Below are 72,089 nucleotides of genomic sequence, written 5' to 3'. Positions count from 1 at the left end.
ATTGAGATCAAGTAGTTAGAATGCATGCATCTTGCAACTGCTGGTGAAGGCCAGAGGGCTGAAAGAGCAGGTGGAGCTAGACGAGAGTTGAGGCAGTAAGAAACAAGTAGGCCACTGACCCTTGCTATGACGTGAAAGCAACAGCGCTTGTGCTTCAACTTCATTACGGAAGATGCCAGTAATGTTGAGAGCTTTAGATTCCTGCAAAGACTTCATGAGAGACATACAGTGCATTCAGAAAGTATTCAGACCCCTCACTTTTTTCACATTTTGTTATAATAATAATAATAATTCATTTATTTTGTATAGCGCTTTTCATGAAGCCCAAAGGCGCTTTGACAGAGTGCAAAACATAATGCATAACAAAACATGAAAACAACAATTGCAAAAAGACAAGAATCAATAGGGAAATATTTAAAGCAAAAGGAGGGAGAAGGAGAAGAGATAGTCAGGGGTTAAATGCTGTGGGTTAAATGTTGCCCTGTGCTTTTTCTGGTCTTCATCAATGATCTCTCTGACTCTCTTGAAAATCCTCTCTATCACTTTGCTGACGACTCTACTCTCTGTCGCTCCATTCCTCATCCCTCAGATCGGCAGTCTGCAGCCTCCTCACTCTCTGCAGACCTGGACAAAATCACAGACTGGGCAAACAAGTGGATCATGTCTTTCAATCCTGACAAATATCACCCCACTTTGTCTCTTCAAAAAGACCGTCTGCACAAAAATTATAATCCGCTCGAAGGTTTAGATTAATTTAAAGCAATTTTTACTTGTTTTTTTTTTTTCTCCAAGGAGTGTTTCCATGTTTCAGGGTGGGACAGAAAGACAAACAGATAGCATTAGCCTGATATATACAGTGCATTCAGAAAGTATTCAGACCCCTTCACTTTTTTCACATTTTGTTATGTTGTAGCCTTATGCTGAAATCGTTTAAATTCATTTTTTCCCTCATCAATCTACACTCAATACCCCAGAATGACAAAGAGAAAACAGGATTTTAGAAAGTTTTGCAAATTTATTAAAAAGAAAAAACTGAAATATCACATTGACATAAGTATTCAGACCCTTTGCGATGACACTTGAAATTTTGCTCAGGTGCCTCCCTTGTTTCTACACCTTGATTGGAGTCCACCTGTGGAAAATGCAATTGCTTGGACATGATTTGGAAAGGCACACACCTGTCTATATAAGGTCTCACAGCTGACAATGCATATCAGAGCAAAAACCAAGCCATGAGGTCGAAGGAACTGCCTGCAGAGATCAGAGACAGGATTGTGTCGAGGCACAGATCTGGGGAAGCCTACAAAAAAATCTCTGCTGCATTGAAGGTTCCCAAAAGCACAGTGGCCTCCATAATTCTTAAAAGGAAGAAGTTTGGAACAACCAGGACTCTTCCTAGAGATGACAGCCCGGCCAAACTGAGCAAGGGCCTTGGTAAGAGATTTGACCAAGAACCCGATGGTCACTCTGGCTGAGCTCCAGAGATCCTGTGTGGAGATGAGAGAAACTTCCTGAAGGACAACCATCACTGCAACACTCCACTAATCTGGGGTTCATGGCAAAGTGGTCAGACGGAAGCCTCTCCTCAGTGAAAGACACATGAAAGCCCGCTTGGAGTTTGCAAAAAAGCACCAAAAGGACTCTCAGACTGTGAGAAACAAGATTCTGTGGTTTGATGAAACCAAGTCCTTTGGGTGCTTTTTACAAACTCCAAGCGGGCTTTCATGTGTCTTTCACTGAGGAGAGGCTTCCGTCTGGCCACTCTGCCATAAAGCCCGTAGGGCGGGTACCGTTGCCAGTAGTTGAAATTTATCGATTAACTTGAACAATTCCCGTCATTGGGGACTTATACATTTTCCAGTGTGATATAACATTGGGTTAGTTAGGGTTATTTATTTTTTTAAAGGTGCATCCAAGCAAAAAAGTAACGAGATATACTCAGCCAATCAAGTAATAAACAAGCAAGAGCAAACCCTGTCTCAGGTGACATTTCATCCGCTTCCATGCGAGCTTCCTCAGGCCAGAAGACCCCAAGCCTCTGCATGTGTCCACTTTTATTCCCGAGGCGATAATTCGTTTCCAGTCACATGCCGGTGTGAGGTCAAATGAGGAGTGATTTTATTGTGGTGAACCTTAAGTAAAAAAACGACAACCACATCATCGATGGTTTGCTTTGTATATATATATATATATATATATATATATATATAGATGAGTTCATCTTCAATGTTGAATGCGCACGTGCAAAGCCGAATGCCTCAACTCTGTGTTTGCCTCAAAATCTTGTGTCCCAAACCCATCTCTCTCTGTGCCCACCTTACCCAGTCGTATACAGCTGCTCCTGGATTCTGTGTCCTTCTCTTCTCTGACAAGGTGGAAAGGTTTCTGTCAATCCTCGACTCTGATTCTACAACTGGACCAGACGGCATCAGCCCACAGGTCCTAAAATCCTGCTCTGCTGCTCTTTCACACCCTCTCTCAATTTTCTTCACACTCTCTTTTACTCAAGGTCATCTGCCACCTGCCTGGAAATTAGCCAACATTACCACTTTACACAAAAAAGGTGCGAAAACAGATCCTTGCAACGACAGACCAATCAGCCTGCTCCCAATTATCAGCAAAGTCAAGGAATCCATCATTGCTTCGGATATCAAATCCTTCCTCTTCTCCAATGGCTTGATCTTTGACCATCAATTTGGATTCAGACCAGGTCATTCTACTCTGGACATGCTGCTTCTGCTGTCTCAACAATGGATGGAGGTCCTCAACACCAAACAGGAAATCAGAGCTGTCTCCTTTGACATATCATGTGCCTTCGACAGGGTCTGGCACCCCGCTCTGCTCACCAAACTCCCCTCTTATAGTGTCCATGGAAACCTCCACACATGGCTTGCGGACGTCCTCACCAGTCGCAGTGAACGTGTGGCCCTGAATGGATTTCTCTCATCTCCCCTTCCCTTTCAGGCTGGAGTTCCTCAAGGCAGTGTTCTGGGCCCTGTGATTTTTCTGGTCTTCATCAATAATGTCTCTGACTCTCTGGAAAATCATCCTTGCTGATGACTCCACTCTCTGCTGCTCCATACGTCATCCCTCACTCTCTGCAGACCTGGACAAAATCACAGACTGGTCAAACAAGTTGAACATGTCTTTAAATCCTGACAAATATCACACTCTCACTTTGCCTCTCCAAAAAGACCGTGTGGACAACCCTCCCATCTACTTTCTAAACAATCCTCTCCAAGAAGTTCTGTCACTCAAGCTTTTGGGTCTCACTATCTGCCATGATCTTTCCTGGGAAAACTACATTTCCAATCTGGCCTCCAAAGCCAGTCGCCCACTGGGCATCCTCCGTCGTGCGAAGTCCTTCCTTGGCACACCTGAGCTCCTCACCACATACAAGGCTTTCATCGACAGCTTTATGGAATACTGCTCTCCCCTCTGGGCTGGTGCTCCTGCCTCACACCTCGCTCGGCTTCACGTGGTTGAAACCAAAGATTTCGGATTCATCGGAATCTCCTACGATGAAGCTGACTCTGAGGACCTTTCCCTCACTCACCGCAGGCAGGTTGGTGGTCTTTCTGTCTTCTACCAACTCCTCTCCGGCCTAGTTCTGCAAGCTATGTCTGTGCTCTGTCCCCCAACTCTGTCGCCCAACTGTTGAGGTCAGAAGTTTTTCACACTTGCCCCATGCAGTAATTTATTCCTGTTTATTAAATTTCTTTAAATATATATATACACACACACACACACACACACACACACACACACACACACACACACACACACACACACACACACACACACACACACGTACACACACACACACACACACACACACACACACACATACACAGATGTACACACACATACACACACATACACACACACACACACACACACACACACACAGACACATACACACATGTACACATACACACACACATGTACACATACACACACACACATACATACACACACACATACACACACATACACACACACACACACACACATGTACACATACACACACACAATCGTGTCTGAGTATATAGTACATACATCACTTAATTTTGAGGCAAATGCTCTGATAGAAACATGAAACATTTGTTCCAAATATTACTTTTTCAACCTCACGTTCAGAATAAAGTTGTTATTGTATTACAGTTCTATGATAAAGTTGTTATTGTATTACAGTTCTATGATAAAGTTGTTATTGTATTACAGTTCTATGATAAAGATTGTTATTGTATTACACTTCTATGATAAAGTTGTTGTTGTATTACAGTTATATGATAAATTTGTTATTGTAAAGCTGGATATGCGTCTCAGACAGTACGTTGGCTCCAAGCGCAGTCCTCTAGCGCCTCTTGTCGCCTGTTTGCTCTTACTCGATCTGTCGAGAAAAAGAAAAATGGAGGAGAAATTATACTTGTGATAATCTGGCTTTTAATCGTTTAAATAAGTTTTACTGAATAAGATAATGACTATAGTATATTATAGTTATAGTATAGACAGGCATATAGACATCGAGACTATCCTGCCAGCCAAACACCTTCCAACGAAGCATCCACAAGACTTCCCAGGTATTGTGAACACACATGTACAGCATTGCACTGTCTTTGGTTTTTAAGTAAAAAGTAATAAAAATGGGACATTTAATAATAATAATAATAATAATAATAATAATAATAATATTACAATGAGTTACCTTACAATGAAGAACTTCATCATTGGATGACGCAACGAGGCCCATCAAACCTGCACAGTGGTTGCCAACCTATGGCAATAACTTTTCGTGCGATAACTTATTTGAATGCTGAACGTCAAGCAAGGAAGCAGCACGTGACATTGAGCCTTTGATATGACGCATTACTCGGAATCTCCAATGGAGTTCGATGCTCCGCCCTCCCAGACTCAGTGCAAGCTCTGCAAACTTCACAACATCGACTCCATTTAAAAATATGTAAAAAGTTCGCCCGAACAGGGACTTGAACCCTGGACCCTCAGATTAAAAGTCTGATGCTCTACCGACTGAGCTATCCGGGCTCTTGAGTTTGTTGGTTGTTACGAACACTTAAGTTAAGTATCTCTGCTCATGGATCGAATAATTTATACGATCTTTCCGAAATTAATTCTCAATCGAATTTAACGGTTTTCCGAGACGGAAATGATGAGACACAAATTATTTAATCCACTCTGTGTCTGAAAGGGTTGATTTCTTTTTAACAACAATTAACTGTCTCTCTTTTTTCCACCTTAATGCGGTTTTCCTCTTACAGGTACAGTTGGTTATGTTGTTGTTCGAGAAGCTCTGGATCTAGAAAAAGTATTATATTACATGGAAAACAAACCTTTGTTTTGGAAAAACAAAGATAGAAACTTCTTTTTTCATATTTAATCTTCTAAACTTCATCGACAATCTCTGACTATCTGAAAAATCCGCTTTACCTATTTCCTGATTACGTCACCCTCTGCCGTCATCCCTCATCCTTCTGACAGGCAGGCAGCCTCTTCCCTCTCTCCAGACCTTGAAACAATTCACAAACTGGTGAAACACTTGTAATATATCTTTCAATCCTGACAAATCTCACACTCTCACTAACTCTCTCCGAAAGGACCGTCTCACAAACCTTCATATCTACCTTCATAACAATCCTCTTGAAGTGGTTCAGTCAATCAAACTGGGTCTCACTATCAGCCATGATATTTCTTGGGCAAACCACATTTCAGAGGTGGCCTCCAAAGCCAGGTGTCGACTGGGCTTCCTCGGTTGTACAAAGTCCTTCCTTGGCACACCTGAACTCCTTTCCACCTACAAGGCCGTCACCCGCAGCTTGATGGAGTACTGCTCTCACCTCTGGGTTGGCGCCCCTGCCTCACACCTTGCTCAGCATGATGGCGGGGAAAGCAAGTCCTTCGAGATCTTTGGGATCTCCTGCGATGACCCTGAGTCTGCGGATCTATCACTTTCACTATCGCAGACAGGTCGATGGTCTCTCTGTCTTCTAGCACCTCCTTTCGGGTCTGGCACCCTCTGCTCTATCCATGCCCTGTTCCTCTTCACACCAGGTGTATGCAGGGTGCCTGTGGTTTGCCAGCAACCACATTCTGGTGACGCTCCCAAAATCCAGAACCACTGCTCACCTCCACTCATTCGTTCCTCTTTTTCCCCACCTGAACCAACTTCCACATTCTCTTCAATCTCATTCTTCCCTCCAGGTCTTCAAGACAGCTGTTCACCACCGTCTCAGATCACCCCCAATAAAAACCATGATCATTTCTACCCCCATTTATCCACCTAGACTAATACAGATTTTCTAAAATTGTGATCATGATGGCAAATTTGAGGAAAAGCTTGAATGCATCATTTGATGAAAGTTTAAAGTGGGATGCAAGTAAATATTTCGCCTCTAATGTGAAAAAAAAAAAAAAAAGATAACGGCTGCCGGCGCAGGACCCCCCACCCCAATACCTGTTTTTTTGTGGGAGGCGGAAGGGGGGGTCAAAAAACCCCTGTAGACCCCTTTAATGAGCGCAGATTTTAATGCAGTCAATATACCTTTATTAGGCATCAAGTTTGAAGTTGGTGGCCAAGTTTCATTAACATAGTGTGTGTAGTTTTGCAGAAGATAGCAAATACCTTTTTGGGGGGGTGGGGAGCGATAAAAAAAAAACAACCCATAAGACCCCCTTAATGAGTGCAGATTTTGATGTGGTCAATACACCTTTGTTAGGCATCAGGTATGAAGTTGGTGGCCAAGTTTCATTAACACAGTGTGTGTAGTTTTGGAGAAGAGAGCAAATACCTTTTTGGGGGGGTGGGGAGGGGTAACCCCCCCCCCCCCATAAGAGCCCCTTATTGAGTGCAGATTTTGATGCAGACAAAACACCTTTGTTAGGCATCAGGTATGAAGTTGGTGGCCAAGTTTCATTAACACAGTGTGTGTAGTTTTGGAGAAGATAGCAAATACCTTTTTGGGGGGGTGGGGAGTGGTAAAAACAAACAAACCCATAAGACCCCCTTAATGAGTGCAGATTTTGATGTGTTCAATACACCTTTGTTAGGCATCAGGTGTGAAGCTGGTGGCCAAGTTTCATCGAGATCTTGTGTTTGGTTCAAGCGATATTGACTGAAGTGTTTCCGGACTCACTCACTCACCGACTCCACAGACACTGCTCGATCCATAAGCTCAACGAAATCAAGTCCACATGAGCTAATAATACACAAAATGTAGGCGGACAACCAAAATCAATTGATCCCCCACTGCCTTTTACCCACCGCAACCCGTCCCGATTTCGTGTCGTGGTCGTAGTCGGTGAACGGCTGAAATATGAATTTGGTGATCTACTACAATCTAGTACAAACACCTGCTCATTAAGGGAGGTGCAAACACGGCCGTGGGTGCAAACGGGAATGTTTTTTTTTTAATGAGTGAACTTCTCCTTAGCCTTTCTTATTCGTTCCTTGGCCTTTTCTGTATCACAATTTCAGAATTAAATTTATTTCGATTATTTTATTGGGAGTAGCTCTCATATTTCAAACCAGCAGTAGTATCCACCTCAGCGTTCATCACTTTTCTGAGTTAAGTGTGATGCCGATCAGGAAGAAGATGAAGCCGTCATACCAACTTCGTACACTACCGGAATTGTTTGATTTATTTATAAGGACACGGGTTGAACCCCTGCTTGGGAGAATTCCAACCCCCTCCCCGCCATCACGGCCATCTCTCCAACTCACAATCCCACGAGATATGCGGAAAGGATGACCCAAAACCAATATAAACATCATTAAACATCATTCGTATATAAACATCATTAAAAGTATAAAATGACCTCGGCCAAAGTTCAAATGACGTTTAATCTCCTCATGAGAGAATTCCAGATAACTATTTGGGCGGTGTATATGCTAACAGATCGCTGTCTCCATCGATCTTGCCAAGGCCGTAACACCTATCGGCTCAAAATCCTTTTAACTGTTGATTTGGTAGTTTTTACAATAAAGGAAACACGTATCGGGAGTACAAACGACATAGCGATTGTGAACACGATTAATGATCACGATTCACGGTCATGATCATCATGACCATAGTGTATCGATCATGATTTGAAACACGATGGAATAATACTTACCGATATGAACAGTGATGTGGCTTTTATTGAAATTCTAAATACTAGGGCATGCCCGTACTATATATAAGCTAGGACGTGCCCGTACGTGGGTGCCCGTTCCTTGCCAAAAAAAAAAAAAAAAAAATATTTGTGTAGGGGTGTGTGTGTGTAAACATCCTAGGGCGTGCCCGTACGTGGGTGCAAAAAAACATGCGTGCAAACAACAACAACAAAAAAAAACTTTGAAACCACGTGGCAGTAACGACCACAGAACCCCCCCCCCTCTATTTACATGAATGGTTTGGTCCATTCGCAACGACCACAGAACCCCCCCCTCTATTTACATGAAATGGTTTGGTCCAAAGCGAATGGCTTGCGGTGTTTGGTAAAGAAATCGCCATAGCTCGGTAACTACTTGTCCGATTAATTTCAAACCTTGAAAAGGCACATCCTCGGGTCCCCAGCAATATACCTGGCAAGTTTCAAGTATATCGGACCGGTAGTTGTCGAGAAACAGCGGTCACAGACAAACATACACACATACACACATACAAACACACATACACACATACACACAGAGATTAATGGAATTATAGATAGATACTGTTTAGATTTTGATGATTTGCGTGTGATTTGATTTAACGGATGTTTATATAAATCGTTTAAAATTTTAAAAACCCTTCAATTTCTGATATTTTACCTTTTAATTTGGGCCTCCCAATTGAAGCCCCGCCCGTAGGGTGGGTACCGTTGCTAGTTGATTTAAAAAGGCTTAGGCACTATCGAGCAATTTTTTTTTTAACTCCAAAAAAACGATCCTTTTTTTTTTTTGATGTTGTTTTGTTGTTGTTGTCTAAAACACTCCCAGGCACTCACTGATGAACCTCTGAAAGTTTGACGAAGATCCGTTCAGCCATCTCTGAGAAAAATGGCGACACACAGACAGACAGACAGACACACACACACACACACACACACACACACACACACACACACACACACACACACACACACACACACAGACATCTCTCTTATATAGTAGACCAGCCGAAAGCACCCGGCGTTGCCCGGGTTCTTTCTGAATGAATTTATTACTATAATTCAGCTTTTACTCGCGGCCGTAGAAGATTGAGTATGACAATTCAGCTCAGCTTTTTTTGTGAAATGGGCCCAGCCCGGCCGAAGCGGCCTCGACAGGCCTCGCTACCTTGCCTATAACCTTCCCGGGGCCCGTACCGACATTTTTTGTATTCGAGGTTTCCTCATATCTTTCACCGTTCAGGAGATTAGCTTGCGCAGACAAACAAACAAAAACTTTCTTTTATAATATAGAGAGATTACCTTATTCAAAGCATCTCGGCCCATTGATTTTTAACAGGTGGCTGCTACTGCTTGTAAAATTTATTTCAGAAATGACAAACATTATAAAGTGCATTTCCAAGAATGTGACGCAACACCTGGCCGACCAGAAGGTGGGCCTAGATGGGTACTTCGGCCTGGACGGCCCGCTAGTCTAATCAAATTTGGGCCTTGTCACGCACCCAACCTGTTCACTAAGTTTCGTTCGAATCTGTCCATTCGGCCTTAGAAGCAAGTGTGACTACCTCTAGAATATCCTCATTATAAGTATTACTGAGAATTGGGTACAACCAATAATTTTATGAAACAAAAACATTGAAGGAATTGGGTTACCCCTTCTCGGTGCCCCTACGTGTGCAACACTGGCATCAATGGCGTCCATGTGGTGTGGAAACTGGAGTGACATGATAAGACCCAATGACCTCCTAGATCTCAAAGTTTTCTTGTTCGTCCTCTTTCTGTATTTTAACTACAAACTAGAGATAGTTCTGGCGAACTCTTCTATTTTTTAAGTGGCGACTTTGCTCGGGTTAACAAAATGGCAGTCGATTCCACAGCAGGCCTTCATTGAGGCCTACGTTGTCCATACATGATTGTAGATCTGGATTTCAAATCTTGTGACGGAGCAATGTACGAATGACACACACTGACACGGTATGATGTCAAAGAAACCTCCTGTCGAGAAAAAAATACTTTTATGCGATAAAAAAAAGAATGGTCAGTAGGTGGCGGTAAGAACAAGTACAACATGAGCAATGGCGGAGGACGAGCCTGTTTGTTGATCTGCCAAATATCCAGCAGGGGGAAAACAATTGCTTCAATGTGAGGGTTAATTGGTCCCCATGAGATAATTAATGAACATCATTAACTGTGAATCCTGAAGTTCTTGTGAAAGTTGAATACAAACATCTCACCAGAATCTGCCCTGGTGCACAAGCGAGGATTCAATACCCAGTCTGATGTTCACTCACCAGAATAGGGGATCCATGGGGTCATTTAGAAAAAATACATCACATTATTTAACCAGAACAGCACTCGGTAGAGAGCATACCTCCGCCAAAGCTGATTAAGTCTACGTTTTGTATCCCACTGATAGGCCTGATCTGGATTTGGACCTAAATCAAAATCTAATCAGCTTGTTTAGATCCCTTAACCTTAACCAATCATCCACCAGGTTTGTCATAAAACATCCACAACTTTTTGAGATGTCGTGCTACATATCGTTTTTGGCCCGATCAATCAATGGTGAAGAATCATTTAAAATTTCTCTAATCCGGATTCGGATCTTCATGAAAATCGAATCAATTCATCCGTGTCACAGACCTAACCTGACCACCAATTTCGTCGTAAAAAAAAAAAAAAAACCTCAATCAATATCTAGCATTTGCAAATTTCTATAACTGTAAACTATGAAATAAACATGACAATAATGTCCATAAATGAAAAAATGAAAAAGTGTCCATAAATGTAAATTTACGTCGGCCTAAAAAAACTGTAAAAGCACCTGTTAAAGAAAAAAACCTAAATCGATATCTAGCATTTGAAATTTGTAATTTCTATGACTGAAAACTATGAAATGAAGCACTCAATGAAAATGTATATTAAAAAACCGTAAACGTGACTGTAAAAAAAACCGTAAACGTCTAGGAGCAACAACAGCTCAGCCACGAAATGGTAGGCCACACAAGCTCATAGAACGGGACCGCCGAGTGCTGAAGCGCGTAGCATGCACAAATCGTCTGTCCTCGGTTGCAACACTCACTACTGAGTTCCAAACTGCCTCTGGAAGCAACATCAGCACAACAACTGTTTGTCGGGAGATTCATGAAATGGGTTTCCCTGGCCGAGCAGCCGCACACAAGCCCAAAATCACCATGCACAAGGCCAGGAGTCGGCTGGAGTGGTGTAAAGCTTGCCACCATTGGACTCTGGAGCAGTGGAAACGCGTTCTATGGAGTGATGAATCATGCTTCACCATGTGGCATCTGACGGACGAATCTGGGTTTGGTGGATACCAGGAGAACGCCACCTGCCCGAATGCATATTGCCAAATGTAAAGTTTGGTGGAGGAGGAATAATGGTCTGGGGCTGTTTTTCATGGTTCGGGCTTGGCCCCTTAGTGCCGGTGAAGGGAAATCTTAACACAACAGCATACAATGACATTCGAGACGATTGTGTGCTTCCAACTTTGTGGCAACAGTTTGGGGAAGGCCCTTTCCTGTTTCAGCATGACAATGCCCCCATGCACAAAGCGAGGTCCATGCAGAAATGGTTTGTCGAGATCGGTGTGGAAGAACTTGACTGGCCTGCACAGAGCCCTGACCTCAACCCCATCGAACACCTTTGAGATGAATTGGAACACCAACTGCGAGCCAGGCCTAATCGCCCAACATCAGTGCCGACCTCACTAATGCTCTTGTGGCTGAATGGAAGCAAATCCCCACAGCAATGTTCCAACATCGAGTGGAAAGCCTTCCCAGAGGAGTTATAGCATCCCTGTTATAGCAGCAAAGGGGGGGGGGGGGCAACTCCATATTAATGCCCGTGATTTTGGAATGAGATGTTCGATGTTCGGGTGTCCACATACTTTTGGTCATGTAGTGTATATGTCTATTTAATGACCCTCCGTTTTGTTATGCATTTCATCCTCAAACTCCCTTCGGTTTTTATATTTATTATTATTAAATTATGGATCCACATCTGGTCCTTTGCATGTCAGATTATCTAAATCGTGCTTCCTGTCTTTCTACACCTCATGTTATGACTATCGCCCAAATGCAGCCCAAATGCAGCTTTGCAGGCCCAAATGCATTACACAATTTAGGAATCTCTATTTTCACTTGTTCTCAATTGGCAGAAGGAAAGGGCCAAGCTTTACGTCCTTCAAAATATGAAGGCAAAAAAGTAAAAAGAAAAATAAATTATATACTTATTCACGAACCCAAAACTACCACATGCTTTCACTTCAAATGTGAAGAACTGGCAATGCACCAATAAAAGTGCATCATAGTCGCTTCATGTTTAACCTTGGTGATTGTATTAACCTTGAATAAATGGGAGGGGGGGGGGGGGGTAGGTTTTTTCCGAAAAATGCTCCAATCTAATCTAATCCCTTTGACAAAGAAACATGAGAATAAAGGAAAGGGTTAGAAGAGGAGGGGTCATGGAACTTCTGAGACATCACAATCAAAAGGCAGTGTCAGTGGGGGAAAGGAAATTTCATACGAAGGTAGGTCAATGTACCTGACCCAGACAGGAATCCGAAGAGAGTCGAGAAATCACAAGAGATTTCATTGGATATTTTCTGTGTCTGAAGAAAGATGAAGAGTGCTTTTTATTATGCTCCACCAAAGAAGATTATCTTTGTGGAAGACTTGAGGCCAGGCTTGCAGTTCTGTGACGTCAGCAGGAGCGTGAAACGATTGACTTTTAGTTGTAATGTGAGAATATTACCCAGAAGAAGCAATTCGACACACCTTCCTAATAATTTTGTGAACACACAAAGCACAACATCGCAACTTGTCTTTAGTCTTTAAGAAAAAAGTAATAAAAACGACGCATTTAATGGAGATGAGAATGAGTATCTTGCAATGAGGAATCCTCAACATGAGAGGACCCCATTTTCGACACATCGAGCCTGCGCAATGGTTGCCAGCCGATGGCTGTTTTGTTCGTGCTTTCCTTTTTTAACGTATTTCCTCAAATTGGTAAGCAGCATGGAAATTTTTAAGGTCTTTGCCTCCCAGGCTCGGTGAAAGCTTTCCAAGCTTCACAACATCGACTCCATTTAAAAATATATAAAAAGTTCGCCCGAACAGGGACTTGAACCCTGGACCCTCAGATTAAAAGTCTGATGCTCTACCGACTGAGCTATCCGGGCTCTTGAACTTGTTGGTGTTTAGGAACATTTATCTTATTCAGCCTTTTATTTGCTAATCGAGCACTTAAATGAAGTAATCTCTGCTGATGGATCGAATGATTCATGCAATCTTTCCGAAATGAATTCTCAATCGAATATAACGGTTTTCCGAGACACAAATTATGTGACATATTCTGTGTCGAGCAATGAAAAGTCCTATTAAGGGCAAATAAAAAGCATTAACGAGGGGTTTTTTCAACCTCATTGGGGACTTCATCTTGCTTCGATAAGTTGGTGATGTTACTTCAACAACTTGATGACATGTTACTTCGATAAGTTGGTGATGTTACTTCAACAACTTGATGACATGTTACTTCGATAAGTTGATGATATGTTACTTCTAGACAACTCTTGTATGGTGCTGTTCTCTATTGCGTTCTCATCTTGTGTAATACTGCGCATTGTTATTTGCATATTCTGTATCTATTATCTTATTCTAATATCTACCATCGCTTTCTTTGTCTTGCAGATTGATTGTTCATCGTTGTTGCTAATAAACCTGCATTCAATTGATACATTCTTGTTTATGAACAATCAACTCATCTGAAGATGCCTGCTGCAGTCTGCCCCTTCCCGAGCTGTGTCTACGTTACTGACAGCACTGACAATGCCGTTGCTGCTATCCAGCTCTCCATCCACGCCATGACTCACACGTCCATTGCACCAGCCAAACCGGACAAAGTCAGCCGTCCTCGTATCCAAACCGGCGGTACCAGCGAAGATTGGCAATATTTCACCAGAAGATGGGATGGTTACAAGGCAGCGACCCAGATAATCGGCAATGATGTTCGCGTTCAACTCCTTGAATGTTGTGATGATAACCTACGACGTGACCTCCACCGCAGCAACCCACGCATTGAAATCAAGGACGAGGCAGCTATACTACAAGCTATTCGGTCCCTTGCTGTCCGAGAGGAGAATACTATGGTGTCCCGCGTCGACCTCCACAACATGCGACAGGACCGAGAAGAACCAATTCGTACCTACGCAGCCCGTCTGGCTGGTCAAGCTGAGATCTGCAAGTTTTCTGTTGTATGCTCATGCAATCCCCCTACTGATGTCAACTACACCAAGGACATGGTTCGCGACGTCCTATGTCGGGGACTCGCCGATCAAGATATACAACAGGACATTCTCGGCGATCAAAATCAGAACATGAGCTTGGAGGAAGTTCTCACTTTCGTAGAGGCCAAGGAAGCAGGGAAACGCTCCCAGAATGCCTTGCTCGATAGTGAAGGCGCTCATGGCGCAAGCCAATACAAAAACTGGAAGAACAAAAGAGCCCTGATCACTACCGACAAGCAGGCGGCCATTTGTAGTTATTGCGGCAAAACTGGTCATGGCAAACAGCCGAACATCGACCAAAGGCGTCAATTCTGCAATGCCTACGGGAAAACATGCAGTAAATGCGCCACTCGCGGCCATTTTGCACATGTCTGCCAGGGAGGCACGAAAAAGGCGGACAACAAACCTACGGACAAATCAATGGATGCTCATGATGTGGAAGAAAGCAGCCAGGTCCACGATCTCCTCTGCTCTGTCACGGAACGAGAAACGGCCATTTGGAAGCCGCAAATTAAAAGGGCCATGGCCACCTTGTCAACTCCACTACACCTCGACCACCATATATTTGACCACCTCTCTGGCTGGACCAAGAAGAAGTCTCAACCACAGCCGTACATAACACTCATAGCACGGATCGATAAGGAAGCTTATGACCATTTCGGCCAGCCACTGTCATCCCGACCAAAATCGGCCAGGCTCCAGGCCATGGCCGACACTGGCTGTCAAAGCTGCCTCACAGGACTCAATATTTTCCACAAACTCGGGCTGCGTAATGAAGACCTGTTACCTGTCAACCTGAAGATGAATGCTGTTAACAGTGGAAGGGTCCGGATTATCGGCGCCATGCTCCTACACCTGTCTGGTCGCACAGCCAATGGCGACATTATTGAAACCCGACAAATCTGCTACATCTCACCTGACACACGGAACATGTATCTCAGTCGTGAAGCATGCGTCGATCTAGGCCTCGTGTCTAGTAGCTTCCCAACCATTGGCGAATCCAACACAGTTGGTGCTGCAGTGGCAGCAGTTATCGATGCAAATTGTAACTGCCCGGAAAGATCGCTTCCCCCTACACTGCCTACATCTATCCCATTTCCGGCCACTGACGAGAACCGAGAGAGGCTGGAGAAATGGCTACTGGAGTACGACAAAAGCAGCACATTCAATGTCTGCGAACACCAGCCACTACCCCACATGGAAGGTCCGCCTCCACGCATTGTTATTTGCATATTCTGTATCTATTATCTTATTCTAATATCTACCATCGCTTTCTTTGTCTTGCAGATTGATTGTTCATGTTGTTGCTAATAAACCTGCATCCAATTGATACATTCTTGTTTAACTTCGATAAGTTGGTGATGTTACTTCGATAAGTTGGTGATGTTACTTCGATAAGTTGGTGATGTTACTTCGATAAGTTGGTGATATGTTACTTCGATAAGTTGGTGATGTTACTTGGATATGTTGATGATATGTTCCTTCAACAAGTTGATGATATGTTACTTCGATAAGTTGGTGATGTTACTTCAACAAGTTGATGACATGTTACTTCGATAAGTTGGTGATGTTACTTCAACAACTTGATGACATGTTACTTCGATAAGTTGATGATATGTTACTTCGATAAGTTGGTGATGTTACTTCGATAAGTTGATGACATGTTACTTCGATAAGTTGATGATATGATACTTCGATAAGTTGGTGATGTTACTTCAACAACTTGATGACATGTTACTTCGATAAGTTGATGATATGTTACTTCGATAAGTTGGTGATGTTACTTCGATAAGTTGGTGATATGATACTTCGATAAGTTGGTGATGTTACTTCAACAACTTGATGACATGTTACTTCGATAAGTTGGTGATATGTTACTTCGATAAGTTGGTGATGTTACTTCAACAACTTGATGACATGTTACTTCGATAAGTTGATGATACTAGGACGTGCCCGTACGTGGGTGCCCGTTCCTTGCCCAAAAAAAATTAAAAAAAAAATTTCCAAATTTAAATCAAGTTTACCTCCCTGTCTTTGCTAGCCATGACATTCGATGCCATTGACCATTGCCACTCCTACACCACGGTGAGGCGACAGGGTAGGATTTGTAGGAGACCTGAAAGTGCAGTGTCAGTATGTATTCCATGTTCGAATTGTTTTAGTTTTAAAATAGTTAAAAAAAAAAAAGGTTTGCAAAGCATATCACCAAATTGAAACAGAATTGAAACAGAGCAGAATTCGTTATTATTATTATATTACTACAAATTATTACAAATTATTACATTACAAATTTTATTCGTTAATGTTAATTCCCTGCCATCACCCTCTGCCATCACCCTCTGCCATCACCCTCCCATCACCCTCCCATCACCCTGCCATCACCCTCCCATCACCCTGCCCCATCACCCTGCCCCATCACCCTGCCCCATCACCCTCCCATCACTCTCCCATCACCCTCCCATCACCCTGCCATCTCCCTCCCACCACCCTCTGCCATCACCCTCTGCCATCACCCTCTGCCATCACCCTCCCATCACCCTGCCATCACCCTCTGCCATCACCCTCTGCCATCACCCTCTGCCATCACCCTCTGCCATCACCCTCCCATCACCCTGCCATCACCCTGCCATCACCCTCCCATCACCCTGCCCCATCACCCTGCCCCATCACCCTCCCATCTCCCTCCCAAACAAAGAATAATAAAAATTGTCTACATGTACATTGTACACACCTTTATGTCGTTAGCACCTCTTCATAAACAACATTGCAGAGGAAACGGCGCTTCTTCTTTGTTTCCTCCTCCTGGGCAAGAATGCGGAGGCTGCTGGATCTGCCAACCCTACAGGCCGCCACGTAGAACTGACAATGGCTGAAGAAGTCTCTTGGGCAGAAGATCCCAACATGGTGTAGCGACAGCCAAAAGAAGTTGTGCACTTATTTTGATGAATTCTTTTCGTAACAATTTTTCTTCAATCAATAAATAAATAATAAGAATTGTCCACATGTACACACCTGTATGTCGTTAGCAGCTCTTCATAAACAACATTGCTGAGGAAACGGCACTTCTCCAGGAGATCCTAACATGGTGTACGACTGCCAAAAGAAGTTGTGCACTTTTTTTGATGAATTCGTTTCGAAACAATTTTTCTTCAATAAATAAATAATAATAAAAATTGTCTACATGTACATTGTACACACCTTTATCTCGTTAGCACCTCTTCATAAACAGCATTGCAGAGGAAACGGCGCTTCTTCTTTGTTTCCTCGTCCTGGGCAAGAATGCGGAGGCTGCTGGATCTGCCAACCCTACAGGCCGCCACGTAGAACTGACAATGGCTGAAGAAGTCTCTTGGGCAGAAGATCCCAACATGGTGTAGCGACTGCCAAAAGAAGTTGTGCACTTATTTTGATGAATTCTTTTCGAAACAATGTTTCTTCAATCAATAAATAAATAATAAGAATTGTCCACATGTACACACCTGTATGTCGTTAGCAGCTCTTCAGAAACAACATTGCTGAGGAAACGGCACTTCTCCAGGAGATCCTAACATGGTGTACGACTGCCAAAAAAAGTTGTGCATTTTTTTTGATGAATTCTTTTCGAAACAATTGTTCTTCAATAAATAAATAATAATAAAAATTGTCTACATGTACATTGTACACACCTTTATCTCGTTAGCACCTCTTCATAAACAACGTTGCTGAGGAAACGGCGCTTCTTCTTTGTTTCCTCGTCCAGGGCAAGAATGCGGAGGCTGCTGGATCTGCCAACCCTACTGGCCGCCACGTAGAACTGACCATGGCTGAAGAAGTCTCGTGTGCAGAAGATCCCAACATGGTGTAGCGACTGTCCTTGGGATTTATTCACAGTCATGGCAAAGCAGGGTCGTACCGGAAACTGCCGACGCCGCAGAGTGAACGGGAACATGTTGTCAGATGGACTCAAGGTTATGCGTGGAATGAGCAATGTGCGTCCAGAATTGACACCCATCACAGATTGTGCAACCAACAGATTTGGAAGGATCTGAAGTATGATGTACCTTGAGCCATTGCAGTGCCCGCTTTGCTGGTCGAAGTTTCGCAGCAGCATGATTACCATACCCACCTTGAGAGAGATTCGATGTGGCGGCATACCAGATGGACAGAGGGTGTTCAGGAACTCAGGCGGATACAAATGATCACCCTCAGATTCCGCTGTATCGACGCTAAAGCAAACATGTTCCTCCCCTGGAAATATGGTCGTCATGTAGGCATTTACCTGATCGACTTCGGAATTGGTCGGACATAGTATAACACGCTCGCATAGCCACTTGGGGTTGCTAATGTTGTTATGCAAGTCTTCGTACACCCAAGTGACAATATCCAGAAGTTTTTCACCTGGAAGAATGAGCGGTTCCCTGAGCTCAATAGCAAATTCACCCTCTTCTGGATTGACAGGAATCTTCCCTTCACCCAGATCCAGCAGGAATTTTGCAAAATCAGATTCGTCCTGTTGTTCTCCAGCACCCTGCATGATCCTCATGTTTACTCTGAGACGAAGTATCTGCACTTTTCTCCACAGGTATGAGCTCTTGAAGCACCTTCCAACTATGTCAATACGGCTACCGTGTGGCACAACAGTAAGGATCTGCCTCCAGTCACCACTGAAAACCATTGCGATGCCGCCAAATGGTTCCTCTGAGCCCCGAAGCCACTGGAATGTTCGATCTGCTGCCTCCAATGCGCGACGATCCATCATTGAAACCTCATCCACCACCATTAGATTAGTCATGCGTATGAGTGCTGCAGTGGTGTCATTTTCACTGATGTTGCAAGTGGACTCATCAGTGAGAATGAGAGGACACTTGGTCCTACTATGGAAGGTGGCCCCTTTAGGCAGCAGTGTAGCTGCAATACCACTTGCAGCAGTTGCAAGAGCCACTTTGCCCATTGCTCGCACTTTGTTGAGTATATGAGACAATGTGAATGTTTTCCCAGTCCCACCACTTGCATCAACTGCAAGCATGCAGCCATGTCCGTGTTCCACACTCCGCATCACTTTATCGACAACAACGCGCTGCTCGTCATTAAGAAGGCACTCTGTTTGAGCGATGTGAGCCTCAAGTTCTCCTATATTGTGCACTGTTTCGTGGTCGATGACGCGCGGAATGCGAGACTGGAAATGAACTGGTTCAGGCTCAGGAAGGCCAAAGGTCTTACTGAGCGAAAAGCCGTGGCACTCAACTTTGTTCCTCAGCTCTAGTAGCACTGCACTCACAATGCGTCCATTTGGTTCATTCACACCTGCTGCACGCATGAAGTCCTCGCACAGCACATACTTGTGCCTTTCCCAGAACTGCACGTGGTTGCCTCTGAGAACGAATATGAGCATGTTGGCAAATACTTCGCGGACTGCAGGGCCAAATGCAATATTTGCAGCCTCTTCCATAACAGAATCCACCTCCTGGTCATTGTCAACGATGCCATATGCAATGCAGGCTGCCAGATAGGTCTCCATGACCCTACCACCAACACGACGGAGATCCTGAAAGCATGTGGGGCCAGGCACGCGGTACAGTAGCATGCGGAGATAGTACAACTCGGCAGTATGTGAGTTGACGGGAATAATGGGGAGCCGCCCAACCGTATCAGCCTTACGGTTATCCTGGAAACTCAGCCTTCTCTTCCGCAATTGAAACCTTTTCCTCAAGTAGGTGAAGTGTTGGAATACATCTGGATATAGAACATGACGCATGTGTGGATGGAGATTCATGGCTTCGAAAAAGGCGGTGAGGGTTGTTGCAGGGGGTCCTGACTCTGCCACGTTCTGTACGGCACCTTCGTCATTGAACGTGATCACCTGCTCATCCTGTAGATGGAGTGCCAGCATCTCGACTGGTGGGTACTTGCGTTGAATGGGGAAATCGTATATGCGCCAGTATCCCTCAGATGCGGTGATGTAACGCCCTAGTTCGTAGCGTGCCACTTCATCATGTCGTAATGCCTCTCGCATCCTCTCATGAGGCTCTAGTCTGACCAGGCACTGGTCCGGGCCCTTTTCAAGGTATTTGTACAGGTACTTGACACAGGTGACAGCACAGACGATCTCAAGGTTGATGTGAGCATCGTACCTGAGGACAATATATGGATTGTAAGGCACAACCCATGCATTGTTAACTAATACGTTAGCACCGCCTCGTATTGTCTTCATGATGGGATCACCAGGTGCTGCTTCTGCCCGTCTTCTGTACAGGGGATAGGAGTCATCAGAGAAGCTTGTCGTTTGGCGTAGGGCTTTGGGATAGTCCTTTGTGCACTTCCGGTCTGCCATGCAAGGGCTCAAGATGTTCCATTCCCCACATGGGCCGTGAATCATGTGTGATGTCACGATACGGTGTAGTTCCGGATTTGTGAGTCTGTCAGGAATCTCAGCAGAGACCACGCGATCGACATCTGCTGGTGTTCTGGGCTTGTCGCGAGGTACCACGGTCAGGAGCATGTGTATATGGGGAAGGTGACGCTTTTGCGTTTCCTTCACCATCACGTAAGCGTCCACATGCCCCAAGATGTCATGCTTGAGGATGTCTGCGAGGAGTGCTTCCACCTTCATATGAAACACCCGGGCGATGATATCAGGTCTTGCATTGGGTGGCTGACCCTCAAAAACCGATTCTTTAATTTCTGGCCACTTTGGGTTGCAGGTGAATGTTAGGAAAAAGTCTGGTTTTCCCTTGACTCGGACATCCTGAAACTCTTTGGCATACCAACGTGGCGACCCATAAATTGACGGTGGCAGAATGGTGAGGCGTCCAGGTAGCACCTCAGCATCACTGTTCAACGCATCAACGATGATCTTATACTTTTCTGCCTTAATTGACTTCTGGTTGCAGCGAATCCAATTGAGACGGTGTGACTCAATTTTTGCCATCATGTCGCATACGTACTGCTGTGTCAACCTTCCACCACGAAGCAGTAGATTGAAGTGATGAGTAGGATCACGTACTTGTAGATGGTAGCGGTAGAAAGTTGTTGGCGTTGTCCCTGCCAACTCAGTGTGGTACCCCTGAGAGCCGCAGGGTAGCAGAAGTATGTATGATAGTGGGTCATACGCTGGATGCATGGCGTCTATTGTCTGTAAACCTCCTCCTCTGAGGTGAACAGCGACTGCCAGCCTTCCAAACTGCTCTGTTGTCATTGCCCCTGGAGCAATGACAGCCACATCGCTGTCTGGTGAGGGAAGGTTGACGGTACCATGATGAAGGTCTCGGCGCCGTGTGCGACCTGTTAACACAATATTCAGTTCATTGGCGCTATCATTATGAACCACATACTCAATGGCTGATTTGAATTGCTGGACGTATGGGTTGCACTCATGAATGGCCTGTTGTGCTCTTAGCAAAAACTGCTCATTCAGGCCACTGTTCGAGGTGTGGGCACGACGATAATCCAGCTCATGGGCTGGATCGTGAAAGTAGATCTGAGCAAAGCGTGGGGTACAACCCAGATCGGCAAGAGGAGCACCAATGTAATGGTAAACCTTACCTTGTATGCGCACTCCAGGATTGAAGCCAGGCATACGTATCTCTCGGACACCGATACTTGCCATTGCCAGCGCGTTGTTGTACTGTTTCGCGTGCTTCACAAAGTCCTGGTTAAGGAAAAGGTTTTTAATAGCATCTGGAGGTTGTGATGGAATTGAACCGGGTTTTGGATTCGTAGGATCATGCATAAGATCGACCTTGCCGTGGTTGCAGCAAAATCCTCTTCTCTCCTCATTCCACACCAAAGCAGCACAATGCGAGCATTTAGTGCATTGAAATATTGAGGTCCTGCTCATCGCGTGCCTGTACTCACCATGAAGTACCTCTCGGAAGAAATCGGTATCATCGTATCGAGCAAGGTTGCGATTGTCATGGTGAGCCTGCTCTAGTCTCACACGGTGTACATCCTGATGGCGCAGGGCATCCCTTACTTGCCGGTCTTCTCGCTGGTGAGGGATTTCTTCTGCACGCCGCCTTGCCTCGCGTTCAGTGTTGTCTGCCAAGCGAGCAGTCCGTTCTTCATCCGTTTCTTCTGCACGACGCCTTGTCATGCGTCCAGTGTTGTCTGTCAAGCGAGCAGTCCGTTCGTCATCCGTTTCTTCTGCACGACGCCTTGCCTCGCGTTCAGTGTTGTCTGCCAAGCGAGCAGTCCGTTCTTCATCCGTTTCTTCTGCACGACGCCTTGCCTCGCGTTCAGTGTTGTCTGCCAAGCGAGCAGTCCGTTCTTCATCCGTTTCTTCTGCACGACGCCTTGCCTCGCGTTCAGTGTTGTCTGCCAAGCGAGCAGTCCGTTCTTCATCCGTTTCTTCTGCACGACGCCTTGCCTCGCGTTCAGTGTTGTCTGCCAAGCGAGCAGTCCGTTCTTCATCCGTTTCTTCTGCACGACGCCTTGTCACGCGTCCAGTGTTGTCTGCCAAGCGAGCAGTCCGTTCTTCATCCGTTTCTTCTGCACGACACCTTGTCACGCGTCCAGTGTTGTCTGCCAAGCGAGCAGTCCGTTCCTCATCCGTTTCTTCTGCACGACGCCTTGTCATGCGTCCAGTGTTGTCTGCCAAGCGAGCAGTCCGTTCGTCATCCGTTTCTTCTGCACGCCGCCTTGTCACGCGTCCAGTGTTGTCTGCCAAGCGAGCAGTCCGTTCCTCATCCGTTTCTTCTGCACGACGACTTGTCACGCGCGTAACGTCGCGTGTCAAGCGAGCAGCGCGTTCTTCATCCGTTTCTTCTGCACGACGCCTTGTCATGCGTCCAGTGTTGTCTGCCAAGCGAGCAGTCCGTTCGTCATCCGTTTCAGCTGCACGACGACTTGTCACGCGTCCAGTGTTGTCTGCCAAGCGAGCAGTCCGTTCTTCATCCCTTTCAGCTGCACGACGCCTTGTCACGCGCGTAACGTCGCGTGCCAGGCGAGCAGCTCGTTCTTCGTCAGATTCCATTGCGCGTGCACTACGTGCAGCTTCGTTCCTTCGTTCTCGTAAACGACGACTCGATTGGGGCATTGTCTTTATCTACAATCTATCTATAAGATAGACAGTAAGTATATAGACGGTAAGTATAGATAAGATAGAATAGATAGATATAACAATAAGACAGTGGGAAGATACAATCGAGACAGTAAGTCGGCACTTTCGTAAGGCCGGAAGTGAAGTCTTCACTGTCCGGAAGTTCGCAAATCGCAGTTACGATTATTCGCCATTTAGTGTTAATATTCAATTAGCGCCAACGCATTTTGGCTTTTTGCAATTTAATCGCAAGGAAAAGTAGAAAGAGAAGAGGAAAAAAAATGAAAAGGAAAAACATTCCAAACCGCGAGGGGAAACAACACGGCACGTCGACACAACAACGTGTCCTGTGATTGGCCGTACGTGGCTGCCAGTAGCTGCCCCAAAAAAAAAACTTTCACCGTCCGGCGACTGAATTTTAGGGGAAAAATAAAACGCTCTTCGCTTAAAACAACGCCCTTCGCTCTGACTGAATTGGGACAATGTTTTTATGTTTTTAATTGAATTACTATCCGTAATGGCGCACGCTCTCACAGGAGCTCCGGAAGGTCGCATATCGCAGGAAAGCGAAAGAATCGCAAATTAGTTTTAATTAGTTTTAAAACATAGTTTAACGCCAACATAGTTTGCCAACGTGAAATAAATGAATACGCTCTCAAATGTGCCGTCCGAGGCAGAGTCTGTTCGCCACGTTCGGCACACGTGATAACTCGCTGCTCTCTGATTGGTTGAATCGTTTTTTGGACATAGCTCGGTAACTACTTGTCCGATTAATATGAAACCTTGAAAAGGCACATCCTCGGGTCCCCAGCAATATACCTGGCAAGTTTCAAGTATATCGGACCCGTGGTTGTCGAGAAACAGCGGTCACAGACAAACACACAGACATACACACATACACACACACACACACACACACACACACACACACACACACACACACACACAGAGATTACTGGAATTATAGATAGATGTTACTTCGATAAGTTGGTGATGTTACTTCAACAACTTGATGACATGTTACTTCGATAAGTTGATGATATGTTACTTCGATAAGTTGGTGATGTTACTTCGATAAGTTGATGACATGTTACTTCGATAAGTTGATGATAAGATACTTCGATAAGTTGGTGATGTTACTTCAACAACTTGATGACATGTTACTTCGATAAGTTGATGATATGTTACTTCGATAAGTTGGTGATGTTACTTCGATAAGTTGGTGATATGTTACTTCGATAAGTTGGTGATGTTACTTCGATAAGTTGGTGATATGTTACTTCGATAAGTTGGTGATGTTACTTGGATATGTTGATGATATGTTCCTTCAACAAGTTGATGATATGTTACTTCGATAAGTTGGTGATGTTACTTCGATAAGTTGGTGATATGTTACTTCAACAAGTTGATGACATGTAACTTCGATAAGTTCGTGATGTTACTTCGATATGTTGATGATATGTTGCTTCAATAAGTTGATGATATGTTACTTCGATAAGTTGGTGATATGTTACTTCGATAAGTTGGTGATGTTACTTCGATATGTTGATGATATGTTACTTCGATAAGTTGGTGATATGTTACTTCGATAAGTTGGTGATGTTACTTGGATATGTTGATGATATGTTCCTTCAACAAGTTGATGATATGTTACTTCGATAAGTTGGTGATGTTACTTCGATAAGTTGGTGATATGTTACTTCAACAAGTTGATGACATGTAACTTCGATAAGTTCGTGATGTTACTTCGATATGTTGATGATATGTTGCTTCAATAAGTTGATGATATGTTACTTCGATAAGTTGGTGATATGTTACTTCGACAAGTTGGTGTTGTTACTTCGATAAGTTGCAGATGTTACTTCAAAAAGTTGGTGATATGATACTTCGATAAGTTGGTGATATGTTACTTCAATAAGTTGGTGATATGTTATTTCGATAAGTTGGTGATGTTTCTTCGATAAGTTAATGATATGTTACTTCGATAAGTTGGTGATGTTACTTCAATAAGTTGACGATTTGTTACTTCGATAAGTTGGTGATGTTTCTTCGATAAGTTAATGATATGTTACTTCGATAAGTTGATGATATGTTGCTTCAATAAGTTGATGATATGTTTCTTCGATAAGTTGGTGATATGTTACTTCGATAAGTTGGAGATATGTTACTTCAATAAGTTGGTGATATGTTATTTCGATAAGTTGCAGATGTTACTTCAAAAAGTTGGTGATATGATACTTCGATAAGTTGGTGATATGTTACTTCAATAAGTTGGTGATATGATACTTCGATAAGTTGGTGATATGTTACTTCAATAAATTGGTGATATGTTACTTCAATAAGTTGGTGATATGATACTTCGATAAGTTGGTGATATGTTTCTTCGATAAGTTGGTGAAATGTTACTTCAATAAGTTGGTGATATGATACTTCGATAAGTTGGTGATATGTTTCTTCGATAAGTTGGTGATATGTTACTTCAATAAGTTGGTGAATGATACTTCGATAAGTTGGTGATATGTTACTTCGATAAGTTGGTGATATGTTACTTCGATACGTTGGTGATATGTTACTTCAATAAGTTGGTGATATGTTACTTCGATAAGTTGGTGATATGATACTTCGATAAGTTGGTGATATGTTACTTCAATAAGTTGGTGATATGATACTTCGATAAGTTGGTGATATGTTACTTCGATAAATTGGTGATATGTTACTTCATTAAGTTGGTGATATGATACTTCGATAAGTTGGTGATATGTTTCTTCGATAAGTTGGTGATATGTTTCTTCGATAAGTTGGTGATATGTTACTTCAATAAGTTGGTGAATGATACTTCGATAAGTTGGTGATATGTTACTTCGATTAGTTGGTGATATGTTACTTCGATACGTTGGTGATATGTTACTTCAATAAGTTGGTGATATTGTTGTGGTTTTTAGAACCTTCACTTTGTAAAATAATAATTCTTGTAAATATCCCCGTTTGTAAAGGTCGCACCCTAGCTAGGCCATGTGCAACACGTAGCAAACCATAGATTCTTCTTTAGTTATTTCATTCGTATGTGTTTTAGTTAAGGATCTGTTCCCAATAGTTGAATCTACGTTGCATTAATCAAATAAGATAGGCCCCTTCAATTTCCCCAATCATCTCCCGCTCTTCAAAGTGCAGTAGCGGTAGGGCAGCGTTCACTGCCCCTTGTCTTGGTTTGATTGCTGGCCCCAATCCGCCATTACGCACATGGTAATCTGAAGGAAAAAGGGGGTGGATTGGTTCGAGCGCCAGGAACGAGGCGTGGCCTGTCAATGTCTCATCAAGAGGTGGAGCCAGCGAGCCCTCGCTGGCCAACCAGGGCCGAGGTGAGCCGACCGGTAGGCGTGTCCTAGGAGCCGGCGGCTGGATACAGCAACCCCCTATAAAAGCGGCGGCGAGGGACTGCTTCGAGAGATGAGTGCGAAGGTCCGAAGTGCAAGGTAACAGAGGAGAACATGCTGAATCGTAAGGCAGGAGAGTGGGTCCGTTGTCGACGACAATCCCGCCATATATTCACATTGTCCGACCGCGTGAAACCATACGTGCAGGTGCCGCCGGGTTTTGCCTCAAGCCCGGAGCGTGGACCGGAGTGTGGACTGGAGCGGACCTCGACGCTGTGCATCTGCCCGGACCTTCCTACCCTGCCATCAGCTTGGACCTTCTTCCCCTTCCAGCCATTCCTTCCTGCCATTCCCTGTTCGTGTCAGTCTGTTTGTTCTGTTTGGGCGTTGGTAATATAAGACTGTTTTGAGGCTGCCCTGTGTAACTGCTTCTTACTCTCCTTGTAAATGCCCTTCTTTCATTTCCTCTTTTAGATAGTTAATAAATCTGTTTGTTCTTCCTTCACCCTTCTCATTCTTTTGCTTCCTCTCATCCGATCGTCATTGTCTTTTCCCCATTGAATATTGGTGGCACGATTAGAACCGCTCAGAATCGGGTTAGTCTATTTGCTAACGGCTCGGATCGTGGGTTGCTAAACCGCTCGGCAATTACCATCACATCCGCGGTTCGAGCAGAAATATCGTCCTGCTTTGCGGAGAGGTTGGCGAAGGTATCTGGGACTCCATTGACCAGTCACCCTGGTCAACCTCAACCCCGCAAAGGAGCGCGATATCTTCGAGGACTCGGACGGCCAGCTTAAAAGATGAGGGGATTGGACCCCCCTCGGTAAGGGGAGCGCCGAAACCGAGATCCGTAACAATATGTAACTTCGATAAGTTCGTGATATGTTACTTCAATAAGTTGGTGATATGTTACTTCGATAAGTTGGTGATATGATTCTTCGATAAGTTGGTGATATGTTACTTCAATAAGTTGGTGATATGTTACTTCGATAAGTTGGTGATATGTTACTTCAATAAGTTGGTGATATGTTACTTCGATAAGTTGGTGATGTGTTACTTCGATAAGTTGGTGATGAGATATGTTACTTCAATAAGTTGGTGATATGTTACTTCGATAAGTTAGTGATATGTTACTTCGATAAGTTAGTGATGTTACTTCGATAAGTTGGTGATTTGTTACTTTGATAAGTTGGAAATATTACTTTGATAAGTTGGTAATGCAACTTCGATAAGTTGGTTCTGTTACTTCATTCTTATTGTTCTCTTTCTCTTCCGTTTTTAAGAAGAAATATTTACCTCCTTTCCGATGGTACCAAACTCCTGCCCTGCCTTCACCACAATACTCCTCCACTCCCATCTGTCCTCAGAAACGATTGACTTTTAGTTGTAATGTGAGTATATTACCTGGAAGAAGCAATTCGACACACCTTCCTAATAATTGTGAGCACACAAAGCACAACATCGCAACTTGTCTTTGGTCTTTCAGAAAAAAGTAATAAAAACGACACATTTAATAGTGATGAGAATGAATACCTTGCAATGAGGAATCCTCAACATGAAACGACACCATTGTAGACACATCGAGCCTGCGCAATGGTTGCCAGCCGATGGCTGTTTTGTTCGTGCTTTCTTATTTTTTAACGTATTTCGTCAAATTGGGAAGCAGCATGGAAATTTTTAAAGTCTTTCCCTCCCAGACTCGGTGAAAACTTCCCATGCAGCACAACATCGACTCCATTAAAAATATGTAAAAAGTTCGCCCGAACAGGGACTTGAACCCTGGACCCTCAGATTAAAAGTCTGATGCTCTACCGACTGAGCTATCCAGGCTCTTAAACTTGTTGGTGTTTAGGAACATTTATCTTATTCAGTCTTGTATTTGCTGATCGAGCACTGAAGTTGGGTAATCTCTGCTGATGGATCGAATGATTTGTACATTCTTTCCGAAATGAATTCTCAATCGAATATAACGGTTTTCCGAGACAGAAATGATGAGACACAAATTATCTAACATATTCTGTGTCAAACAATGAAAAGTCCTATTTAGGGCAAATAAAAAGCATTAACGAGGGGTGTTTTTTCAACCGAATTGGGAACTTCATCTTGCTTCGATAAGTTGGTGTTGTTACTTCAATAAGTTGGTGATGTTACGTCCATAAGTTGGTGGTATGTTACTTCGATAAGTTGGTGATATGTTACCTCGATCAGTTGGTGATATGTTACTTTGATCAGTTGGTGATATGTTACTTCGATAAGTTGGTGATATGTTACCTCGATCAGTTGGTGATATGTTACTTCGATCAGTTGGTGATATGTTACTTCGATAAGTTGGTGATATGTTACTTCGATAAGTTGGTGATATGTTACTTCGATAAGTTGGTGATATGTTACTTCGATCAGTTGGTGATATGTTACTTCGATCAGTTGGTGATATGTTACTTCGATAAGTTGGTGATATGTTACCTCGATCAGTTGGTGATATGTTACTTCGATCAGTTGGTGATATGTTACTTCGATAAGTTGGTGATATGTTACTTCGATAAGTTGGTGATATGTTACTTCGATAAGTTGGTGATATGTTACTTCGATAAGTTGGTGATATGTTATTACGATAAGTTGGTAATATGTTACTTCGATAAGTTGGTGATGTTACTTCGATAAGTTGGTGATATGTTGCTTCAATAAGTTGGTGATATGTTACCTCGATCAGTTGGTGATATGTTACCTCGATCAGTTGGTGATATGTTACTTCGATAAGTTGGTGATATGTTACTTCGATAATTTAGTGATATGTTACTTCGATAAGTTGGTGATATGTTACTTCGATAATTTAGTGATATGTTACTTCGATCAGTTGGTGATATGTTACTTCGATAATTTAGTGATATGTTACTTCGATCAGTTGGTGATATGTTACTTCGATAAGTTGGTGATATTGTTGCGGATATGGGATTTGGCCTCCATATCCGCTTGTAAATATTCCCCTATTTCCCCAATACTCCCCAACTATCCCCAATCCCCCATTCCCTAGTCCCATAGTCTGTAAACAACACTCTGTAGAACCGACCTTCCCCTTTTTCCCCCATTAACTGTCGTGCCCAGGTTCACCGCATCTCACGTAGACAACTATAGGACCTCTTGCTAGTTATTCTTAGTCTATGTCAGTTAAGGACTCGTTTCCATTAATTCTGACTCTTCGTTGCACCAGAATGTGATTGTATGGCACCAGTAGTGGGTTTAGGACCTCCCCATACCTCCTCCCATCTTCCTCATGAAACAACAACAACAACAACAACAACTACAACAACAGCGCGGGGAGTGTGCATCCTCACACCGGCTTGGTTAGCCGCCATTGCCCATGTGCGCCGACGGGGTTACCACGAAGGGGCTGACTGTCGGCCCCTCGTCAAGGGCGGAGCCCGGTAACCCCCCGCACCCAATAAGAAGCAACGGGCCGATTCCATCTGGGGCGGAGCTAACGAGCCGAGGGCGTGTCACTCCCCGCTGGATATACGCAGCGACTTACCGGACGTGACGTCAGATGCGCCCCGAGCTTGAAGTAAAGAGAACCAGTCGCCACCTCCGAGCGCTGAGAGACCTCCCGCATCTCTGGACCGGACCGGGTCGATTCTGCCCCTGAGCCAAGGTGCACCTTGAGCCTCGACTACCTGCCCTTCCTTGCCATCAATCCCGGTGTGAGTCAGTCTTGTCCCGTTTATCTGTCGTCTGTCGGGGCTACTATAAGACCGTATTTAAGTGCCTACCTTCCTATGCTGTCTCTCTCGTCCTTGTAATCTAACGTTCCGAAATATTATAACCTCCTCCGGAGGTCTTGAGAACTGTACCCCTCGTGTCGTGTCATTTTAACCCAGCCGTTGTGTCCTTTCCTCAATTGATCTAGCGTAGCGCGACTCGGCCAACGTTCGAGTATAATCGGGTAAACTGTGCAGACGCGGTCATACCAAACCGCTCGGTAAACCAACATCCACAACCGCGTCTGTAACAATATGTTACTTCGATCAGTTGGTGATATGTTACTTCGATAAGTTGGTGATATGTTACCTCGATCAGTTGGTGATATGTTACCTCGATCAGTTGGTGATATGTTACTTCGATAAGTTGGTGATATGTTACTTCGATAAGTTGGTGATATGTTACTTCGATAAGTTGGTGATATGTTACTTCGATAATTTAGTGATGTTACTTCGATAAGTTGGTGATATGTTTCTTCAATAAGTTGGTGATATGTTACTTCAATAAGTTGGTGATATGTTACTTTAATAAGTTGGTGATATGTCACTTCAATAAGTTGGTGATATGTTACTTTAATAAGTTGGTGATATGTTACTTCAATAAGTTGGTGATATGTTACTTCAATAAGTTGGTGATATGTTACTTCAATAAGTTGGTGATATGTTACTTTAATCAGTTGGTTTTGTTACTTCATTCTTATTGTTCTCTTTCTCTTCCCTTTTTAAGAAGAAATATTTACTTCCTGTCCGATGGTACCAAACTCCTGCCCTGCCTTCACCACAATACTCCTTCACTCCCATCTATCCTCAGAAACGATTAACTTTTCGTTGTAATGTGAGAATATTACCTGGAAAAAGAAATTCGACACAACTTCCTAATAATTGTGAACACACAAAGCACAACATCGCAACTTGTCTTTGGTCTTTAAGAAAAAAGTAATAAAAACGACGCATTTAATGGAGATGAGAATGAATACCTTGCAATGAGGAATCCTCAACATGAGACGACACCATTGTAGACACATCGAGCCTGCGCAATGGTTGCCAGCCGATGGCTGTTTTGTTCGTGCTTTCTTTTTTTTAACGTATTTCGTCAAATTGGGAAGCAGCATGGAAATTTTTAAAGTCTTTCCCTCCCAGACTCGGTGAAAACTTCCCATGCAGCACAACATCGACTCCATTAAAAATATGTAAAAAGTTCGCCCGAACAGGGACTTGAACCCTGGACCCTCAGATTAAAAGTCTGATGCTCTACCGACTGAGCTATCCAGGCTCTTAAACTTGTTGGTGTTTAGGAACATTTATCTTATTCAGTCTTGTATTTGCTGATCGAGCACTGAAGTTGGGTGATCTCTGCTGATGGATCGAATGATTTGTACATTCTTTCCGAAATGAATTCTCAATCGAATATAACGGTTTTCCGAGACAGAAATGATGAGACACAAATTATGTGACATATTCTGTGTCGAACAATGAAAAGTTCTATTAAGGGCAAATGGAAAGCATTAACGAGGGGTTTTTTAAAAACTAATTGAGAACTTCATCTTGCTTCGACAAGTTGGTGTTGTTACTTCGATAAGTTGCAGATGTTACTTCAAAAAGTTGGTGATATGATACTTCGATAAGTTGGTGATATGTTACTTCAATAAGTTGGTGATATGTTATTTCGATAAGTTGCAGATGTTACTTCAAAAAGTTGGTGATATGATACTTCGATAAGTTGGTGATATGTTACTTCAATAAGTTGGTGATATGATACTTCGATAAGTTGGTGATATGTTACTTCAATAAATTGGTGATATGTTACTTCAATAAGTTGGTGATATGATTCTTCGATAAGTTGGTGATATGTTTCTTCGATAAGTTGGTGATATGTTACTTCGATAAGTTGGTGATATGTTACTTCGATAAGTTGGTGATATGTTACTTCAATAAGTTGGTGATATGTTATTTCGATAAGTTGCAGATGTTACTTCAAAAAGTTGGTGATATGATACTTCGATAAGTTGGTGATATGTTACTTCAATAAGTTGGTGATATGATACTTCGATAAGTTGGTGATATGTTACTTCAATAAATTGGTGATATGTTACTTCAATAAGTTGGTGATATGATACTTCGATAAGTTGGTGATATGTTTCTTCGATAAGTTGGTGATATGTTACTTCAATAAGTTGGTGATATGATACTTCGATAAGTTGGTGATATGTTTCTTCGATAAGTTGGTGATATGTTACTTCAATAAGTTGGTGATATGTTACTTCGATACGTTGGTGATATGTTACTTCAATAAGTTGGTGATATGTTACTTCGATAAGTTGGTGATATGATACTTCGATAAGTTGGTGATATGTTACTTCAATAAGTTGGTGATATGATACTTCGATAAGTTGGTGATATGTTACTTCGATAAATTGGTGATATGTTACTTCATTAAGTTGGTGATATGATACTTCGATAAGTTGGTGATATGTTTCTTCGATAATGTGGTGATATGTTTCTTCGATAAGTTGGTGATATGTTACTTCAATAAGTTGGTGAATGATACTTCGATAAGTTGGTGATATGTTACTTCGATTAGTTGGTGATATGTTACTTCGATACGTTGGTGATATGTTACTTCAATAAGTTGGTGATATTGTTGTGGTTTTTAGAACCTTCACTTTGTAAAATAATAATTCTTGTAAATATCCCCGTTTGTAAAGGTCGCACCCTAGCTAGGCCATGTGCAACACGTAGCAAACCATAGATTCTTCTTTAGTTATTTCATTCGCATGTGTTTTAGTTAAGGATCTGTTCCCAATAGTTGAATCTACGTTGCATTAATCAAATAAGATAGGCCCCTTCAATTTCCCCAATCATCTCCCGCTCTTCAAAGTGCAGTAGCGGTAGGGCAGCGTTCACTGCCCCTTGTCTTGGTTTGATTGCTGGCCCCAATCTGCCATTACGCACACGGTAATCTGAAGGAAAAAGGGGGTGGATTGGTTCGAGTGCCAGGAACGAGGCGTGGCCTGTCAATGTCTCATCAAGAGGTGGAGCCAGCGAGCCCTCGCCGGCCAACCAGGGCCGAGGTGAGCCGACCGGTAGGCGTGTCCTAGGAGCCGGCGGCTGGATACAGCAACCCCCTATAAAAGCGGCGGCGAGGGACTGCTTCGAGAGATGAGTGCGAAGGTCCGAAGTGCAAGGTAACAGAGGAGAACATGCTGAATCGTAAGGCAGGAGAGTGGGTCCGTTGTCGACGACAATCCCGCCATATATTCACATTGTCCGACCGCGTGAAACCATACGTGCAGGTGCCGCCGGGTTTTGCCTCAAGCCCGGAGCGTGGACCGGAGTGTGGACTGGAGCGGACCTCGACGCTGTGCATCTGCCCGGACCTTCCTACCCTGCCATCAGCTTGGACCTTCTTCCCCTTCCAGCCATTCCTTCCTGCCATTCCCTGTTCGTGTCAGTCTGTTTGTTCTGTTTGGGCGTTGGTAATATAAGACTGTTTTGAGGCTGCCCTGTGTAACTGCTTCTTCCTCTCCTTGTAAATGCCCTTCTTTCATTTCCTCTTTTCGATAGTTAATAAATCTGTTTGTTCTTCCTTCACCCTTCTCATTGTTTTGCTTCCTCTCATCCGATCGTCATTGTCTTTTCCCCATTGAATATTGGTGGCACGATTAGAACCGCTCAGAATCGGGTTAGTCTATTTGCTAACGGCTCGGATCGTGGGTTGCTAAACCGCTCGGCAATTACCATCACATCCGCGGTTCGAGCAGAAATATCGTCCTGCTTTGCGGAGAGGTTGGCGAAGGTATCTGGGACTCCATTGACCAGTCACCCTGGTCAACCTCAACCCGGCAAAGGAGCGCGATATCTTCGAGGACTCGGACGGCCAGCTTAAAAGATGAGGGGATTGGACCCCCCTCGGTAAGGGGAGCGCCGAAACCGAGATCCATAACAATATGTAACTTCGATAAGTTCGTGATATGTTACTTCAATAAGTTGGTGATATGTTACTTCGATAAGTTGGTGATATGATTCTTCGATAAGTTGGTGATATGTTACTTCAATAAGTTGGTGATATGTTACTTCGATAAGTTGGTGATATGTTACTTCAATAAGTTGGTGATATGTTACTTCGATAAGTTGGTGATGTGTTACTTCGATAAGTTGGTGATGAGATATGTTACTTCAATAAGTTGGTGATATGTTACTTCGATAAGTTAGTGATATGTTACTTCGATAAGTTAGTGATGTTACTTCGATAAGTTGGTGATTTGTTACTTTGATAAGTTGGAAATATTACTTTGATAAGTTGGTAATGCAACTTCGATAAGTTGGTTCTGTTACTTCATTCTTATTGTTCTCTTTCTCTTCCGTTTTTAAGAAGAAATATTTACCTCCTTTCCGATGGTACCAAACTCCTGCCCTGCCTTCACCACAATACTCCTCCACTCCCATCTGTCCTCAGAAACGCTTGACTTTTAGTTGTAATGTGAGTATATTACCTGGAAGAAGCAATTCGACACACCTTCCTAATAATTGTGAGCACACAAAGCACAACATCGCAACTTGTCTTTGGTCTTTCAGAAAAAAGTAATAAAAACGACACATTTAATAGTGATGAGAATGAATACCTTGCAATGAGGAATCCTCAACATGAAACGACACCATTGTAGACACATCGAGCCTGCGCAATGGTTGCCAGCCGATGGCTGTTTTGTTCGTGCTTTCTTATTTTTTAACGTATTTCGTCAAATTGGGAAGCAGCATGGAAATTTTTAAAGTCTTTCCCTCCCAGACTCGGTGAAAACTTCCCATGCAGCACAACATCGACTCCATTAAAAATATGTAAAAAGTTCGCCCGAACAGGGACTTGAACCCTGGACCCTCAGATTAAAAGTCTGATGCTCTACCGACTGAGCTATCCAGGCTCTTAAACTTGTTGGTGTTTAGGAACATTTATCTTATTCAGTCTTGTATTTGCTGATCGAGCACTGAAGTTGGGTAATCTCTGCTGATGGATCGAATGATTTGTACATTCTTTCCGAAATGAATTCTCAATCGAATATAACGGTTTTCCGAGACAGAAATGATGAGACACAAATTATCTAACATATTCTGTGTCAAACAATGAAAAGTCCTATTTAGGGCAAATAAAAAGCATTAACGAGGGGTGTTTTTTCAACCGAATTGGGAACTTCATCTTGCTTCGATAAGTTGGTGTTGTTACTTCAATAAGTTGGTGATGTTACGTCCATAAGTTGGTGGTATGTTACTTCGATAAGTTGGTGATATGACTTCGATAAGTTGGTGATATGTTACCTCGATCAGTTGGTGATATGTTACTTTGATCAGTTGGTGATATGTTACTTCGATAAGTTGGTGATATGTTACCTCGATCAGTTGGTGATATGTTACTTCGATCAGTTGGTGATATGTTACTTCGATAAGTTGGTGATATGTTACTTCGATAAGTTGGTGATATGTTACTTCGATAAGTTGGTGATATGTTACTTCGATCAGTTGGTGATATGTTACTTCGATCAGTTGGTGATATGTTACTTCGATAAGTTGGTGACATGTTACCTCGATCAGTTGGTGATATGTTACTTCGATCAGTTGGTGATATGTTACTTCGATAAGTTGGTGATATGTTACTTCGATAAGTTGGTGATATGTTACTTCGATAAGTTGGTGATATGTTACTTCGATAAGTTGGTGATATGTTATTTCGATAAGTTGGTGATATGTTACTTCGATAAGTTGGTGATGTTACTTCGATAAGTTGGTGATATGTTGCTTCAATAAGTTGGTGATATGTTACCTCGATCAGTTGGTGATATGTTACCTCGATCAGTTGGTGATATGTTACTTCGATAAGTTGGTGATATGTTACTTCGATAATTTAGTGATATGTTACTTCGATAAGTTGGTGATATGTTACTTCGATAATTTAGTGATATGTTACTTCGATCAGTTGGTGATATGTTACTTCGATAATTTAGTGATATGTTACTTCGATCAGTTGGTGATATGTTACTTCGATAAGTTGGTGATATTGTTGCGGATATGGGATTTGGCCTCCATATCCGCTTGTAAATATTCCCCTATTTCCCCAATACTCCCCAACTATCCCCAATCCCCCATTCCCTAGTCCCATAGTCTGTAAACAACACTCTGTAGAACCGACCTTCCCCTTTTTCCCCCATTAACTGTCGTGCCCAGGTTCACCGCATCTCACGTAGACAACTATAGGACCTCTTGCTAGTTATTCTTAGTCTATGTCAGTTAAGGATTCGTTTCCATTAATTCTGACTCTTCGTTGCACCAGAATGTGATTGTATGGCACCAGTAGTGAGTTTAGGACCTCCCCATACCTCCTCCCATCTTCCTCATGAAACAACAACAACAACAACAACTACAACAACAGCGCGCGGGGAGTGTGCATCCTCACACCGGCTTGGTTAGCCGCCATTGCACATGTGCGCCGACGGGGTTACCACGAAGGGGCTGACTGTCGGCCCCTCATCAAGGGCGGAGCCCGGTAACCCCCCGCACCCAATAAGAAGCAACGGGCCGATTCCATCTGGGGCGGAGCTAACGAGCCGAGGGCGTGTCACTCCCCGCTGGATATACGCAGCGACTAACCGGACGTGACGTCAGATGCGCCCCGAGCTTGAAGTAAAGAGAACCAGTCGCCACCTCCGAGCGCTGAGAGACCTCCCGCATCTCTGGACCGGACCGGGTCGATTCTGCCCCTGAGCCAAGGTGCACCTTGAGCCTCGACTACCTGCCCTTCCTTGCCATCAATCCCGGTGTGAGTCAGTCTTGTCCCGTTTATCTGTCGTCTGTCGGGGCTACTATAAGACCGTATTTAAGTGCCTACCTTCCTATGCTGTCTCTCTCGTCCTTGTAATCTAACGTTCCGAAATATTATAACCTCCTCCGGAGGTCTTGAGAACTGTACCCCTGGTGTCGTGTCATTTTAACCCAGCCGTTGTGTCCTTTCCTCAATTGATCTAGCGTAGCGCGACTCGGCCAACGTTCGAGTATAATCGGGTAAACTGTGCAGACGCGGTCATACCAAACCGCTCGGTAAACCAACATCCACAACCGCGTCTGTAACAATATGTTACTTCGATCAGTTGGTGATATGTTACTTCGATAAGTTGGTGATATGTTACCTCGATCAGTTGGTGATATGTTACCTCGATCAGTTGGTGATATGTTACTTCGATAAGTTGGTGATATGTTACTTCGATAAGTTGGTGATATGTTACTTCGATAAGTTGGTGATATGTTACTTCGATAATTTAGTGATGTTACTTCGATAAGTTGGTGATATGTTTCTTCAATAAGTTGGTGATATGTTACTTCAATAAGTTGGTGATATGTTACTTTAATAAGTTGGTGATATGTCACTTCAATAAGTTGGTGATATGTTACTTTAATAAGTTGGTGATATGTTACTTCAATAAGTTGGTGATATGTTACTTCAATAAGTTGGTGATATGTTACTTCAATAAGTTGGTGATATGTTACTTTAATCAGTTGGTTTTGTTACTTCATTCTTATTGTTCTCTTTCTCTTCCCTTTTTAAGAAGAAATATTTACTTCCTGTCCGATGGTACCAAACTCCTGCCCTGCCTTCACCACAATACTCCTCCACTCCCATCTATCCTCAGAAACGATTAACTTTTCGTTGTTATGTGAGAATATTACCTGGAAAAAGAAATTCGACACAACTTCCTAATAATTGTGAACACACAAAGCACAACATCGCAACTTGTCTTTGGTCTTTAAGAAAAAAGTAATAAAAACGACGCATTTAATGGAGATGAGAATGAATACCTTGCAATGAGGAATCCTCAACATGAGACGACACCATTGTAGACACATCGAGCCTGCGCAATGGTTGCCAGCCGATGGCTGTTTTGTTCGTGCTTTCTTTTTTTTAACGTATTTCGTCAAATTGGGAAGCAGCATGGAAATTTTTAAAGTCTTTCCCTCCCAGACTCGGTGAAAACTTCCCATGCAGCACAACATCGACTCCATTAAAAATATGTAAAAAGTTCGCCCGAGCAGGGACCCTAACCCTAACCCTCAGATTAAAAGTCTGATGCTCTACCGACTAAAAGTCTGATGCTCTACCGACTGAGCTATCCGGGCTCTTAAACTTGTTGGTGTTTAGGAACATTTATCTTATTCAGTCTTGTATTTGCTGATCGAGCACTGAAGTTGGGTGATCTCTGCTGATGGATCGAATGATTTGTACATTCTTTCCGAAATGAATTCTCAATCGAATATAACGGTTTTCCGAGACAGAAATGATGAGACACAAATTATGTGACATATTCTGTGTCGAACAATGAAAAGTTCTATTAAGGGCAAATGGAAAGCATTAACGAGGGTTTTTTTTAAAACTAATTGGGAACTTCATCTTGCTTCGACAAGTTGGTGTTGTTACTTCGATAAGTTGCAGATGTTACTTCAAAAAGTTGGTGATATGATACTTCGATAAGTTGGTGATATGTTACTTCAATAAGTTGGTGATATGTTATTTCGATAAGTTGCAGATGTTACTTCAAAAAGTTGGTGATATGATACTTCGATAAGTTGGTGATATGTTACTTCAATAAGTTGGTGATATGATACTTCGATAAGTTGGTGATATGTTACTTCAATAAATTGGTGATATGTTACTTCAATAAGTTGGTGATATGATTCTTCGATAAGTTGGTGATATGTTTCTTCGATAAGTTGGTGATATGTTACTTCGATAAGTTGGTGATATGTTACTTCGATAAGTTGGTGATATGTTACTTCAATAAGTTGGTGATATGTTATTTCGATAAGTTGCAGATGTTACTTCAAAAAGTTGGTGATATGATACTTCGATAAGTTGGTGATATGTTACTTCAATAAGTTGGTGATATGATACTTCGATAAGTTGGTGATATGTTACTTCAATAAATTGGTGATATGTTACTTCAATAAGTTGGTGATATGATACTTCGATAAGTTGGTGATATGTTTCTTCGATAAGTTGGTGATATGTTACTTCAATAAGTTGGTGATATGATACTTCGATAAGTTGGTGATATGTTTCTTCGATAAGTTGGTGATATGTTACTTCAATAAGTTGGTGAATGATACTTCGATAAGTTGGTGATATGTTACTTCGATAAGTTGGTGATATGTTACTTCGATACGTTGGTGATATGTTACTTCAATAAGTTGGTGATATGTTACTTCGATAAGTTGGTGATATGATACTTCGATAAGTTGGTGATATGTTACTTCAATAAGTTGGTGATATGATACTTCGATAAGTTGGTGATATGTTACTTCGATAAATTGGTGATATGTTACTTCATTAAGTTGGTGATATGATACTTCGATAAGTTGGTGATATGTTTCTTCGATAAGTTGGTGATATGTTTCTTCGATAAGTTGGTGATATGTTACTTCAATAAGTTGGTGAATGATACTTCGATAAGTTGGTGATATGTTACTTCGATTAGTTGGTGATATGTTACTTCGATACGTTGGTGATATGTTACTTCAATAAGTTGGTGATATTGTTGTGGTTTTTAGAACCTTCACTTTGTAAAATAATAATTCTTGTAAATATCCCCGTTTGTAAAGGTCGCACCCTAGCTAGGCCATGTGCAACACGTAGCAAACCATAGATTCTTCTTTAGTTATTTCATTCGTATGTGTTTTAGTTAAGGATCTGTTCCCAATAGTTGAATCTACGTTGCATTAATCAAATAAGATAGGCCCCTTCAATTTCCCCAATCATCTCCCGCTCTTCAAAGTGCAGTAGCGGTAGGGCAGCGTTCACTGCCCCTTGTCTTGGTTTGATTGCTGGCCCCAATCCGCCATTACGCACACGGTAATCTGAAGGAAAAAGGGGGTGGATTGGTTCGAGCGCCAGGAACGAGGCGTGGCCTGTCAATGTCTCATCAAGAGGTGGAGCCAGCGAGCCCTCGCCGGCCAACCAGGGCCGAGGTGAGCCGACCGGTAGGCGTGTCCTAGGAGCCGGCGGCTGGATACAGCAACCCCCTATAAAAGCGGCGGCGAGGGACTGCTTCGAGAGATGAGTGCGAAGGTCTGAAGTGCAAGGTAACAGAGGAGAACATGCTGAATCGTAAGGCAGGAGAGTGGGTCCGTTGTCGACGACAATCCCGCCATATATTCACATTGTCCGACCGCGTGAAACCATACGTGCAGGTGCCGCCGGGTTTTGCCTCAAGCCCGGAGCGTGGACCGGAGTGTGGACTGGAGCGGACCTCGACGCTGTGCATCTGCCCGGACCTTCCTACCCTGCCATCAGCTTGGACCTTCTTCCCCTTCCAGCCATTCCTTCCTGCCATTCCCTGTTCGTGTCAGTCTGTTTGTTCTGTTTGGGCGTTGGTAATATAAGACTGTTTTGAGGCTGCCCTGTGTAACTGCTTCTTCCTCTCCTTGTAAATGCCCTTCTTTCATTTCCTCTTTGAGATAGTTAATAAATCTGTTTGTTCTTCCTTCACCCTTCTCATTCTTTTGCTTCCTCTCATCCGATCGTCATTGTCTTTTCCCCATTGAATATTGGTGGCACGATTAGAACCGCTCAGAATCGGGTTAGTCTATTTGCTAACGGCTCGGATCGTGGGTTGCTAAACCGCTCGGCAATTACCATCACATCCGCGGTTCGAGCAGAAATATCGTCCTGCTTTGCGGAGAGGTTGGCGAAGGTATCTGGGACTCCATTGACCAGTCACCCTGGTCAACCTCAACCCCGCAAAGGAGCGCGATATCTTCGAGGACTCGGACGGCCAGCTTAAAAGATGAGGGGATTGGACCCCCCTCGGTAAGGGGAGCGCCGAAACCGAGATCCGTAACAATATGTAACTTCGATAAGTTCGTGATATGTTACTTCAATAAGTTGGTGATATGTTACTTCGATAAGTTGGTGATATGATTCTTCGATAAGTTGGTGATATGTTACTTCAATAAGTTGGTGATATGTTACTTCGATAAGTTGGTGATATGTTACTTCAATAAGTTGGTGATATGTTACTTCGATAAGTTGGTGATGTGTTACTTCGATAAGTTGGTGATGAGATATGTTACTTCAATAAGTTGGTGATATGTTACTTCGATAAGTTAGTGATATGTTACTTCGATAAGTTAGTGATGTTACTTCGATAAGTTGGTGATTTGTTACTTTGATAAGTTGGAAATATTACTTTGATAAGTTGGTAATGCAACTTCGATAAGTTGGTTCTGTTACTTCATTCTTATTGTTCTCTTTCTCTTCCGTTTTTAAGAAGAAATATTTACCTCCTTTCCGATGGTACCAAACTCCTGCCCTGCCTTCACCACAATACTCCTCCACTCCCATCTGTCCTCAGAAACGATTGACTTTTAGTTGTAATGTGAGTATATTACCTGGAAGAAGCAATTCGACACACCTTCCTAATAATTGTGAGCACACAAAGCACAACATCGCAACTTGTCTTTGGTCTTTCAGAAAAAAGTAATAAAAACGACACATTTAATAGTGATGAGAATGAATACCTTGCAATGAGTGATCCTCAACATGAAACGACACCATTGTAGACACATCGAGCCTGCGCAATGGTTGCCAGCCGATGGCTGTTTTGTTCGTGCTTTCTTTTTTTTAACGTATTTCGTCAAATTGGGAAGCAGCATGGAAATTTTTAAAGTCTTTCCCTCCCAGACTCGGTGAAAACTTCCCATGCAGCACAACATCGACTCCATTAAAAATATGTAAAAAGTTCGCCCGAAGAGGGACTTGAACCCTGGACCCTCAGATTAAAAGTCTGATGCTCTACCGACTGAGTAAAAGTCTGATGCTCTACCGACTGAGCTATCCGGGCTCTTAAACTTGTTGGTGTTTAGGAACATTTATCTTATTCAGTCTTGTATTTGCTGATCGAGCACTGAAGTTGGGTAATCTCTGCTGATGGATCGAATGATTTGTACATTCTTTCCGAAATGAATTCTCAATCGAATATAACGGTTTTCCGAGACAGAAATGATGAGACACAAATTATCTAACATATTCTGTGTCAAACAATGAAAAGTCCTATTTCGGGCAAATAAAAAGCATTAACGAGGGGTTTTTTTTCAACCGAATTGGGAACTTCATCTTGCTTCGAAAAGTTGGTGTTGTTACTTCAATAAGTTGGTGATGTTACGTCCATAAGTTGGTGGTATGTTACTTCGATAAGTTGGTGATATGACTTCGATAAGTTGGTGATGGGTTGCTTCGATAAGTTGGTGATATGTTACGTCCATAAGTTGGTGGTATGTTACTTCGATAATTTGGTGATATTACTTCGATAAGTTGGTGATGTGTTACTTCGATAAGTTCGTGATGTGTTACTTCAATAAGTTGGTGATATGTTGCTTCGATAAGTTCGTGATGTTACGTCCATAAGTTGGTGGTATGTTACTTCGATAATTTAGTGATATTACTTCGATAAGTTGATGATGGGTTACTTCGATAATTTGGTGATATTACTTCGATAAGTTGGTGATATTACTTCGATAAGTTGGTGATGGGTTACTTCGATAAGTTGGTGATATGTTACGTCCATAAGTTGGTGGTATGTTACTTCGATAATTTGGTGATATTACTTCGATAAGTTGTTGAAGTGTTCCTTCGACAAGTTGGTGAAATGTTACTTCAATAAGTTGGTGATATGTTACTTCGATAAGTTGTTGATCTATGTTACTTCAATAAGTTGGCAATTTTACTTCGATAAATTGGTGACGTTACTTCAATAAGTTGGAAATATTACTTCAATAAGTAGGAAATATTACTTTGATAAGTTGGAAATATTACTTTGATAAGTTGGAAATATTAATTTGATAAGTTAGAAATATTACTTTGATAAGTTGGAAATATTACTTTGATAAGTTGGAAATATTACTTTGATAAGTTGGAAATATTACTTTGATAAGTTGGAAATATTACTTTGATAAGTTGGAAATATTACTTTGATAAGTTGGAAATATTACTTTGATAAGATAGAAATATTACTTTGATAAATTGGAAATATTACTTTGATAGGTTGGAAATATTACTTTGCTAAGTTGGAAATATTACTTTTATAAGTTGGAAATATTACTTTGATAAGTTGGAGATATTACTTCGATAAGTTGGAAATATTACTTTGATAAGTTGGAGATATTACTTCGATAAGTTGGAAATATTACTTCAATAAGTTGGAAATATTACTTTGATAAGTTGGAAATATTACTTTGATAAGTTGGAAATATTACTTTGATAAGTTGGAAATATTACTTCGATAAGTTGGTAATATTACTTCAATAAGTTGGAAATATTACATTGATAAGTTGGAAATATTACTTCAATAAGTTGGAAATATTACATTGATAAGTTGGAAATATTACTTTGATAAGTTGGAAATATTACTTTGATAAGTTGGAAATATTACTTTGATAAGTTGGAAATATTACTTTGATAAGTTGGAAATATTACTTTGATAAGTTGGAAATATTACTTTGATAAGTTGGAAATATTACTTTGATAAGTTGGAAATATTACTTTGATAAGTTGGAAATATTACTTTGATAAGCTGGAAATATTACTTCAATAAGTTGGAAATATTACTTTGATAAGTTGGAAATATTACTTCGATAAGTTGGAAATCTCTATATATAAAGGAGGACTGTCTGTGTGTGTATATGTGTGTGTGTCTGTCTGGATGTCCGCTTAAAACTCAAGAACTACACATCGGAGAAAAGTTTTGGACACAGATTCGGAATCAGCATAAAATCCCGGTGGTTTTAGGCTACGTTTTATTTTAATATCAATTGTTTAAAAAAACCGCGCCAGCTGCAATTCCATGTTTGAGGCGGCGATAAACGTTCGGGGTGTATTGCAATGGTTTGTCGGGTTTGGCTGTGGGTCCAGAATAGCTCCCATTTCCTTATGTTCTTCCACTTTTATTTTGATTCTTCTGTTACAACGCCTTCCTTATCTACCTTATATCCCCCCGACGAGGCCTCTACATAATTTCATGCGGCAGAATTTCGTGCATTTTGAGTGAAAGAAGTGAGACGAAGTTGTAGGAGGAAGAAGAGGGCGGTCACTTTCGAGGCCTCGATCGTGAGTGGAAATGGCGGGAATTGCGTTTGTATCGCAAAGTAAAGGATCTGCATTCATTTCTGAACTTGCATTGGTGGATTGTTATACATCTGCATTATTTTTCATAAAAAAACTTTATGTTGAACTTGAAGGCTCCAAGCACGGAACTCCTCCTCCACTCCCCGACCTCCCCTCATCCTGCTTCCAGGCCCTGGGCTCCTCTGGTTTTGCCGATTGTGAGAGTCCAAAGCTTTTTAGCTCCAGTCAGAGCTGACTCGGTGCTGCAAAGTCTGCCATTTCAATCGTTGTGGGACGAGTCGGGTGTTGTGGGACGGGTCGGGTGTTGTGGGACGGGTCGGGTGTTGTGGGACGGGTCGGGTGTTGTGGGACGGGTCGGGTGTTGTGGGACGGGTCGGGTGTTGTGGGACGGGTCTGGTGTTGTGGGACGGGTCGGGTACTGTGGGACGGGTCGGGTGCTGTGGGACGGGTCGGGTGCTGTGGGACGGGTCGGGTGCTGTGGGACGGGTCGGGTGCTGTGGGACGGGTCGGGTGCTGTGGGATGGGTCGGGTGCTGTGGGACGGGTCGGGTGTTGTGGGACGGGTCGGGTGTTGTGGGACGGGTCGGGTGTTGTGGGACTGGTCGGGTGTTGTGGGACTGGTCGGGTGTTGTGGGACTGGTCGGGTGTTGTGGGACGTGTCGGGTGTTGTGGGACTGGTCGGGTATTGTGGGACTGGTCGGGTACTGTGGGACGGGTCGGGTACTGTGGGACGGGTCGGGTACTGTGGGACGGGTCGGGTACTGTGGGACGGGTCGGGTACTGTGGGACGGGTCGGGTACTGTGGGACGGGTCGGGTACGTGGGACGGGTCGGGTACGTGGGACGGGTCGGGTGTTGTGGGACGGGTCGGGTGTTGTGGGACGGGTCGGGTGTTGTGGGACGGGTCGGGTGTTGTGGGTCGGGTGTTGTGGGTCGGGTGTTGTGGGACGGGTCGGGTGTTGTGGGGCGGGTCGGGTGTTGTGGGGCGGGTCGGGTGTTGTGGGACTGGTCGGGTGTTGTGGGACTGGTCGGGTGTTGTGGGACGGGTCGGGTATTGTGGGACGGGTCGGGTACTGTGGGACGGGTCGGGTACTGTGGGACGGGTCGGGTACTGTGGGACGGGTCGGGTACTGTGGGACGGGTCGGGTACTGTGGGACGGGTCGGGTACTGTGGGATGGGTCGGGTACTGTGGGACGGGTCGGGTACTGTGGGACGGGTCGGGTACTGTGGGACGGCTCGGGTACTGTGGGACAGGTTGGGTATTGTGGGACGGGTGATGTTGAAGCGATCGTCAGAACGATGTTGTTTCGAGACCAGAATCCCGCTCGGTTGACAGTCACACTGCCAAAGTCACACTGCCCCAAAGTTAACCAGAAATGTTGTATACCAAGAGGTTTTGAGAAATTGAAAATTGACAAAACGTCATGTAGGAAATGTACTGTGATATTGCTCTAAAATATACATGTTCTTTTCATCATATATTTGTATTATTCTTATTCAACCCGGGCGAAGCCGTGTACCTCAGCTAGTATCTATATAAATAAAGGAGGAGTGTCTGTGTGTCTGTCTGGATGTCCGCTTATAACTCAAGAACTACACATCGGAGAAAAGTTTTGGACACAGATTCGGAATCAGCATAAAATTCCGGTGGTTATAGGCTACTCTGTATTTTAATATCAATGGTTTAAAAAACCGGGCCAGCTGCAATTCCATGCTGTAGTTTGTGGCGGCGCTATTGCCCCTTTCCGATCCCATGACGCATTGCGGTTCCGATTCGCGATAAGGTCTATGCGCTATCAACGACACTTTTCCACCTTTTCCATACCTTTTAATCAGATTTACCTTATCATCCATCGTAACCACATTACGCTTGGAAACACTAGCATTATCCTTCTTCGGACCCATGGCTAACACAGACACAGTAAAGGAATACTGTACATCGCCTCTGTTTTGAATGAGAATCAGCGGTTGCGCGTACGTACAGTATACTGTACGTACATATTTATATATTTTTAATGTGCTTTTTATTGTATTTTAAATTGTTTTTTAGCTTCTTTTATTGTTAATTTATGTACTATTTTATTTATTTTAAATATATTTTTAAGGAAAACAAATGTTTTCACGTCCGTAGGAGTGACGTAATGTCGCACATAATGACGTTCGCTGCCCGGTCATGAAAGAAATTATGATTCTCTTGACAAAGTTACATGAAGATCAGGCAGTAAACCTCCCAACTGAGTTTCTCAACAGTCGTCAGCCTCAAGGACTCCCAACACACAGGTTGATTCTCAAGGTGGGAGCACCAATCATGCTTCTAAGGAATCTTGATCCACCAAAGCTGTGTAATGGAACACGATTGACAATCCAGCAAATGGTGCCGCATGTCCAAGAGGCAACCATCCTCTCAGGACAATACAGAGGAGAGAAAGTATTCATTCCAAGGATACCACTTACTCCACCTGACCTTCCATTCTCCTTCAAGAGGATTCAGTTCCCCATCAGGCTATGTTTTGCTATGTCTATCAACAGGGCGCAGGGGCAATCAATGAAGGTTGTAGGCCTGAACTTCACAGAACAAGTGTTTGCCCATGGCCAGCTGTACATGGGCTGCTAGAGGGTTGGAAAACCAAGCAATCTTTATGTCTTGGCACCAAGTAAGAAAACCAGAAATGTTGTATACCCAGAGGTTTTGAGAAATTGAAAATTGAAAAAACTTCATGTAGGAAATGTACTGTGATATTGCTCTAAAATATACATGTTCTTTTCATCATATATTTGTCTTATTCTTATTCAACCCGGGCAAAGCCGGGTACCTCAGCTAGTTACTTCAATAAGTTGGAAATATTACTTTGATAAGTTGGAAATATTACTTTGATAAGTTGGAAATATTACTTTGATAAGTTGGAAATATTACTTTGATAAGTTGGAAATAATACTTTGATAAGTTGGAAATATTACTTTGATAAGTTGGAAATATTACTTTGATAAGTTGGAAATATTACTTTGATAAGTTGGAAATATTACTTTGATAAGGTGGAAATATTACTTTGATAAGTTGGAAATATTACTTTGATAAGTTGGAAATATTACTTTGATAAGTTGGAAATATTACTTTGATATGTTGGAAATATTACTTTGATAAGTTGGAAATATTACTTTGATAAGTTGGAAATATTACTTTGATAAGTTGGAAATATTACTTTGATAAGTTGGCAATATTACTTTGATAAGTTGGAAATATTACTTTGATAAGTTGGAAATATTACTTTGATAAGTTGGAAATATTACTTTGATAAGTTGGAAATATTACTTTGATAAGTTGGAAATATTACTTTGATAAGTTGGAAATATTACTTTGATAAGTTGGAAATATTACTTTGATTAGTTGGAAATATTACTTTGATAAGTTGGAAATATTACTTTGATATGTTGGAAATATTACTTTGATAAGTTGGAAATATTACTTTGATAAGTAGGAAATATTACTTTGATAAGTTGGAAATATTACTTTGATAGGTTGGAAATATTACTTTGATAAGTTGGAAATATTACTTTGATAAGTTGGAAATAATACTTTGATAAGTAGGAAATATTACTTTGATAAGTTGGAAATATTACTTTGATATGTTGGAAATATTACTTTGATAAGTTGGAAATATTACTTTGATAAGTTGGAAATATTACTTTGATATGTTGGAAATATTACTTTGATAAGTTGGAAATATTACTTTGATAAGTAGGAAATATTACTTTGATAAGTTGGAAATATTACTTTGATAGGTTGGAAATATTACTTTGATAGGTTGGAAATATTACTTTGATAAGTTGGAAATATTACTTTGATAAGTTGGAAATATTACTTTGATAAGTTGGAAATATTACTTTGATAAGTAGGAAATATTACTTTGATAAGTTGGAAATATTACTTTGATAGGTTGGAAATATTACTTTGATAAGTTGGAAATATTACTTTGATATGTTGGAAATATTACTTTGATAAGTTGGAAATATTACTTTGATAAGTAGGAAATATTACTTTGATAAGTTGGAAATATTACTTTGATAGGTTGGAAATATTACTTTGATAAGTTGGAAATATTACTTTGATAAGTTGGAAATAATACTTTGATAAGTTGGAAATATTACTTTGATAAGTTGGAAATATTACTTTGATAAGTAGGAAATATTACTTTGATAAGTTGGAAATATTACTTTGATAAGTTGGAAATATTACTTTGATAAGTTGGAAATATTACTTTGATAAGTTGGAAATATTACTTTGATAAGTTGGAAATATTACTTTGATAAGTTGGAAATATTACTTTGATAAGTTGGAAATATTACTTTGATAAGTTGGAAATATTACTTTGATAAGTTGGCAATATTACTTTGATAAGTTGGAAATATTACTTTGATAAGTCGGAAATATTACTTTGATAAGTTGGAAATATTACTTTGATAAGTTGGAAATATTACTTTGATAAGTTGGAAATATTACTTTGATAAGTTGGAAATATTACTTTGATAAGTTGGAAATATTACTTTGATAAGTTGGAAATATTACTTTGATTAGTTGGAAATATTACTTTGATAAGTTGGAAATATTACTTTGATATGTTGGAAATATTACTTTGATAAGTTGGAAATATTACTTTGATAAGTAGGAAATATTACTTTGATAATTTGGAAATATTACTTTGATAAGTTGGAAATATTACTTTGATAAGTTGGAAATATTACTTTGATAAGTTGGCAATATTACTTTGATAAGTTGGAAATATTACTTTGATAAGTTGGAAATATTACTTTGATAAGTTGGAAATATTACTTTGATAAGTTGGAAATATTACTTTGATAAGTTGGAAATATTACTTTGATAAGTTGGAAATATTGCTTTGATAAGTTGGAAATATTACTTTGATAAGTTGGAAATATTTCTTTGATAAGTTGGAAATATTACTTTGATAAGTTGGAAATATTACTTTGATAAGTTGGAAATATTACTTTGATAAGTTGGAAATATTGCTTTGATAAGTTGGAAATATTGCTTTGATAAGTTGGAAATATTACTTTGATAAGTTGGTAATATTACTTTGATAAGTTGGAAATATTACTTTGATAAGTTGGAAATATTGCTTTGATAAGTTGGAAATATTACTTTGATAAGTTGGAAATATTACTTTGATAAGTTGGAAATATTACTTTGATAAGTTGGAAATATTACTTTGATAAGTTGGAAATATTACTTTGATAAGTTGGAAATATTACTTTGATAAGTTGGAAATATTACTTTGATAAGTTGGAAATATTGCTTTGATAAGTTGGAAATATTACTTTGATAAGTTGGAAATATTACTTTGATAAGTTGGTAATGTCACCGATAAGTTGGGTCATGTTACTTCAAGAAGCTGGTTCTGTTACTTCATTCTTATTCTTCGCTTCCTCTTTCCTTTATAAGAGGTGAGGTCCGATGGTACCAAACTCCTGCCCTACCTTGACCACAATACTCCTCCACTACCATCTGTCCTCAGCAAACTCTCTCCACCCAACAAGCACCTCCACCTTACTCGTATCTCTTCACACAATCCTCCCATCTCAACCATTGTCTCCCTCTTTTCCTCCTACATTGTTTCCTCAACCTATCCGCTCTCTTTGCCATTCTCTCTTCCCCCATCCACACCAAATGTCCAGCCCATCTCAGCCGGCACCAATCTCACCATCAAGCTCACCTGCACACCAATCTCCTTCCTCAGTTCATCCGTTCTCCTTATATCCACCCTCTTCACTCCTCCTGGTCCAGTTGTTCTTGCAAACCTGCAGCCTTTGTTGTTGTTGTTGTTGTTGTTGTTGTTTCTGTCAGAGCCACAGTCTGCAGACCACCAGCGTTACACAGGACATCAGAACCTTTTCTTTCAATATCCTTAAAATCTGTCTGTCTGCCATTACACACTCCACCCTCCTCCAATCCTCCATGCATTCCCACCACCTAAATCCTCCTCCACACTGGGAGGCCTCTGGGAGGCCTCTGACTTACCTTCCCAGGTCACTGTTCCACCCAGATACTCAAAACTATTTCCTTGTCTGATCTCCTTCCCCTCTAACATGACATTGATTTATTTTCTCTGCTGCCCAACCTTCATCACCTGGTTCTTCTCCATGCTCATTTTCAGCCCATGTTTCTCAAATGCCTCCTTCCACTCCCCCAGTACTTCCTGCGTCTCCTGTCCACTTTCCACCACAACAGCCAGATTGTCCGCATACAATATCCTCCTCAGAATATCTTTCATGTTTATCTTCCCCTTACCAGCTCCATCACAATGATAAACAGGGGGGAGCTGAGAATGCTTCCCTGCCTCAAACCGATGTTCAAATTGAACTACTCCGACATTCCAGGACGAACTAAAACTTTTCCCTTTGTTCCCTTGCACATCCCTTCCATCAACCTAACTTCTGCCTCCGACACTCACATCCACCTCAGTCTCACCATCATCATCTCTCTCGGGAAGCAACTTCATTAACTTCAACAAGTTGGTAATGTTATTCCCGCACTCAACAGAAGGGAGGCCGATCTGAATGTTTAATAAGGAAACAATTAAATCAGGAACCTGGATATTGGGTGCTGTTGCTTTGGAGAGTCCTGGTTTGCAGAACCGCAACAATACCACAAAAGGTGCCTTGCATTCTTGTGTGTGTCTGAGTTCCACCCATTGGTTGGACAGCTTGCCTGACTCCACCCACAATTTCTTTACTACGGCCACCATGTTAGTGCTTTCACTAGTATGCGAAGTCAAAGACAACTTCGGAGCAGATTTGGAAGAGCAAAGATGGGACAGATTTGGAAGGGGGAGGTTGAGGCTTTCGGGGAGAGGGCTGGATCAGGACTTTTGGTGTGGGGTCGGGTTGAAGAGTTGTGCTAGGGGGAGGGGGTTCGGATGGGATTTGAAGGCTTGAAGTGGGGAGGGCATTGATGCCTTCGAGTTGGGAGGTAAAAGGTGACTTGGGGTTGGGGGTGTGGAAGAACAAAGATGGGACAGAGTTGGGAGGTTGAGGTTGAGGCCTTGGGGAGTGGGAGGTGGGTGGGTGGGAGGGGGAGGCGAGAGGAGTGAAGACTTTTGGTGGGGGCGTGATGCAGAAGTGCCTCTGATGCAACTTCCTCTGTGGGTTAGGGCAAGAATTTAGAAGGGATCTTGCATGCTTCCTCTTTCCCTCACTCATCTGTAATGCAGGGTATACAGTCACGTGAAAAAGTAAGTACACCCCATGTAAAGTTTTGACTTTTTCAACATATATCAACATCCAGCTATTTGATCTTCATTTCAACAATATTGATAGATAAAGGTGATATAATATAAGGGGAGGACAGTAAGGGAGGAAACGCAGTAACCTGGAAGGTAGAGGATTGTGTTCGGTAACATCAATGGTGGAAGAAATTATCACAGCTAGGGATGGGGGGATTAGACAGTATGGTGGTGCATCTCCAGCTCGAAACCCTGGAGGGAGTGTGATTGAACAGTATGATATTCTCCTATTCCACAAACAGAAAAAAGAGGAAAAAAAAAAAGAAAAGACAGGAGGTATGCAGACAGCCTTGATTTTGGGAGTTCAACCAAAAAGGGGTGACTGGAAAAAACGAGAATGTCCTGGAGATGTGGATGTTTTGAGACAATGAGACTTTTGATAAGGGTTGAGAGAGAAGAAGAAGCTCATTAGTTTAAAAAAAAATAAAGGTGGAGACCACAATCCTGTTTGCGATTTGCGATCAACCGGCATATGTGGTTTGTCCTCATCACGAGAGATCCTTTAATATTTTTAACTCCCTTTTCTCCTTTTCCTTAAATTCCGTACACAAACGATTATCTTTTCTTTTTTCTCAAATTTTATCCCGACTCTTCTTTCTCCACACTCTCCCCATCCTCCACTTTGCTGCCTTTTCTCAATTATACATTTCACATTTACCACTATTCTCTTCTCTTGTGTCTACATAATATACAAATGACCTCAACCCAGATTCAGCGGCCGACATTTTAGACAATTTGCACAATTTTTGAAAAGCAGCCAACACTTGCTTACCTTTGAGACACTTGGCAGAGCCTGATCCTCTCTGGCCGATTTGATTCAGGAATGTGACTGACACCTTCTGTATAATTTGTGTGAACTGAAAAATGCCTCGTTTCAAAAATTAAAAATCACATATTGAAACTCTATCACTTTCAGTTACTTTACATGCAAATTTCTATGGAAAAGTGAGAAATGAAGATGTCTTGAAAAATGTTTTTGAGGGAATTGAGACCTTTTATAATTTACTAATGTATATAGGCCTACATGTACTAATATGTATAAATGGCCTTAAAATGAACATTCATTCATTTATTCATTTATATACTAATATGTATATTATTATATATTTATATATTTGTATACATATACATATATATATATATATATATATATATATATATATATATATATATATATTGTAACGAATTTGAGAAGTGTAACGAATTTGAGAAAATGTAAAGACTGAGAAATATGGTTTTGTTGTGTGTACATGGCACCCTCCGTAAGGTAAAGAAAGGTCGAAGCTCGTCCTCTTAGTTAATTCCATAAACCTACACACAGGGCACCATATATCCTTTTAAATAGTTAGTCCCTTATTTTATGTAGGTTAAGGATGTGTTTCCCAATAGTTTGACTCTTCATTGCACCGAATTAAATAAGAGTAGGTCCCTCTGACGCCCCATGGCATCTTCCAAGTGCCAGGTTTGCCAGGTTTGCTGCAATTGACTTCATTAGCCACTTTGCTGCATTTCATCCACTGTTTGCTGCATTTGACTCCATTATGCACGAGGTAACCAACGGAGAAGAAAGGCATGTCTCCAGCTCGTCATCGGGGGGGGGGAGGAGTCAGCCAAGCATGAGGAACAAGGCGTGGCCAACGCGTCATCAAGAGGGGCGGGATCGGTAGCCCTCGCGACCAATCAAGGCCGAGGCGAGCTGACCGAGGGGCGTTTACAACGCACGCGGGTAAGAAACCCAAAAGCATGTTATAAAAGGACACGCACCGGATTTCTATAGAGCTGGCTTTTTGGAGAAGATTGAGAGAGAGGTGCGGCAGATGCACGATCCAGCTAAAGCAGCCAAGAGAGAACGAGACGTGAGGGGGTGCTGATACTGCAGCAATACGCCGAAACCCTCTAGGCCCTATTGCCGGTTGTGGAGACGCGGAGCTGCCAGCTGCTGTTCGCTTCGAGCACGGAACGTGGACCTCGATGGTGTGGAATTGCCCGGACCTTCCTGCCCTGCCATCGGCTTGGACCTTCTCCTCCCTCCAGTGATTCCTGCCATCATTTCCCCCGTGTAAGTGTGCCCGTGTGTCCATCTTTCATGTTGTCTTGGAGTTTATAAGTAAGACTGCCATATATATAAGCTAATCATTGCACTATGTCTCCTGCTCCTTCCATTGCCTTGTAAATCATATTCCATTTCTTTTCTGCTTTAGTTGTGTGTAAATAGTAATAAATCTTGTTATTCCCTACTTTGTCTTTACTTCTTCATGCTCTTTCGGTCGCTTTAGAGGTTTCCATATTGAGTGTACGTGGCGCGATTCGGCCAACGTTCAGGATCGGGTTTAGTGAAGGCTAATGACTCGAACTTCGGGTTGCTAAAAACCGCTCGGCAACCAACTAGTCCATCCAAACCGGGGTTCGAGCGGTACTTGTCTCCCTAGTCTGCGGAGGGACGGATAAAGGTATTCGGGATAAACCCTGGGCCCATAACCCTGATCCGTCCCATCCCGCGGGATAGCGTTACAAGCGCCAGGACCGGGGAGACGGCCAGCTTAACAGGACAAGGGGCTAATCACCCCTTGCTAACGGGAGAGCCGTCCCCCGTATCCGTAACAATATATATATATATATATATATATATATATATATATATATATATATATATATATATATATATATATATATACACACACATATATATATACACACGAGTATATATATATATATATATATGTATATATATATATATATATATATATATATATATATATATATATATATATATATATATATATATATATATATATATATATATATATATATATATATATATATACAGACTTGGCATTTAATATGGAATATTTTTTTGTGGGGGTGAACTTACTTTTCAAGATGACTTATAACCAAAAGTTCATTGGAATTATATTGAAATTATTCTAGATTTTGTTAATGTGACCTTTAAAAGAAACAAAAACCACATTTGACATTTCGAAACAAATAAATTGATCCTTGAAAGTGATGTAAACTGATATCGAACTCAATTCATGGACAGTACTGTTAAACTTCTGTACGTTTTCCAGAAGTATCTCTTTATTTTGCACATTAGCCAAAAAGTTTTTTAACAAAAACAAAAGTTAAATTACGACTGGGATTACGGACAGTAAAATTACAGTTCAGTACTTCGTATAACCCCCACGAGCATTCAGGAGAGCACGTACACATTGAGGCATGCTGTTCACGAGATTTTCCAAGGTTTGGACAGGAATCGCTTGCCATGCAGTGACAATAGCCTGCTGCAATTCACGCACAGAGGTCGGCTGCTGGTCCAAGTGGTCGATTTGATGCGTTAATTCTGCCCACAAGTTCTCAATCGGATTCATATCCGGGGACATGGCAGGCCACTCCATATGCTCTGCACCACGGTCAGCAAGAAAGTGTTGGATCATGCAAGCACGATGAGGCCGTGCATTGTCATCTTGGAAGACAAAGTTTCCTCGAAAGGCTGCACGAGCAAATGGAAGCAATGTTTCTTCCAGAATGGCCCTGTACTTGAACTGGTTCAGGTTTCCATTCAGAACAACCAGGTCAGTTTTGGCCCCTGCATGAAAAGCAGCCCAAACGGTCACCCCACCACCTCCAGCTTGGACTCTTGGCACTATACAATCTTTGTTGTAGGCTTCATGCACTTATCTGCGCACTCGGACGTGGCCATCTTGACGATAGACCAGAAATCTAGACACGTCACTGAAGATCACGTGATTCCAGTGTCCTGGCTGCCATTGACTGTGCACTCTGGCCCACTGCAATCGGCGCTGGCGGTGTTGTCTGGTCAGGCGTGGCTTTCTCAGGGGACGCCTGGCACGATAGCCTGCTTGAACCAGTCGTTGGTTGACTAGCCTTCTGGATACAGGCACATTTGACAGTTGCTGCCACTCAGCCCTAAGCCGATTAGCTGACTTGGTTCGGCCATTGCGGACTAACCAGTGCAGCTGGCGATCATCCCTCCTTGTGGTTCTGCGGGGACGTCCTGGCCTCGGTATTGGAGTAGGGACACCCCTCTGATCATTTCGTTTCAGGATCTTTGACACCTGACCTTGAGTGATGCCATACTGCCGAGCAATAGCACGCTGTTTCATGCCGTAATTTCGTAAAGCCACCACTCCATGACAAACAGCATTGTCGAGTTGACAGACCTTCTCCAGAGGAAGCGGCAATAACTTTTGGAGATGTGCAGCAGTTGTTTTCCACTAATACAGAACGCAACAACCCTTGTATACCCGACTGTGAAGCCAATCATCAAATGCACCTGTCCGTACATTTTGCCACGCCACCTGTGATATAATCCTGTTGTTGACTTCTTGCTGCGACAGACAATCAGTGACATGGTTCTTTTAACAAATAAATTACCAAAGTGTAAAAGAAACTCACCAGATTGATATACTGAGTTAAGAAAGTAAACCCAAGTCAAGAAAAAAAAAATATTCCATATTAAATGCCAAGTCTGTATATGTTGTTGCGGATCTCGGATTACAGCGCTCCCCTTACCGAGGGGGGTTTAATCCCCTAGTCTATTAAGCTGGCCGTCCAAGTCCTAGAAGTTATCGCGCTCCTTTGCGGGGTTGAGGTTGACCAGGGTGACTGGTCAACGGGTTCCCAGATACCTTTGCCAACCTCTCCGCAAAGCAGGGCGATACTTCTGCTCGAGCCACGGACAAGATGGAAGATTGCCGAGCGGTTTAGCAATCCGAAGCTCGAGCCGTTAACAATAAAACTAACCCGATCCTGAGCATTGGCCAAATCGTGCCACGTATATCAATGGAGAAATCACAAAAGCGACCGGATGAGAGGAAACCCAAAGAATAAGAAGGAAGAACACAGGTTTTTTTTTTTTTTTTTTTTTTTTTTTTTTTGTATACAATATCGAGGCTCGTGAAAGAGCGAACATTAATCACATGAACACACAGAAAGACAAACCGACACATAAAACATATAACATAGGGAGCGGTAGACAAGATGGGGAGAGAGGGGGAAGGACACAAACACAACATTTGAGAGCAGGCACCGAGAGACATGGAGACATCGAGAGATCTGAGAGAGGGCGAGGGCTTTGGGGGGGGGGGGGGGGCGTGGGAAGGGGGCAGTGGGAGAGGTATAAAACATATGGACACTGCCAGGACTTCCAGGAAAGAAGTTGGAATTTCAAACAAGGTGGATCTGGGGTGAATTAGCGGGGGTAGAAAAGATCAAGGTTTTGGATGGGGGAAGATAAGAGATGGTGGTGAACAGCTGTTTTAAAGACCTGGAGGGAGGAGTGGGATTGAAGGGAGTGAGGGAGTTTGTTCCAGAGGCGGGAGAAAAGAGGAATGAAAGAGTGAAGGTGAGCGGAGAGCCGAGATTTCGGCAGTTTAACCATCAGAGGGTTGCTGGCAGATCTTGTGCGACCTGTAGGAATATTTGGGGGACAGAGCACAGAGAGAGCTGGGGGTGCAAGGCCGGAGAGGAGTCGGTAGAAGACAGAAAGACCACCTACCTGCCTGCGGTGAGTGAGTGAAAGGCCCTCAGAGATAGCTTCATCGCGGGAGATTCCAATAATTCTGAAAGCTTTGGTTTCAACAGCGTGAAGCCGAGCTAGGTGTGAGGCAGGAGCACCGGCCCATAGGGGAGAACAGTATTCCATTGAGCTGCGGATGAAAGCCTTGTATGTGGTGAGGAGCTCAGGTGTGCCGAGGAAGGACTTCGCACGACGGAGGATGCCCAGCCGGCGACTGGCTTTGGAGGCCAGCTTGGAAATGTGGTTTTCCCAAGAAAGATCATGGCAGATAGTGAGACCCAAGGTTTATTAATTTAATTTAATATTAATTATAAACAAGGTTTATTAAGAGGTTTATTAATTATGTACAAAACCAAAACCAAGGAAGAAACGAAAGGGTATGTACAGGGAAGAAGAAGAAGCAGATACACAGGGCAAACCTTATACACTCTTAATTATCACTCCCAGGACAGAACAAACACACTTACACGAAAAGGGTGGTGGTGGTGGTGGTGGTGGTGGTGGTGGGAAGGAAGAGAAGGGTCCAGGCAGGTGGTAGGCGTCGAGGTCCCGCTCCAAGCTTGCGCTCTGGTCCACGCTCCGGGTGTTCACTCATACCACGGCAAGCGGCCGGCAGCTTCGCGTGGCGCTTAACGTGAGCGCAAAATTATAATCGCGGGGGGGGGGGGGGGGCCTTGATGCACACAGCCTTCGCCAGTTGTGCACCTCCAATAGTTCATAAACGGCAAGCAAGGACTCCTTTCAAATCGTTCTCCTGGGCACCTCTCTTCTCTCACTCATCTGGCTCATCCCCCGCATCTCTTGAAGAAGTCCCACACACCCGCTTATATTGCCCACTCGCGTATCAAGCCGCTTGCCTTTTGGATCCGCCTACCGGTGAGCTGGCCTCGGCTCTGAGTGGTCGCGAGCACTCACCGGTCCGCCCCTTGATGGGGCATTGATTGCCCACGCCCTCATTCCTGCCACTCCGCCCTTACTCTCCAGCTTGACCGTGTGCGTAATGGCGGCTGAGCCAGGCAGCGAACGCTACTGGCAAGCAAGGGAGCCCAATTTGGAGGAAGGCTACGCCGCAATATGAATATGACTGAAAAGGGGGCCTACTCTTATTTAATTAATACAACGCAGATTCAACTATTTGGAACAAATCCTTACCTGAAACACATACTAATGAAATAACTAAAGAAGAGCCTATGGTGTCCTATGTGTTGCAATATGACCTAACTAGGGTGCGACCTTTGATCTTTACACAAAAATGGGAATATTTACAGGGGATTATTTACAAGGGATTATTACAATATTTACAAAGTGGAGGGTTCTAAAAACCGCAACACAGCACCCTCATTACCTCCAGGGCCGGCCCGGCCCGACAGAACTTTAACTTATTGTGACACTCAGGTGTGGTAACCCTCTACTATTAACTTCACCCTGAGTGCGACATTTTTAAAACAACTAAGTATGTCCCGCCTGCTGCGTTGCATTCTGTCTATCAGACTCACACCCACAGAATAACCGAATCACGGAATTAATTTTCAAACTACACATTGACGGTGGGGAGCATTATTTACAAAGACACTACTTGGTATTTACACGCGAACCCAGGACCTGTCTTTTGGGAAACAAAAAGAAGATCTTTTGAGAAGAGGAAAGGCATACACTGCACTGCACCGATACCACCAGCACCAATAAGCACCAAAAGCACCAAAGCACCAAAATGCACAAAAAGCACCATCTGGTGCACAGTCATCACATTTCAAATAATAATCAGCAGAGGACGTTGACGTATTCTTCTGCTGGGCCGATGTTCTTGGCTGCTGGGCCGATGTTCCTGATGACTTCTTTGCTTGCGACCTATTTAATCATAAAACAAAAAGGCACAAAACGTGTCCATTTCTTTAATTATGGCCAGCAGGGGCCAACTAAGGTGGTCCACCTGCATGGCGTAGGTGCCACCTTTACCGTGGTCCGCAAGCAAGATCTCCCTGGCCACAATGGCCGGTCCCCAGCAGAGGTGCCAGGCCCCAAAACGTGGGGTCCATGAGTGTGGTGCTCGGCCACAGACCTGTGGTCCATGAAGTGGTGCTTGGCCACAACAACGTGCGGTCCATAAGTGGGGTACCGGTCCAGGCAGGCAGCAGCGAGGGTGCGGGCACACAACTGCGGGCACCTGCACACTTTCCCCTCGGCACACAAAGACCACGATCCATGAGTGGGGAAGGAAGACATGGCAGGGTTAGCGGGGTGCAAGGGCGCAAGATTACACATTACACAAGGCAATGCAGAGTGAGGTGCGTTGGCGAGCGAGCGGAGAAAGCTCATCCCTAGCGTACGCTCCCCCCCTGTCACCTAATCTACCCTAGCCCTTAACCCGTATTTACACAATTTACAAATTCATCTCTATTGTCTTGTCTTCCCCATATTTCCCCTAATCCAAATTCGTTATCAATCCCTCTAAATCAAATTTGCCACCAATTCCAATTCCTCATCAATCCCTCCTAAGGAGGAAGAGATGGAATCCCAAGCACAATGTCACCCCCACGTCATGATGCGTCTTACATACCAGACATCTGCACAAGCCGGTGGTGTGGAGTCCTGTCACCCTGGTGAGTGGATGTGGATGGTGCGAAGAGACTCTCAATCCTAACTACCTTATAAATGACTTTAACACACTTTACACTACCCGGGGTCTTTCCCTGCCAAACCATTGGCCATTTTTACTCTATGTGGTTCTAAGAACCGAACTCCCATTGAATATACCGTGGTGCTCACCAATTTGGGGTCTCACTCCCCCGATTCTACTCCCTGTGCCCTCGCACAATTTCCGGGCTGGGTTGTGTGGCGCTCCCAGCAGGTCCGCTCACCTGCACACCTCGGCCACTGCAGTTGTCTCCCGAGCTTACCTGCTCCTTACCTTAACCTACCTGGGGAAGGCCCTCTGGCTCCCTTACCCCCTCGGTGCCCTCTCTGGCACTGGGCTACCCGGGTCCATCCTTCGGATCCTCGGGCCCCATTGAACTCTAACTCTACCTGGCTCCCAGAGCCTACTTGCGGCCTCACCTGGCCGACAGACTAACAGTGGCGGAGTGCCCATTCAATCACACTCACTAACAGGCCACACGCCCAGCCAATTTACTCCACTAATGCACCCAACACAACACTTCTGTGCTACTACTCGCACCACAGATGCCAATATCCAACCACAATTTACCTACTCCCTCTACCTACTTTTAAACTACCCTGCCTGGGTACTCGTGAAGGGGTCCATCCTTCCCCATCCACTCCTTTCACACCAACCACTCTACTCCACGTATTCCACACTACTCACTCCACACCATTCATTCCAGAACATCTATTCCATACTCCATGTATTCCATACCAGCTATTCCACACTCCATTCTCCATTCACCTGTATTGCACTTGCACACCTGGTGCCCACACACCTGGTGGCACTGGCACCCTCCTTTCCTCCAGGACCATTCATTCAATACAATGCACAATCACACCTTTCACAATACTCTGCTCATTCACTTCCTACACACCCACTGCATCATCTGATCTACCTGGTTTTCCCTCTAACTTAGTGCTTCCCGTCTTCCCTTATACTATTGCACATCCCACGTCGTTAACAACCACTAATCTATTCTGCGTCCCCTCTACAGGTATGATGTCGCTACTTAAATCTACAGTTACCTATGGTCATTTCTAAACCCTAACATTATCCAAGCCCTCCCTGGCTAGGTTTTCACCGCCATAACCCCATAAACTAATGCTCATGTGCCCCAAGCAAAGTGTGAGGGATGGTAGGGATACCACCCCCCGACACTGGGTATCAATTTCCAATCAATAGCACTATCATCCCAATTTCACTCACTATCAATTCCAATTTCAAATCCCTATTACCAATTTCAAATCACTATTTCCAAATACAACACACAACAACAGGCATTTTAAAAGGCCATTTGCCCTGCAAGAGTGGACGTTAGCGGATTCGACCATGCAGGGCGGAGCCCGGCCCGAATCGTGCATGGCGCTCCGAGCAGGAGCGACGCGACACCGATCCCCGCCGGCTCCCGCAGCACACAATGAACACCACGGACCGAGGACTCACGTAGGCTATCCGTCAAATCACTATTTCCAAATACTATTACCAATTCCAATTTCGAATCACCGGGTATCAATTCCCAACCAAAACACTATCATCATCACATTCCGCTATATCTGAGCCTCTCGGTGCGTCCATGCATTTTCAAAGCTCGGCTTCGCAAAGCCACGCGATGCATGCGGGTGGTCTGTCTCCTACAGGTTGGGTCCGTCCGGCACTCGGATTCAGGGGAGGAGGTTTCGTCGGGCCAATGTTCAAGGCACCATCCCTGCGCAAGGCCTTGCGCTGCCAAGCGCGATGGCCCAGCCTTGCCCGGGTGGAGCGCCACCACCACAAGGGGGCGCCGTTCCGACCCCTCCTACCTCCCCTCGAACCGGGCCGCCCGCTTTGCTTGGCAAAGCGCGGATTCGACCGTGCAGGGCGGAGCCCAGCCCGAATCGTGCAAAGCGCTCCGAGCAGGAGCGACGCGACACCGATCCCCACCAGCTCCCACAGCACACAACGAACACCACGGACCAAGGACCCACATCGGCTATCCGTCAGGCTGAACGCTGTCCCGGTCAACGTCGATGCTCCCTTTGCATGCTCACACCATTCGTTCCGTTTCTTCTTCACCCATCCAGGCGTCTCAGCGCCTCTCATGCATTCCACACACTCCCTGCACTCTATCACTGCACTCGCTCTCCGTGCACATTCGTGCGCATCCACTCCACTCGCACACTCTGTTATCACACACACCACTGCAACACACCTTTCTTCCATGCACTCCTCGCGTGCACTCACCCCCGTTACGTACTCCATAACCACCACGGGCATGCACTCTCTTGCACACCAGCTCAGCGCACACCTACCCGGTACGTACTCCGTACCACTCATGGGGGTGCAGTCTCGCACACGCTCAACCATTCCAGGTGTGCATCCTCGCACCCGCTCCTCATCCATCTCACTCTCCGTATCACTCGTCGTTCCACTTCCACACTCACACTCCGATGTGCATTCACTCTCGCACTCGGTATCACTCCCATACTCTGTCACACACTCACTCTTTGATGCACATTTTTTTCTGACACGCACGCCATTTCTACTCACACCCACTCACAAGGGACCTCCACAAACGCCCGGGTGCTTTCGCGATCCCAAGCGCGCGAAAATTATTTTTGCACCAAACACAGCCCGATTCACCTGGGCACTTCCTCTTCTTCATTCCTCCACCACCTGCAAACTTTCATTGGGGTTAATAAGCACAGCATCACGATGCGAATCCAGACTGTGCATTTTCCATTTCTCCCCTCAATTCCTGGACTACCTCCGTCGTCTTTTCAATTTCGACTATAATTTCTTTGATTTATTTTTCCTCGATGACCGCTGGCTCTAATACAATAGAATTTTCCAATTCCGCGGCCGCCGGCTTTTCCATACCCCGGATCACGATTTCTATACCCGTCCACGTGACCATGCCTTGATCCGACTCACTCAACCCGCGCTCCTCTAGCCGCGTTACCTCATCGCGTACAAATGTGCCTTTCCCGCTCAACCTGCGGTTAACGCCTCTCCCCATCTCATCTATCAACTCCCCTCGGGTGTCCATTCTTTCATCGAGTTTCTTTATGTCATTCGTTTGGGCGCTCATCATTTCTTTTGTTTCCCGGGTTTCGTTTTTTATTTCCCTTATTTTTTTCATGACTTGCGCCATGAAAGTGTCCATATAGGATTGCATATCCATTGGCGCTACGGGCGCGGCTCTCGCCGCGGCCATGTGCGAGGCGCCGCCATCTTGTGCACCTGCAACCCCCGCTACCGTACCTTTTTTGCTTTCCTCCTGCATTACTCCCACCTCTTCCCTGGGGTCCTGGGTCGATTCTACCTCCTCATTCTCTGCTACCGGCATCCAATCGCCTTGACTATCCATGGCACGACTCAATTTGGATGTTATACAAAATTTTGGCCGCTCGTAATTTTGATCAAATTTTTTACGATGGATTAAAATTTGGTTCGGGCTTCAAATCCCACTCCCCGACACCAATTGTTGCGGATCTCGGATTACGGCACTCCCCTTACCGAGGGGGGTTTAATCCCCTCGTCTATTAAGCTGGCCGTCCGAGTCCTAGAAGATATCGCGCTCATTTGCGGGGTTGAGGTTGACCAGGGTGACTGGTCAACAGGTTCCCAGATACCTTTGCCAACCTCTCCGCAAAGCAGGGCGATACTTCTGCTCGAGCCACGGACAAGATGGAAGATTGCCGAGCGGTTTAGCAATCCGAAGCTCAAGCCGTTAGCAATAAAACTAACCCGATCCTGAGCATTGGCCCAATCGTGCCACGTATTTCAATGGAGAAATCACTAAAGCGACCGGATGAGAGGAAACCCAAAGAATAAGAAGGAAGAACACAGGTTTATTAATTATGTACAAAACCAAAACCAAGGAAGAAACGAAAGGGTATGTACAGGGAAGAAGAAGAAGCAGATACACAGGGCAAACCTTATACACTCTTAATTATCACTCCCAGGACAGAACAAACACACGAAAAGGGTGGTGGTGGTGGTGGTGGGAAGGAAGAGAAGGGTCCGGGCAGGTGGTAGGTATCGGGGTCCCGCTCCAAGCTCGCGCTCCGCTCCAGTCCACGCTCCGGGTGTTCACTCGTACCGCAGCAAGCGGCCGGCAGCTTCGCGTGGCGCTTAACGTGAGCGCAAAATTATATCGCGGGGGGGGGGGGGGGGGGGAGACTGGGATGTAGCGTACGCAACAAATTGTCCCTTAGCCTTCGCCAGTTGTGCGCCTCCAATAGTTCATAAACGGCAAGCAAGGACTCCTTTCAAATCGTTCTCCCGGGCACCTCTCTTCTCTCACTCATCTGGCTCATCCCCCGCATCTCTTGAAGAAGTCCCACACACCCGCTTATATTGCCCACTCGCGTATCAAGCCACTTGCCTTTTGGATCCGCCTACCGGTGAGCTGGCCTCGGCTCTGAGTGGTCGCGAGCGCTCACCGGTCCGCCCCTTGATGGGGCGTTGAGGGGCCATGCCTTCGTTCCTGGCGCTCCGCCCTTCCTCTCCAGCTTGACCGCGTGCATAATGGCGGCTGAGCCAGGCAGCGAACTCTACTGACAAGCAAGGTAGCCCAATTTGGAGGAAGGCTACGCCGCAATATGAATATGACTTGAAAAGGGGGCCTACTCTTATTTAATTAATACAACGCAGATTAAACTATTTGGAACAAATCCTTACCTGAAACACATACTAATGAAATAACTAAAGAAGAGCCTATGGTGTCCTACGTGTTGCAATATGACCTCACTAGGGTGCGACCATTGATCTTTACACAAAAATGGGAATATTTACAGGGGATTATTTATAAGGGATTATTACAATATTTACAAAGTGGAGGGTTCTAAAAACCGCAACAATATATTTATGTATATATATAATTATATATATACATATACTATTGGCAATGCTCTGTCTGTTGTACTCTGAAACATGAAAATACTCCTCAAAGAGAAAAATGATTATGTAAAGTTGCTTCAAGTTAATTCAAACCTTTGGGGAAATTGTAAAATTTTCAGATAAAATTTTTTTTTGAACCCAGACAGTGTATAGGCAAGAGATCGCTGCCTTGGTTGTGCTATAATTTTTTTGCCGCTTCCTTTTTTTAATATTGTGGTATTTTTTACAACTGACATCTGCTCGTAAGGGTATAATAATAATAATAATAATGAGAAACTTAAATACTGGAGGAGGCCATTAGGGCCATCAAAACCCTCCACAATGATTGTCGACTTATGGTTGTTTGGCCGTATTCCATCCTTTTTAAATGCTGAATGACAAAAAAAGGAAACACATGTACCATTTTTTAATTCTTTGCTATGACTCAGTCAGGATTTAGAACCACCAACCCCCCAGGCTCAGAGCAGATGCTCTAACCATGCAGACAGTGAGTCCAGTCCAGTTCTAATAATTCAGGGGAAAATGCACATAATATGTGCACAAGCTCCCCAAAGAGCTGATGTATCTCACACTTTGACCTTCATGACGTCAAACGTTATCTTTACTCCCATTGTGAGTCTTCATCATTGATGTGACATTTAACCTTTATCATGTCACATACACCTCACCCCACGCCTTCAATATAATGTCTGAAAGCTCCCCCATTGAATGGGGTTGGGGAAATAAGGTCTTGTGATTTCTACAATACCAATAGTGTGTTTAAACTGAGCTATAACAAAGCCTTCACCAATGACATTATCATATCTTGATGAGAAAACATTTGCAGTTCATCTGGTAAATCTTATCAGAGCCCTTTGTGACCCCTTTGCTTTTGAGCCGCTCAGAGCTTCGGAACTGTGGGTTAAAAGTGAGCACAATTCCCTGTAGACATTTCATGCTCGAATGCACTGATAGAATAAGTCCTTGAAGCCTGGAAGAACGCACGATATCCGTGGAAAGTGGAGAAAAAGATTGCGTCCAATTTTTTTCCAAATAAACTTGCACCTCCCAAGTCCAAAAACGGACCTTTCGGTTTTTAACCACTGCTAACCACTAAACCTCTTCCCATTCGATCTTTGTGAGCCTTAGATACAAAATATTTCAAACTTCAGTTGACACTTCAATTTGATAAAACACCATTTTTATTGAAAATCACTTTTGAAATCCAAGTTAGGCTGGGAGTTGGGCCAGGGTACGCTTGGCATCACCAGGTGACCAATATGTGTAAAATACTACCGTATCATTAGCAGAGAAGTGAACAGGGGAGGAATGATTCAAACCAACTGATTACCCACGACACAGTTGTTGACTGGGTGTTTGATGCAGAAAAAGTGTTTACTGTCCGACAAGATGGCTTAGTAGGTAGTGCACGTACCATTGTACTATCTCGTCTGGGTTCAATTCTCGACCCGACTCTAAACTGTCAGACTATAAACTATAAACCCGACTTCAAACTGAAAAAAGGTCGAGAAACGAAAAAAAGACCGAAAGTCAAGCATGATCCAGGCCAAGACCTCAGATCATAGAACAAGTCCTTGAGACCTGGAAGAACGCATGACATCTGTGAAAAGCGGTGAAAACGATATGCAGTACCAACTGCATAAGGTTGAGAGGCTGGGAAGCACCTTGGCATTCTTAACAAAGCTTCGTCCATGCCAAGACCCCAGATCATGCCAAGCTTCCATGACAGAGAAGCGCCTTGGAATTCTTTACAAAGCTAAGTCCATGCCAAGACCAGAGATCATGCCAAGCTTCCATGACAGAGAAGCACCTTGGAATTCTTCAAAACATTATAAGTGCTTGTCCAGACCACAGATCATGCCAAGCTTCCATGACAGAGAAGCACCTTGGAATTCTTCAAAACATTACAAGTGCTTGTCAAGACCCCAGCTCATGCCAAGCCTCCATGACAGATGAGAACCTTGGAATTCTTCAAAACATTATAAGTGCTTGTCAGGACCCCAGATCATGCCAAGCTTCCATGACAGATGAGAACCTTGGAATTCTTCAAAACATTATAGGTGCTTGTCAGGACCCCAGATCATGCCAAGCTTCCATGTCAGAGAAGCACCTTGGAATTCTTCAAAACATTATAAGTGCTTGTCCAGACCCCAGATCATGCCAAGCTTCCATGACAGATTAGAACCTTGGTATTCTTCAAAACATTATAAGTGCTTGTCCAGACCACAGATCATGCCAAGCTTCCATGACAGAGAAGCACCTTGGAATTCTTCAAAACATTACAAGTGCTTGTCAAGACCCCAGCTCATGCCAAGCTTCCATGACAGATGAGAACCTTGGAATTCTTCAAAACATTATAAGTGCTTGTCAGGACCCCAGATCCTGCCAAGCTTCCATGACAGATGAGAACCTTGGTATTCTTCAAAACATTATAGGTGCTTGTCAGGACCCCAGATCATGCCAAGCTTCCCATGACAGAGAAGCACCTTGGAATTCTTCAAACAACTATAATTACTGGTTAAGACCCCAGATCATGCAAAAATGCTTCTCTCACTGTACTATTTCGCCAAAATCATTGCAATGTACAAAAGGTCTATAACTCGTATTATTCCCCCATTCAACACGATTCAGCTTTCTCTTCATGTTATGTGTGCGTTTACAGGATGCAGACATGGTGAGAGGTGTCGAGTTAATCTTTTAATTGCGCATTAAATGTGTTTCCCAATCATGCTGTTCATCTTTTAAGAGTGTTTTAAATGCGCGTTTCCCAATCGGCATATCAGAACACATGCACGGTAATCAAGCGTTACATTACGTTACATAATCAAGCTTTATGTTCCGCAAATTACAATAACACCTGATTTATGTTTGTGGGTGTTACGTCTAAATAGACAAACCAAAGGACAAGAGGAAAGGTTTCCTCCAAGGGCAGTAGAGTTAATCCAGAACCATACAGCATAACAATTACTCCAAGCTAGCGGAGCACACACCAAGAGTTCAAGCACCTCAAGGCCACACTTCCATCCCCCTCTTTGCACCCAAATACCAAACACCGAAAGTCCCTCCAAGAAGACCCCCGGAATTCAAATAATTCACTAACTATTGTGCTTGAATTACAAAAAAAATAGCGTTACGTAGTTTTTGAACGGCCCCATTTTGGGGTTAAAGGATCCGTGACCACGTGACGAATCAGCTCGTTCTGATTCTGATATAAGCCCAGCAGAGGCTGACATGATGAGAGGTATCGAGTTACCCTTTTCATATCGCATTAAATGTCTGTTTCCCAATGGCACTGCTCATCTTTTAAGAGCGCTTTAAATGTGTTTCCCAATTGGCCTATAGCGATGCTTACCGTGACGTCACGTACCCGATCACGTGACCGCGCTCTTTGTTTTGGTTGGCAAAACACTAACCATGCTGGCCGTCTCTAAGTGGTGAAGTTTTACGATCATTGACGTGACACCATTTCAAGGACAATGCCTGTGAGCTGCTGTGTTGTTAATTGCACAAATAGATTTGAAAAGAACTCGGGAATAAGTTTCTATAGAATTCCAGAGAAAGAACCCAAACGATCGGCTTGGATAAATGCCATTCGGAGAAAACAATGGAACCCAACAGCGCACACTCGTGTTTGTAGTGCACATTTCTTGTCAGGTTTGTGAAATTTACAGTTTTTTTTGTTATTAACTTTGTGTTGATTTTAGGAAGAAAAGAAGTTGCATGTCATTTTGGTTTGTTTTGTTTGTTGAGTTTTCTAACAGAGCTCCGTTGGCTTTCAGGTAAACCCAACGACATCTCCAATGACCCAGATTTCGTTCCTAATTTGTTGATGGGGTACATGGAGAATGGAGAGCTGGAGCGTTCAGTGAAGAAGAAGAAAAGGCACTTACGTACTAAGCAGCGTGCTGAAAGAAAAAACAAGGTGGAAGAAGAGAGGGAGAGACAAGAACAGATCAGTTGCAAGGTGCTGAGATCCTCCTGGAACTATCCATGAGTATTCCAGCTGCCCCTTGTGAAGAGACCAGTCCTCCAATTGAAGAAATAAATGTGGACGGTTAGTACAATTATCATCAACCTTGAGTGTCAGCAACCCCTTCTGATTAATAATATTTGAATATTTTCATACGTTCCATTTGTTGTTTGTACAATCAGGTGATGACCAGAAGAAAGACCCTGACCGATGTGATGAGCTTCAGAAGGAGAACAAAATGCTATACAAGGAACTTGAGAGGCTCCAAGAGGAAAACAGAGAACTGAAGCTTAAACTGCAACAAGCACAATTCAATGAACAATTTCTTGTCACTGGCAATTCGGAGTTAAAAACAAATTTTTTCACAGGGTTCCCAAATTTTGGAGTATTTTCGTGGGCTCTTGCTCTTTGTGCACCTGTGCTACCCACGTCCAAAGTCTTGTCACAACCATGCATTTTTCTCATGATATTGATGAAACTTAGACTTGGTCTACTCAATCAAGATTTGGCTTTTAGGTTTAATGTATCTACTTCGTTTGTGTCTAAATTGATTAATGATGGGTTGCCAGAAATAGCCCAAAAGTTATGCTTCCTAGTCAGATGGCCTGAAAAGGATGATGTTATTCGGACACTCCCCTCTGTATTTAAACCATCATATTCGAAATGTAGAGTGATAATCGATTGTACCGAGATCTTTTGTGAGAGGGCTCGTAATCTGACAATGCGGGCACATACTTGGTCAAACTACAAGCATCACAATACTCTGAAAATATTAGTTGGCATAAATCCAGCTGGGGGTGTATCATTTATATCGAAAGCATTTGGAGGGAGGGTGTCAGACAAAATGATAACTCAAATGTCAGGGTTTTTGGATCTCATCGAAAATGACGACCAAGTCTTAGCTGACAGAGGTTTTCTTATCGAAGAAGAACTGGCAATAAGAGGTGCTCGTGTAGCCATTCCAAGTTTTACCAGGGGCAAAAAGCAGCTCACAATGAAGGAGGTGGAAATGTCTCGTAGGTTGGCTCGAGTGAGGATACACATCGAACGCATGATGGAGAGGTTGAATTTTTAAAACTAATTGCAAATATTGTACCCCTGTCTCTTGTGCCACACATTGATGACATGGTTATGATAGCAGCAGCGATAACCAATTTACACCCCAGATTAGTCAGATAGATGCCCAGATTAGTCAGATATCACACTGTTATTTGTTGACTGGTCACAAAACAAGATTATTCAGCCTCTTCTCATGTTTGTACAAAATTGTATTCATCTATGAATGTATGTTTTTAATTTCAGTGACAGACTGTTTGCTTTGTTGCATGACCTTGTATTCACTTGCGTATCAGTGAACCTTTTTGGGTTTTTTTATTTATAAAAAATTATTTTATATTGAACAAAATATGTTGCTTTGTTATTGCACGGAAGCTCATATGACAAACTTGAGATCGACAAACGGAACTTTAATAAATACAAAACTGGTAAACATGTACATGCACAATAATCAAATGCAATATAGCTGTTCCTCTGTGCTTTGAATTGCGTCGTTCTAATCTTCCTTCTCTTCCAAGCTCCGTGTTAGGCATTCAGGAAGCCGTTCACACAAAAAGAATGATTGGCATTTGTCCACAACAGAATTCACATACAGTACATTGAAAGGAATATTTTCCACAACATGTAATGACTTGCTTGTGAAAACGCACAAATCTGCAACTTGCAATTCATTGACTAACATCTGGAGTTGCACCTGTGTGTAATAAGGATGGGACTCTTTGAGAGTGCCATCAACATCCAGCCAGAACTGTTGATCATTTCTTGCGGCCTCAAGCGTAGAGACATCTCTGTGTTTGTAAGGGCATTTTATTTCGAGCACCCGTGGTTGGCAGCAATCACATGTCACAATCCCATCCGCAGACGCTCTAATATATGGCCGGTCCTTATCCAGAAGCAGCCCAGAGAGTCGGCAACTAATGTTCTTGTGCTGAGCCCCTGACTTTGTGCAGACATAAGCGTCCCTCGCTTTTGACTCGTTGGCTAATCCCCATTTTATAGCAGGCACTTTCTCTAGATTTCTCGAATCATAGCCCATGATTCTTTTCACAAGCAGACCAGGTGCAGTCGTTGACTTCCTTGTGAAAACTTCATGTGCAATACTCGCAGTAATGCGACCCCTCCTCTGCTCCGACCAGAGAGGACACACAGCCTGACCCCTGGTAACTTTCTCCAGTTGTGCAATCTGGTCACAGGTTATTGAGGTCAACCTGCAATATAGCTGGTCACACGCTGCCTGGAGATCAGACTGTGACCAAGAGGAATACTCCTCCCTGTACAGTGAGGTTAGGGGCTCAGGTAGATACATCTCGTCTTCCTCTTCAGTAGCGGAGTCTATCTCTTCGGCGTCCAGTTTTGGAATGAGGCTAAAAAATGCTGCATTTGGACAGACAGCTTTAAGATCTTTTAGCATATCCAAATCAGGGAGTGTTTGTCTGGGCTGGCATACAACAGTTTTGACTTCTTTCTGGCGGTTACGTTTGAGCAAGTCCTTGCAGTCGACCACAGACTTGGGGTTCAACTGAAAAAATATGTACAAACAAATAGTACGAGGGTCAAACAAACGGTGATCAAAATACAACAATATAAAATAATCTCTGAAACACGAATGTTTTTAAATATTGGACAGGTACCTTTTCTCTGAATGTCTTGTTCCACTGACATGCTTCACTTGTGCAAGACGACTGTGTTAATCCCAGCTTCACTGCGGCTTCTATTTTGAAAAGCACTGCAGCGACGTGGCTGCAAACTTCTCCCAACCTGGAGTGGGCACACAATAACAACATCATTCTTTGTTTAATCAAAACTCATAAATATTGCACAATGTATGTAATTGACAAACTTCAAAAGGCAATATTTATCACTCACCCAGCCATACATGTACAATGTGCACAGTAGACAGAAGCTTCCTTCTTCCCCACACACACCCAGGCC

The 72,089-nt window shown here is 43.2% G+C and overlaps 1 protein-coding gene and 6 non-coding genes across 7 annotated transcripts; 1 reads left to right on the top strand and 6 right to left on the bottom strand.

Annotated features, from left to right (window-relative positions):
* Positions 1-4,973: 4,973 nt before the first annotated feature.
* On the bottom strand, positions 4,974-5,046 carry TRNAK-UUU (transfer RNA lysine (anticodon UUU)). The gene has a single exon. It is a non-coding gene; the product is annotated as a tRNA-Lys (tRNA).
* An 8,229-nt stretch (positions 5,047-13,275) lies between these two features.
* On the bottom strand, positions 13,276-13,348 carry TRNAK-UUU (transfer RNA lysine (anticodon UUU)). The gene has a single exon. It is a non-coding gene; the product is annotated as a tRNA-Lys (tRNA).
* Positions 13,349-28,602: 15,254 nt separating this feature from the next.
* On the bottom strand, positions 28,603-28,675 carry TRNAK-UUU (transfer RNA lysine (anticodon UUU)). The gene has a single exon. It is a non-coding gene; the product is annotated as a tRNA-Lys (tRNA).
* A 3,122-nt stretch (positions 28,676-31,797) lies between these two features.
* Positions 31,798-31,870, bottom strand: TRNAK-UUU (transfer RNA lysine (anticodon UUU)). Its single transcript has one exon. It is a non-coding gene; the product is annotated as a tRNA-Lys (tRNA).
* A 3,573-nt stretch (positions 31,871-35,443) lies between these two features.
* On the bottom strand, positions 35,444-35,516 carry TRNAK-CUU (transfer RNA lysine (anticodon CUU)). The gene has a single exon. It is a non-coding gene; the product is annotated as a tRNA-Lys (tRNA).
* Positions 35,517-42,373: 6,857 nt separating this feature from the next.
* Positions 42,374-42,473, bottom strand: TRNAK-UUU (transfer RNA lysine (anticodon UUU)). Its single transcript has 2 exons — positions 42,437-42,473; positions 42,374-42,409 (listed from the first exon to the last, which is right to left on the bottom strand). It is a non-coding gene; the product is annotated as a tRNA-Lys (tRNA).
* A 9,420-nt stretch (positions 42,474-51,893) lies between these two features.
* On the top strand, positions 51,894-70,640 carry LOC137433575 (uncharacterized). Its single transcript, XM_068125892.2, has 3 exons — positions 51,894-51,998; positions 68,911-69,185; positions 69,284-70,640. Exons 2-3 carry the CDS (start codon positions 69,122-69,124, stop codon positions 70,174-70,176), a joined length of 957 nt encoding a protein of 318 aa, XP_067981993.2. The 5' UTR covers positions 51,894-51,998; positions 68,911-69,121; the 3' UTR covers positions 70,177-70,640.
* The last annotated feature ends 1,449 nt before the right edge of the window (positions 70,641-72,089 follow it).

This window comes from Myxine glutinosa, chromosome 10 (genome assembly GCF_964187855.1).
Source record: "Myxine glutinosa chromosome 10, kmMyxGlut1.1, whole genome shotgun sequence".
Classification (NCBI taxonomy): domain Eukaryota; kingdom Metazoa; phylum Chordata; class Myxini; order Myxiniformes; family Myxinidae; genus Myxine; species Myxine glutinosa.
The sequence above is the reverse complement of the archived record's forward strand: the minus strand, read 5'-3'. Positions and strand labels throughout refer to the sequence as shown.

Bases quoted from the DNA above. Each gene is read 5' to 3' on its own strand.
- LOC137433575 (XM_068125892.2), top strand. From the start codon at position 69,122: ATGAGTATTCCAGCTGCCCCTTGTGAAGAGACCAGTCCTCCAATTGAA. The intron at 69,186-69,283 runs GTTAGTACAATT...TTGTACAATCAG, and splicing joins TGAAGAAATAAATGTGGACG to GTGATGACCAGAAGAAAGAC.